The 72,089-nt window shown below is 42.9% G+C and overlaps 1 protein-coding gene across 1 annotated transcript; it reads right to left on the bottom strand.

Annotated features, from left to right (window-relative positions):
- Positions 1–23,019: 23,019 nt before the first annotated feature.
- Positions 23,020–69,093, bottom strand: LOC148525491 (transient receptor potential cation channel subfamily V member 4-like; the record flags this gene model as incomplete). Its single annotated transcript, XM_088470918.1, has 12 exons — positions 23,020–24,708; positions 27,331–27,452; positions 32,951–33,078; positions 34,516–34,832; positions 36,830–36,896; positions 40,751–40,916; positions 41,061–41,134; positions 41,536–41,628; positions 42,201–42,359; positions 45,416–45,595; positions 48,315–48,613; positions 69,033–69,093. Coding segments are annotated over 12 exons (1,827 nt in total), but the record flags the coding sequence as incomplete, so codon positions are not given.
- Positions 69,094–72,089: the final 2,996 nt, after the last annotated feature.

Here is a 72,089-nt window from a genome sequence, read left to right as displayed (position 1 = left end):
GTTTGTGGACACTCGCGATTTGCACATATTATGCATGATCTGTCGTTCCAAAGCGTCGGAATCAGCAAAATCATGCATGACATCGTCTATTGTGTAGGAACTCTCCTCACCTTCCAATTGATTACTTCCTCCCACTCCCGTCTCCAAGATTTTGCCCGTGCTGCTCCCTACCTCTAGAACTCTCTCCCTATCCTGATCAGACTCTCCACCTCACTACAAATCCTCAAACGAGCTCTCAAGACCCACTACTTCATCAAGGCCTTCCAGCTCTCATCCTAACCCACTCATGCTTTTTCCTCCCTATCTACCATATCTGTGTCACACCTGTTTGTCTGCACCTCCACTTTAGAATGAGCAGGGCCATTCCCTCATGGACTTCTCCTTATACTTCCCTTTCTCCCCACTCATTTCTTGTTCACTTATTTGTTTTGTACTTTATAAGGCGCTGTGGAACACTTGTGGAACCATACAAATAAAGAATAATAATAATAATAATAGGCACCTTAAGAGTTACACTAGTCATAAATGTTCAACTGTTTAAATAGCCTATTCTGAATGTTCAACTGTTTTATTCACTTACACTGTTATTCAGATAAATGTTTTTTTAAATAATTCAAATTAAACAGCCTAGTCTGAACTATATGTATCTCCTATTCTGTATCTGTTTCACCCTGTATCTCCATGTAGAACTATTTTGTCACAACAGAAGCATTCGGCAACGTGCGTATTTCAGAGTGCAAATGCACACCCAAGAGTGGTATATCTATAATATAATATATCAATCATATTTTCCCTATTTCAACTCTGTATCTACCATCTCAAAAACATGAGAGTATTGGTTCCCAATATATCTGTTGCCATACTTGTTGATGGCTCCCAAATAACTTTCCTAACCAAGCCAAAGAGTAGAAGTTTTAGCAAAGCCAGACACTTGTAACAACTGGTCCATATCTAGCCTACCTATGGATGTCTGGACTCCATGTTGCCACCTGCACCAGATTTGGATTCCCAGTGGACATCTGCACTCTTCCTGCACACCTGTACTGAATCTTAACTTGCCTTGCACACCTGGACCTAATTTGCACAGCACCTGAACATGTGGATTGATTCTGGGCTTCCTCTTTAAACCAGATCTGTACTCTCTTTGGACCAGATCTAGACTCCTCCTGGAGATCTGGACTCTATCCAGACACCTGAACTGACCTCCATCTGAGCACCATCAAATTCTATGTTTCTCTCTACGTTTGAAGGCCTCTTTATGGGGTTTTGAAATAACCCTGCATACTTGGTTAGTGTAACTCTGTATTATACCATCATCCACTTAGACCTACAAGTTTTATCATGTTTGAGACTTGATTCTTTGGGCATCTATCATTTGGTCACAGCCATAGCAGGGCACTTCTGCGCCATGTGCTGGCTGACTATGTCCATCAAGCCCCGCACATGTGATGTCATGATGTCACAGAAATGGGGTGCTGCATGCATGGAATTGAGTAGCCGGAAGCACAGAGCTGTACATCTTGTGTATCCTATGGTCGCGCCTGACACAGGAGACACTGTGGCAGTGATGGTGCCACCCCCTTGGCTTTGTGTCACTGTCCAGGCAGCAATGTTAATTTGCAACTAGTTCAAAGTTTTATTTGCAGAACACCAAACACATAAAATGAATTATAATTGAACCGTGCAGCATGTGTTTTTCATGTGTGTCCAGTTTAAGGTCCCTTGAGATAAGTAATACTGTTGCCTGCATGCCTCTGATGTTCTAGCATGCAGCAGTAGAAACCTTATTAAGGATTTACCACTGCATAACCCTGCAGATTGTCTAAATAGTAGATGTGTGCAATGTGGCTCTGAATGTGCTTATAGAGATTTGCATTGTGCTTAGAATTACTTATTTATATTACTTGCAAATGCTTAAAAGGTGCCCCATTTGTAACATCATTGTCTAGTTCTGTTGGGCACTACACATGAAAGGGACTAAAGGACAAGCAAGATATTCTGCGTCCTTGAATGTTTGAGCTGTGCTCTCCCCGGGCAGATGGTCCTTGGGCCACAGTGAGATATAAGCCATGAGAAAGAGTTGTCAGATCAACACGAGTAGTTTAACAGCTTCTGTAAACTCAACTCAGGATCCGATTGAGCAAATTGCTTGAGACAGAAACTGGAAGCTACTTACGCCACAAAACACAGCCTGTTTAACACCTTCCATTCAGGAACAGGTGTATCCTCAGTATTGGTACAAGTTCAAATAATATTAGAATTTAATTCTCTGGGTAACCTCTGACATGGCCCTCTGAGTGCTTTGTATTTGTATTAGTGCATTTCTTCATTTTGTTATGTCATGTAAATTACATAGGTGACATACACATATACAGTATATGTGTCTAGGTTTTCCCCTAGTGCAGTTCCCCTATGTTTTTCTTGGTTTTATGGCCTGTGCAGTCTTCAGGTTACATGGGTGCCCAGGTATTTTATTTGGAAATGATGGGAGCCCTACTCTAGGGCTGCCAACATTACAAAATAAGAAACAGACAATGCACTTTTTTTGTATAATCATATACATAATAATGTTGTTGGCTCCTTTGCTGCCTCCTATACAGTAACCTGCAATGTAAGCTGACTTGGCGGTCACTATAAACTGCCGGAGCTCAGTCAGGAAGGCCCGACCTTTGACATGAGCTACTACGCATATGTGGCATTTCTGTGCTTTTTTTCCTCTGACGTTCCATGAAAATGGACGAACCCAAGAGACTCACCAGCCACAGAGCAATACAGAGGCCATACTGGACACTGCAAGTACTACCATCCTCCTGTGTATTTACATCCTACACGCCCATCACACTACAATCCCCAGCAACATCCTAAGCTCCAGGCAGCCTGCTCATTTTATATATATATATATATATATATATACATTTTTATTATATAAATATTTACTTATTTTTGTGCAATTGTGGTCTGGCACTCTAATTTAACTAATTAGTTATGGTAGACTTACCTAGATAACTCATTTTCTTCTAGGTCTCTAGGGTCCACAGACACCAAGCAGTTAAAGCTTCAGCTCCCAGGATACCTCTGGTCCTCCTCCATATATACCCCACCCCTTGCCACAGGCCTTCAGTTTAGATAACAAGCCCCAAGGCAGGAGAAGGAAGAGCATTCGTACAGCAGATCACTCTTACACAAGATGAGGGAATCTGTAACCGAAAGAAAAAATGTACCCATGCAACCTGATGCGTCAGGGTGTATGTACTTCAAAGAAAAGGAGTTATCTAGGCAAGTCTGCCATAAATCTATTTTTCTTCTTCAGGGTTCATAGGAGTCCACAGGGATACCATAGGGATGTCCTCAAGCAGTTTCCCTATGATGGCGGACGCTCCGGAGCATAAAGAAGAACTCGTCGCTCAATAGGAAGCATCCTGAGAGGCAAAAGTATCAAAGGCATAAAACCTAAGAAAAGTGTGGACAAGAGACCACATGGCTGCCTTACACAACTGTTCAGTGGAGGCACCATGACTAAATGCCCACGATGGCCCTACAGACCGCGTAGAATGTGTTGTCACCATCCTTGGGACAGGGAGATCAGCCTCTGTGTACACCTGAGAGATAGTCATGCGTAATCATCTCACCAGAGTCTGCTTGTTAGCTGGCCATCCTCGTTTGTGGAAACCATATATAGCATCTGATTTTCTAACAGAGTCTGTAGGCTCCACATAAATACGGAGAGCACGTACTACATCAAGGGAGGCTTCACCTACAGAAAGATCTGGTGCCTGAAAAGTTGGAACAACAATTTCTTCATTCACATGAAAATGGGACATTACCTTAGGAAGGTAACCCTCCCTTGTACGAAGAATAGCTTTATCCTGGTGAAAAATAAAAAATGGGGAGCGACAAGAAACAGCTGCCAAATCAAAGACTCTGTGAGCAGAAGAGATAACGAGAAGAAAAAGTGTCTTCGCTGTCAACCACTTCAAATCTACTGAGTCCAGAGGTTCAAATGGGGGAGCTTGTAGCCCCTTAAGAACCAAAGACAAATCCCAAGGTGCTACCGGTGAAACAGAAGGATGTTGAACTCGCAGAACTCCTTTCAAAAAAAAAATTCTAACATCTGGTAATTAAGCAATCTTCCTCTGGAACCAGACTGACAGTGCAGAAACCTGCACTCTTAAAGTGGCGAGGCGGAGACCACGGTCTAAATCCAACTGGAGAAAAGCCAGTATCCTGGAAATCCTAAATACCTTAGGATCATACTTCCTATGGGAACACCATTGACCAAAAGAATGACAAACTCTAATAGATGTGTGCAGAGGCAGGCTTCCATGCCCTAAGCATCGTTTGAATTACAGAACTGGAAAATGTTTTGCTCTTAGTATGGAAGATTCAAGAGCTACATCATCAAAGCCAGATAAGGTAAGTCCGGGTGCCAGCAAGGATCCTGCATTAGCAGATCCTTCCATAGAGGAAGAGGATAAGGACCATCTATGGACAAATTCTGTGTGTCGTGAACCAATGACGTCTGGGCCAAGCCGGAGCCACCAGTATTACTGTTCCACCTTCCTGTTTGAATTTCCTGAGAATTCTTGGGAGGAGGGAGAGGATTCATTACCTGGGACAAAGAGTATACCCAAGATGGCTCTTGTCCAGGGACAGGTAAACTGGACTGGTGAGGTGGCTCTTTATAACAGACAACACACAAACCATCCTTAATGTCCTGAAGGAACAAAGGCCATACATGATTTACATGAAACCAGCACAGGTGGCTCCCCCTCCTGTATCCCTTTATCTTTTGACATATTCAATAAAGGCAATAATTGCAATGTTATGTGACAGCCTTCACAAAATCTTAATGAATGTGAAGTACTGAGAGAAAAATCTCCACCCCAAGAGGATGGAGAGAAAAAAACAGTGAAAGTTATAATTGACAGACAGAAATAAAAGACAGTGTCAATACAGCAGCTAGCTAACAGTCACATACAATGCATATGTAATATAATTACAATCGACTCTAAATCAACTACACAAACACAAAGGAATGGTAGGATATAGAGCACTATATACTTAACCAAGGGAGAGGTATACAGGGAGACTGACCCAAACCCTCCTGATACCAACAGCTACAGAGCGCATAGAGCATGAACTGTGAGCTTCTCATATATGTATGGTGTGTCGGCGGTGCAACCTAGACGTGCAAAACCCAACATAGGGACTGTGTCTGGGTCGGAGCTGCCAGGGGAGCGCCTACCTCCCCTAAGCTGCATTAACCAACCGGGTACGCTGGCCTCATGGCAGCATAAACGTCTGCTGCTGATCCCCGGTGTCAGACGATAAGGCCCTGGTGGTGTAGTGAGGACGCAGACAATCCCGGGCCCTTACTGCAGCGGCTTCTGGTGCGTCTCTGACACCAGAAGCAAGGACTGCCACATGCCATTCCCCGTAAGCAGGCGGAGACCACCTGACATCTCCGTGCGTCCGGTTGCAGTCTGGGTCGCAGCATTGCTGCTAGAAAGGTCAGCCGTGACCCACCGACATCACCGGCCCAGTTACAGGTGTTGCAGCCCAGTGGAGGTAGATGGAGTTGCAGTACATGCGTCTTAATTGAGACGCTTAGTACTGCAAATCTAAAAACATAAAAATTAAACAAAATAAAACCTTAGGACTGCATGAGCAGTACCATTACAAAGGTGCGTCTTGAGCCTGCTGCACCAAACAAACAACTGAAGGCCTGTGGCTAGGGGCGGGGTATATATGGAGGAGGACCCGAGGCATCCTGGGAGCTGAAGCTTTAACTGGTTGGTGCCTGGATCTCTCCAACCATAATAACCCCATGGTATCACTGTGGTTCCCTATGGACCCTGAAGAAGAAATAACAATTAGGGGCTTAATGGTTGGTAGTTTATCATTCTCCAGAGTTTAGTGCATCTCCCCCATTGTGATTTAATGACCGTGAGTACTATGCATATGCCAATGTTTGTGGTTGGGGCATTAGGTCCTACCACTGATGAGAGAGGGAACTCCTATGTTTAGTTAGAGCCCAGGCAGGTTAGGATTTTACTATATGTCTTCTTTTTGTGCATAATAAACCAGCTTTGGGTAATTTCACGGAAACCCTGGACTGGTGTGCTGTTTCCTGGCAGCTGTGTGTTTTCCAGTGCCCATCTACCCCAGGAGGGCACTCCTAACTTGATCCTATCACAATTGGTGGATAATGCGGGCAACACACTGAAATTGCAGCCTTAGAAAAAAGTATCTAAAATTTAAAGTGACACACCAATTTGTTGTTGAACATCTACTTATAAATGGCGAAATCTATGGTGGTGGCGTCAACAGATGCTTAGGAAAGCCAGATTCTGCTTCAACCCTACACCCAAAGATAACATGGAGCAACATATTAAGGCCTTGCTAAAGGCTACATCGGCTTAGCAGGAAGCCATCAGGGTGCAGCAAGTGACTATCAAGGAAAAACACAGACAACAGCAATTAGATAATGAGGAGAATCGGGAGCAACATTGCCAAGCCCTTTCCCGGACTGCTTCCACCGATGTTCCAACTAGCTCTTGCTCCATATGGGCCAATCATTTTCTGCAAAAAATGACCCAGAGTGATGATATTTAAGCTTATCTTACCACCTTTGAAAGAACAGCTGAGAGAGTTGGCCTAAAGATCAGTTGGCAAGCCTTGTGGCACCCCTCCCATCACTGCAAAAAGCCTTTTAAGACTTTTGTCTGACTGATGCTAATCACCGTGTTTGTTCGTGCCCATCAAGATCATCGCTGGGAATACCAAACAGAAAAGCCTCCCTGTTCTCAAATGCAAGACATCGTCCATCTTACCACAAAGTGACTACAGAATGCATAGGGGAGATGCCCTAGATTGCACAATGTGTGATGCAGTGGGGCGGTTCTGCTGGGTTGGCCTGGGGGGTCCCGCGCCCTGTACTTGTTCCATAGGAGTGTTAGGGGCCTACCTGACAGAGGTCACCTGGACGCGGTGGGCAGGCCCAAAATTATGGCCATGATTATGCTAAGAACCTCTTTGATGCAATTTAGCAGAATTATTATTAGGATTAGCATTGTTAGAGTGTGCACTTGCACAAAGTGACTACAACCAGAGTCTCAAACAGGAACCCAGATCGTGGAAAGTAGTTATGGATCGATATCTATGGTCCTTACCTACAGTTCTGCGCAAGTGGGTGAGCCACGCGGACCTTAAAACAGCACCTGGTAGAAGTGGTGGAGAGGTATGTGGAGGCTGAGGAACTATTAAGTGTACCCCGCAACGGTGATCTCCAATGACCACTAGTAAGATTAATTCCAGCACCCTTCTCCCCTGGAACAATCTAAGACTGTGGGTTTGGAACCTGGAAGTAGGCCTTCAGAGTTAGGAAGGTTCCTACCCTGCAAAAGACTTGATAATAGTATGATCCAATGTTTTTGATGTGGTGGTTTAGGCCATATTGCTGCTAATTGTTTGCTTACCTCTGAACTTAAACAATGTGATGCTGCTTATGTTAATTTCAGCTAGTCTGCACTACAGGCCGACATGCTGAGTCAGATATGCAAATGTGTATAGTCATAGAAGGCAAACAGGTAGATGCTCTGTTAGATTCTGGTAGCCTGGTAACTCTTGTCAAATCCGAGTTGGTGAACCTCTTAAAATATAAGGGGAAACCGGTTTGTGTAACTTGCAAACATGGGGATACTCGGTATTATGGTACTGTGGAAGTGAACATAAAAAGCAGTGTGGTTCCGCTGTAGTGCGTTTAGTTCATGGATTGATGTGTGATGCGATATTGGGGAGAGACTTTGCCCACTTCTGGATGCTGTGGGAAAGCAGATTTTGTACAGAAGTAGATAACCCATATCTGTTTGAGGATGTTCCTGAGGCAGTAGAAGTGTCTTCCGAATTAGAAATGTTCCCTTTTTCAAGCATGATTGGGGAGATAAAGAATGATGAGAGCAGTAGTGGGGTACCGAATGATGTACCTTCTACTAAAATAGAAACTGTTGTTGAACCAGTTGGCCGTCTGCCTGATCTGGAGATCAGAAAAGTGATCTTTGCCTTTAGTTAAATGACCCTACTCTGGTAAAAACTAGAGAGAATGTAAAAGTGATTGAGGGAAACCGAGTAGACCCAGATTGTAGATGATCATACCCTCACATGGCAGTATGTCAGGATTTGTTGCATCAGGTGACCAAGAAAGGGGAAGATATTGTGGAACAATTGGTAGCCCCCAAGGCATATAGAAGAATGGTGTTAGACTGGCTCATGGTCACATAACTGCAAGTCACCTAGTTGTAGATAAAACCACTGAATTTTACAGAGATTTTATTGGCCCAGGGTCCATAAACAGGTATTTGAATATTGTGCATCTTGCCATGAATCTCAGTTCCATATTCCAAGGCCACATTTTAGAAGTCTGCTTGTCCCATTAACTATTGTTGAGGTTCAGTTTGAGAAAATAGCTATAGCTTTGGCTGGACCTCTAATAAAATCTACCCGGGGCCATCAATATATTTTGGTGATTATGGATTACGCTACCAGATACCCAGAAGCGATACCATTGAGCAATACGTCAATCAAGACCATTGCTAGAGAACTAGTACATGTCTTTAGCAGATTGCGGATACCTAAGGAAATCCTTACTGAACAAGGTACCCCATTTATGTCAAAAATCATGAAAAAGCGTTGTAACGCCTGTTTAAAATTACTCAGCTAAGAACCTTTGTACTGTATATCACCCCGAGACTGATGGTTTAGTGTAGAAGTTAAATAAAACTTTAAAAAACATGCTAAAGAAATTGGTGGATAAAGATGGAAGAGAGGGGGATTATTTGCTACCGTATTTATTACTGGCTAATAAAGAGGTTCTCCAATCCTCCACAGGGTTTTCACCTTTTGATTTGTTGTACAGGAGACACCCAAGGTGGACATTGCAAAGGAAACATGGGAGGGGCAATCCAGTCCTTACAGAACTGTTACTGAGCATGTTTCTCAAATGCAGGAAAGCATTGCTGCAGTAGTGCAGATAGTGAGAGAGAGCATTTAGAACAGGCCCAACAGAGGGTTTATAATAGCAATGCCCAGGTGCGCATCTCTGCTCCTGGGGAGAAAGTGCTTGTTTTGATTCCCACAGTCGAAAGTACATTTTTGGCTAAATGGCAAGGACCTTTGAAATCAAAAGTGGGGAAGGTTAATTATAAAAAGTGTACCAGCCCAGGAAAGAGAAAGCCAGAACAGATCTACCATGTAAATCTTATAAAACCTTGAAGATGATGGTTGTACAGTGTAGATCACTCGATCTGCAGATATATCTTTGGATTGTGTACCCACCTTTAACCAAAGGGTATTGGCAAGTGCCATTAACAGAGAATGCCAAAGAAAACACAGATTTTTCTGCGCCAGCAGGATTGTTGCAAAACAAGATATTGCCATTTGGGTTACATGGGACACCAGCTACCTTTCAAAGGGTGATGGATAGAATTCTAAGACCCCCATAAACAGTATGCTGCTACCTATCTGACTCAATAAAATTTTATTGAAAAAAAGTGTAATACAGATCATACAAAATCATTGCACAAATAATTATCAACTGTTAATAGGTAGACTGAACAACTAGGGGGAGATAAGGGAAAAGAATGCCAGAAACTGGGACCAAGGGAGAAAAGGAAAAAACATAAGAAACCCCGTACCTCACTAGTCAGTAGGAAAGAGATTAATATTCACTCACAGAGAACAAAAGATACTTAGTACAGACAGATTACGAAGGCACAAGTCTGTTGGAAGTGGAATGGTGGGTAGTGTAGAAATCATACCAGAGACTCTATTTCACAAAAGGGGAAAAAGGACCTGATTAATATCTGAAACCCATCAGAACTCCGTTGAACGTAAGAAATTATTTTGGGCGTGGGTGGGGGGCCAGGTCGTTTCCAATATTGGGCTAAGGATGCTCTCGTGGCTATAAGAATATGACCAATAGAATATTTACTATAAGATTGCACAGGGGGAGAAAAATGATCTAATAAAGCTATTTCAGGTAGGTGAGGGAGAGACTCTGTCGTAGCCTGAGATATGAGATCGAAAAAATTGCGAGCCACAAGGGTTGGATAACTGGGCAGCTCCAAAATGTATGTAATAAGGAACCCACCATTCCACAGTTTCTCCAGCACATCTTGGAAGTAGGCCAGAATTTATGTAATCTGTCTGGGGTGAGGTATGTTCTATTGATAATCTTGAACAACATTTCACAGTCATTGATACATTTGAAATATATTTTTAAACCGAAATTCCAAATCATCATCATCAGACAATGAGATTTTGAGATCTACTTCCCATTTGTTTTTTGTGGCTAGTTTCTGTGGCTAGTTTCTCCTCTAGAGAAGACAAAAATTTACTATACCACAATGTTATTCCACCTATAAGATGCTCAATAGAAAATGTGACATCATGTAGGGTGGAGGAGAGGATGAAGGGTGAGAATTAACAATATTTGAAGAAACCCAATGACGGATAGGCAAATATTTGTAAAAATCATAAGTAGGGATACAGTATTGTTCCTGAACCTCTAAAAAGGATTTAAGATGAGACTTATCATATAGGTCACACATTGTCAGGATACCCTGAGTGTGCAGGTATGTCAAATCTAAGTCTGGGATCAACTTAAATACTGCTAATGTAGAAATATTGACCGAAGGGAGTGAGAAGTCCCAAGAAGCTTAATCAATTTATCCCATGCTTTAAGAGAGTCAGATATTCAGATATTAGAGATAATTGCATAAAATTTTAAGAGATGAGTGGGGACTATATAGGCATTGCTCGAAAAAGATATAACATTTTGGGCAACATCATCATTTTAACAGATTAAATGCAACCTAGCCATGAGATTTCATAACTCATCCATGACTTAAAGAGACTGGAGAACTGTTGTAGAAGAGGGACGATCGTTACATTCTATGGCATCATGAAGGGTCGCAGGAATCTGGCATATCTTATTGTGAAGAGAGTCAATAGGTATGCCGGTAATTGAAGAGAAGGATCTAATTTTTTCAGCCAAGGGCTCTATTGCTACAGCAAAGATTAAAGGGGAGAGTGGACACCCCTGACTGGTACCATTAGATATGCCAAAAGTCCTAGAAAGAAATCCATTGCTAAAGATACGAGGCTGCTGCCTATCTAGATGATGTAGTCATCTATAATCCTATTTGAGAGTCTCACTTACCCAGGGTACAAGCAGTACTGGACACCATCTATAAGGCAGGATTGACAGCCAAGCCAAAAAAAATGTTGTTTAGGGATGTAAGACGTAAAGTATCTTGGATATACCATCAATACAAAATTGGCCACGACCCCTGAATAAGAAACAAGTGAGAGCTTTCTTAGGAATCAAGGTGCATACCCAATTCTGCCATCATTGCTGTCCCACTGACGGAGCTTACCAAGGGCAAACAGAATATTATGGTTAAATGAAATCTTGAAGCAGAAAAGGCATTTCAGGAGTTGAAAGTAGCATTGTGTACCCAACCAGTTCTGTTGGCTCCTTAATTTAACAGGGAATTTGTGGTGCAAACTGATGAATCTGATGTAGGGTAACGATACTGGATTTAAACCTCTATATGCTCCTGCCTATACCTTCTAGAATTGTCGCTATTTGCGTACGCAGTCATACAGTAAATAAATGCCTTCAGACTTTGAGAACTGTGTTTCCAACGCACAAAGGTTATTATTCAAGAAAAGTACAGATACACGCTGTGATCTAAATACAATTTAGCGCAAAGAAATTATACAGACCCAAGGTACAGTTATACATACGCATGCGCACTGGAACCAGTTACCGGCATCAACAAGAGACCTCCGTCAACAGCATCAGCAAGAAGACTCCAGATTGGAGTCGGTAAAAACATTTATACCCTTACATGGATAAGCAACACAATAGAAAAGTTTGGCATGGTTCCATTGGTTCCCAGTACGCATGCATCTGTTACAGGACATTTAACAGGTTGATTCAAATGGACACAGATCAGCCTCTGACAGCCTTTTGTCTCCTTTTTCTCGCCGCACGCAAATCTAAGCTGCTAATATTACAAAGTACATTTTAGTGTTTTAACTCTCACAGTCCATAAGTTGAGAATGCATGTTGCGATCTTCTCACCTATGATACCGGAAATATGTTGAGATAGAGTAGATCAGTACAACACTAAACACTGTTTACTTATCATGTACTAAACCTTAGATATCAAAAGAGTCTTTATTTCACAACATTAGTAATAAATGAATAACCTTGAATATTACACTTTGAAGCAATGGAACCTTTTATGTGAGTGTGCAGTGTGTAAGTATGAGGGGTTTGGGAAAAGACGCTAGTTAGTTAGGGAAGATGCGTATGCATGAAGCTAATAAACAGCATTCGCCTGCAGGATTTTATGCATTCGCTAATGTGCGTCATGTTAACAGCGCAACTGTGTGCATTTAATGTGTGCATGGGACATGGTGAATTATGCGATCGCATGATGCTAATAATAGCATCACTGTATGTACTTAAGTGTGAGTTTCTCCAAAATGGCGCTGGGTGGCCATTCGCAAAATGGCGTTGTGCAGATCTCATTTTCTAAGATGGTGTCTTTTGGCCATTCGCAGTGTGGCGTCGTTCCAATCTAATTTTAAACTGATTCTGTCTCAGCCAATTATCCAGCTTCGACAAGGGATAGGTGCAGTCCTGTCACAGAACAAAGAGGGACAGGATCTCTTATTTATTTAAGCAGAAAGTTGAATGTCCATTAGAGAAACTATGCCACTATCAAAAAAGACATATTGGCCATCAAATGGGCATTAGAAACTCTTACTACCTGTTGGGAAGGACATTTTGGTTGATTGCCGATCATGCCACCTTAAAATGGATGTCGTAGAACAAAGAGAGCAATGGGAGATTAACAAGATGGCTATTGGCATTACAGCACTTTGTTTTCAGTGGAACACAGGCCAGGGATGGAGTGTGAGGGCAGGCTCCATCCATTAGGCCCATTTCAGGTCTTCAGCCTCAGAACAGTCTAATTAGTACTTGCACCTGTAAGAGGCTGTTAAAGTTGTGTCAGGGGTTTTACTCAGTGTCTCACTACCTGTGGAAAGGGCAGCAGGCCTGTTAAGAGACATTGTGATTTAATGACAGTGAGTACTATGCATATGCCTATGTTTGTGGTGGGGCATTAGGTCCTACCACTGATGAGAGAGGGAACTTCTATGTTCAGTTAGAGCCCAGATGGGTTAAGATTTTATTTATTTATTTTTTACAATTATTTATTCAAGGAAACAAGGAAAATCGACATTAATAAAGAATATACAATATACATATATAAAATTTAAAAAAAAAACAAAATATATAAATAAAAATTCAAGACATGAAGTAGAGGGGCGGGGGGGACAAAAACAGTTACATATCAAACAAAGTGCATCAACAGAATACACAGATGCGAGAAAATAAAACTTACCAGAGCACATAGCAAGTGTACCGAAGAGGAGGACCCGAGGGAGGCAAGGCAGACAGAGAGCCCCGAGAACATGAAGGTAACACCAAACCAGAGGAGGGAAATGAGCTATGGCTTCCCCTCAAGGGGCCCCAGACTAATTCAAATTTATGAGGGCAATCATGTAGGTAATCTTTTCCATGCTAGCAATGTACCAAATGTAATTCCCAAGAGCAGAGACTGCAGGTGGGTCAGGGGACTTCCAATGTCTAGCTATTAAAGATTTAGCTGCTACCAGAATATGGGAAAACAATTTATTCAGCGAAAAATCTATATGATCGCGGAAATGATCGCGAGAGCAGGAACACCCATGGATCCAAGGAGAGTGAGAGAACAGAGAGGGAATTGACAAGTGAGAGAACCTCCATCCAAAATGGGACAATATGAGAGCAAGTCCACCAAATGTGGTGGAGAGTTCCTGTGTGACCACAGTTCCGCCAGCACCCCGGAGCAGAGGTATGAAAACTTTTAGAAAGTTTGTCCGGAGTGTAGTACCACCTATAATAGAGTTTATATGCAGTTTCCTTAATTTGTGTGGAGATAGAACTCATAGCTATCCCTTCCCTCACCTCCCAGCATAAGTCATTTGGAGTTGGTCCCAGATCTCTCTCCCACTCCAGCTCATGACGACCCTGAGTAGCAGAAGTAACATCAATCAGCAGAATATAAATAGAAGAGATCATTCCTCTACGAAGTGGGCAGGTAAGGCAGAGCACTTCAAAAGGAGTGGGGGCACGCAAGACATCTGACTGGGAAAGAGACATAAAAAAATTACGGATCTAGAAATAATCGAAAAAAGGAGTACAGAGGGAAGGGAACTGCTGTTTAATATCGTCCATAGAAGCCCAAACATTATAAACAGTAAGGTCATATACAAATCGAATCCCTGCCCTTTGCCAAAGTTTAAAATGGGGAGAGGAGACCCCAGGAGGAAAGTCAGGATTGTTCCATAATGGGACAAGAGGAGAAGAGGGAGCAGACAATTTGTAGCGGGGGCAACAAAACTCCCACAAAGACATAAAAAATTTTAGGGAGGGAAAAAAACTTGAGAAATAGGTCTATGACTACGAGACATACCCCAGATAGAAGCCAAAAAACACACACCTAGAAAATGGCCTCCAGATCTACCCAAGCTATAGTATCAGACGGGGCAAAGGAAGCAGCTATCTGGCTTAGATGGCTAGCTAAGTAATAGAATTTACTGTCTGAGAATCCCCTACCAACCCCAGATCTAGGTTGCTTAAGAATACTCAGAGCAACTTGAGGGGGCTTATTCCATACGAACCGTATAAAAGAGGATTGAAGGTCTTTAAAAATCTTGTTTGGGATTTTGACAGGAAGGGCTTGAAATAGATAGAGGAGTCTAGGGACCAGGTTCATCTTAATAGCAATGATCCTCCCCAGCCGGGATATGATGAGCCTGCGCCAGACTACAAGATCTCAATTAATCTTGGCCAGGAGCTGTGGGAAATTTTCAAGGTATAGAAAGTCACAATGAGATGTAATGTATACTCCTAGATACTTAATTTTACGGTGCTGCCATTTCATAGTGTAAGTGGAAAGGAGGAGAGCTTTTCTCCTGGGAGCAACATAGCTTCTGACTTAGAAAAATAAATTTTATAGCCTGAGGGGACACCATATTCTTCCATGAGACTATAGAGGGCCGGGAGTGAGGTTTGAGGATGTGTGAGGAAGAGCAGAACATAATCTGCAAATAATGAGATCTTAAATTCACATGATCCCACCTCTACTCCATGTACGGATTGAGATTGCCGAATCATAGCGGCTATGGGTTCAATTACTAGGGCGAAGACCATGGGTGACAACGGGCACCCCTGTCTAGTACAATTAAACAATGGTACAGGTTCAGAGAGGAACCAGTTTGTAAGAACTCTGGCCAGAGGAGAGGAGTATAAAGCAGAGACGCCTGTGAGAAATTCATCTGAAAGCCCATAGGCCTTCAGGGCGTTAAATGAAAAAGTCCACGATAGGTGGTCAAATGCCTTTTCGGCAACTAAAGACTACATAATTGAGGGATCCTGCCTACGGTTAATAATTTGGATAAGGTCAATCACTCTCCTGGTGTTATCCCTGGCCTGACGTCCCGGAATGAATCCCATATGGTCATAATGTATCAGGTCAGGGAGGACACCATTCACCCGCATTGCCAGAATCTTAGCATAAAATTTAATATCAGAATTAAGAAGAGAGATCTGCAACTGGCACATTGTTTTAGGGAAAGAAGCCCAGTGTAGGATAGCATTAAATAAAGAATGTAGGTGGGGGGTTCCACCTACAGCTGAGAATTTCTTATAATAGGCCGCAGAGAATCCGTCAGGACCAGGTGCCTTAGAGGATTTCTGAACCTTAAGGACCTCAATGATCTCTTTGTCCGTTATATCTAAATTCAAATGAGCAGCTGCCTGTTGAAAAAGCTTAGGAAGTTGGGCACGGTGGAGAAACTCAGCAATCGCGTCCACTGAGGGGTTAGGGACTGATTCTGAGCCAAATTATATAGCTTGGAATATAAGTCCCTACTAATAATTTTAGGAGTATAATTAAGGGTGCCAGATAGAGTTATAATTGCTAAAATATTATTTTGAGAACCTGCCTCTCTCAATCTAGAAGACAGAAGTCAGTCAGCCTTGTCACCCTTCTCATAGAATGTCTGCTTCAAGCGTTGCAGTGCCCTAGCCGTATGGTCAGTGAGGAGTAGAAACAAGTCAGATTTTAACTTGTTAAGTTGTTCTAAAATCACCTGAGCAAGACTAAGTTTGTGTTGCCGCTCCAGATCCTGAAGTTTAATATTTAAGGAGCGAAACTGGGACTCACTAAACTTTTTATGTCGGGAGGCCATACTAATAAGATAACCCCGTATAAGCGACTTATGGGCTTCCCAAAGGGTCATAGGAGAGACATCAGGATGGCAATTTAAGAAAATATTCAGTTAAGAGAGTCCTAATTTGCTGGAGATATTCTGGGCAAGATGCAAGGGTCAAAAGGTCTGACTAGATCATCGGATGCATACAGGCTCCTCGAAGCTTAAGAGTCAGATCTCGGCTGAGGAGGATCATGTCAATCTTAAGAATAGGCTTTATGAACGGCTGAATAAAATGTGTAGTCCCTAGCGGTAGGTTCAATAATCCTGAGAGAGTCAAAAAAGAAGGTGGTGTTTAAAAAGAGTCAATAAGGCTGCGGATGTGAGGCACTCTGAGAAGAGCACAGAGGGAGCTTTGGGGGGGGGGGGGGCTATCTAAAGAGCTATCGACAACTCCATTCAAATCGCCTGCCATAATTAATTCCCCCTTACGAACTTGAGAAAGAAGAGATTCCAGTTTAGAAAAAAAAAATACTGTTGGTTTTGGTTGGGGGCATAGACATTCACTAGGGTACATAGGGTTTTATTAAGTTTACAGACCAAGACCAGCCCTCCTTGTCAGCATGGGTATCCAGTAGCTCAAAAGTCAAATGAGAGGCTACAAGAATAGCCTCCCCCCCTTTTTTTTTCTGTTTAGAATCGCAGGCATGGAAAGTGAGGGGATATAATCTAGATTTCAATTCCGGGTGAATAGGCTTATTTAAAATGGGTTTCCTTTAGGAATACTAGGTCTCCCCTATGTTGTTTAAGTGTAAGGAATATTTGGTGCATTTTGGGGGGGTATTCAAACCTTTGACGTTCTGCGAGTAGATCCTAAGAGCAATGGAAGATGTCCACAAGAGCTGCCCCAGGCCCTCCTACGAGGAATACAGAAACTAAAAAAAGACAAAACATTACAATGAATGCAATTATAAGTACCTGCAAGGGGAATAAAAAGAAAAAAAAATGGAAATAGGGCAAAGTAAGTACCAGAATAAAATACAATATCTGGTCTAAGCCCCCGGCCGGGATGAAAAGGATAGTAACAAAGGCCGGACTGGGGAATTACACCCCATAGGGGGGACATGGCCAACAGAACTAAGTAGGATGACCGAAGTCGTCGGGAACAAATAAGTTTCCCCCACCTAGGGCCCAAGTCAAAAAATGGGAGATAATATTGTAATACAGGAGGGAAAATGAAAGGAAGGGAATTACTTCCTACTACATAATAAACAAAAAAAAAAAAAAATGGCGAACTTGTACAGTAAGTCACGTAGGGAAACATAAAATAAACTAGGAGAGCCAGAATTGCCTAACTAATATAAACATATAAAACATATAATGTTTTAAATCATAATAGATGGAGATACCCATTAGTAGAACAAGACAACAAAAGATACAGTCACCGTGCTCCAGCGAAACAGAACCTAATGTAGAGCAGACATTAGGCTTAAATCGCTGGTAAGTAATCAGGTTACAGGCCCAGGAGCAGCAGGTTTCTTCGCGGGCAACACCCTCATCAAATCGCGATCCAAGGCTCTTCGGGGTGTAGAGGTGGGGTCCGAAGGGCGGGCATTATGATCAGAGTCCGTATTTCTTGGCAAGGGGGCTGGGGAGGGAAGACCCAGGGTCTCAAGTAGACAGTGAGCCTCCTCCAGGGTCCTGGCAGGGTCAAATCTGTTTTGGTGCCATACCAGAATACAGAAAGGAAAACCCCACCGATAGCGTATGTTTTTATCTCCGAGTAGAGACGTGATAGGTTTAAAGTCTTCTCTCTTTAGAAGCATAGCAGGAGCAATATCTTGATAAATTTGTAGAGAAGTTCCTTTGAACGACACAGTGGGGTGTTTTCTAGCGCAGGATGTCCTCTTTAACGGTATAGTAGTGGCACCGGAGAATAACATCTCTGGGTTGAGGCAGGTCCTGCGATCGAGGACGTAGGGCCCTATGCGCCCTGTCCAGGAGAAGATGGTCTTCAGGTGTTGCAGGAGATATGTGGGAAAAGAGCTGTTTTAGGTAGTCATCCAAACAGGACGTTTCAATCTCCTCAGGGACGCCTCTAATGCACAGGTTACTACACCTAACCCTGTTTTCCTGGTCCTCCTGTTGATCTTGAAGCAGCACATCCTGCCTCAAACGATGGAGCTCCGCATCCGTCACCTGTTGGGAAGACACCACCTTGTCCACCTTAGATTCCAGGTGATCGGTTCTGTTGCCAAGGTCGTTTAGTTCCGATGAAGAGAATTAACCACCTTATGAACCTCAATTTGAACCGCCTGGACAGACAGTCTCATTTCCTGGATTTCATGGAAGAGAGATTGTAGGTCTTTGCGGGTTAGGAGGAGAGTGGTCAGAGTCCTCCAAATTAGAGTGAGTGTTGTGGAAAGGAGTAGAATGACCCGTCGATTTATTATCAGAGTATTATCAGAGTATGCAAACTTCTGAAGACTTTGGGACCATTCCACTATTTTTCCGGCCCCCCTTAGGCATGGTAGCGGAGGAAGTATAGTGTAGGAGTATATCTTCGGAAGAGGGTAGTTAGGCAGAGCAAGGTAGTAGGAGTAACACGCAGTTATTACTGTAGCATTATAAGCTGGGACTCAGAGCCCAAGTGCGTAGGGGAAAGGATAATTATTACATCAGAAGGCACAACAGTGAGGGTTTAGGGGGAGCAATAATGAGTGAGATCCGGTACTGTAATGTGAAAACAGTCAGTGAATTGCAGTCACTGTAGGGATCCTATTATGCAGACCTGAAATATACACTGTTAGTAGTGAGAAAAAACAACACTATTCTGTGTGTAGGTGCAGGCCAGTAAGCTGGTGAGGAAGGATCCTGGATGTAAGGTATTTAAACAGGAAAAGGCTTGAAGGGCTCAGCAGAAAACAGGAACAAATCTTCCTTGAATTTGCAGCAGCCACAGCAGAAGGGCTCCCAATCCAAGATGGCCGTGAGAATCTCCGGGGTCCCAGAGAAACAAAGCCTCCTCCAGCTAGACTGAGCAGCCTGGTCCAGGGTCAGTGGCAGAGCAGGGGACGCAGGAACAGCAAATAGGAGGCAGAAGGAGCCAGGCGGCGGACTGGACCTCTAGGACATCCGCAGCCTCGAAGCCGCGGCTTCTGGAGCTCAGCTACGCCCCAGCCGTGGGCAGGCGCTGGGACCATCGGGAGACACACCGGAAGGGTCCCCAGGCGCAGAGAAGGTAAGGAGGTACCTGTGGGGCAGGAGAAAGGACTCGTAGATCTCTTAATCTCGGCTGCAGGGATGTGGACGGAGCTTCCCGGGTGCACGTCCTCTCCGTCCAGTAGCTAGACCATTAAGATTTAATTTTATGTTTTGTATTTGTGCATAATAAACTAGCTTCGGATAATTTCACAGAAACCCTGGACTGGTGGCCTGCTGTGTGGTAGTGCCCATCTAACCCAGGAGAGTACACCTCTAAATTGATCCTGTCACATATATATATATATATATATATATATATATATATATATATATATATACACACATACACACACACACACATATATATATATATATATATTACACATACACACACATATATATATATATACATACACACACACACACACATACAAATATATATACACACATATATATATTAGGGATGTGCAGGCTCGGATAGGTTCGAGTTTGCACGTGGAGTTCGGATTTTTCCCTCCAAAAAAACGGAACTCAGAACGAGGCAAAACGTCATCTTACATGGACGAACATCATCATTCCTGGACAAAAGACCAGGAATGATGATGTTCGTCCATGTAAGATGACGTTTTGCCTCGTTCTGAGTTCCGTTTTTTTGGAGGGAAAAATCCGAACTCCACGTGCAAACTCGAACCTATCCGAGCCTGCACATCCCTAATATATATATATATATATATATATATATATATATATATATATACATACACACACACACACACACACACACATTATATATATTACACATACACACATATATATATTTATATATACACACACACATATATATATTTATATATACACACACACACACACACACACACACACACACATATACACACACACACACACACACATACATACATATATATATATATATGTGCATACATACACACACGCACACATATATATATATCACACATATACATACACACACAGACATATACATACATATATACACACTACCATTCAAAAGTTTGGGGTCAGCCAGACAATTTCGTGTTTTACATGCAGACTGACTTATTTATCAAATGAGTTGTAAAATGAATAGAACATATAGTCAAGACATTGGCAAGGTTAGGAATAATGATTTTTATTTGAAATAATCATTTTGTCCTTCAAACTTTGCTTTCGTCAAAGAATGCTCCTTTTGCAGCAATTACAGCATTGCAGACCTTTGGCATTCTAGCTGTTAATTTGTTTAGGTAATCTGAAGAATTTTCATCCCACGCTTCCTGAAGTACCTCCCACAAATTTGATTGGCTTGATGGGCACTTCTTGCGTACCATACAGTCAAGCTGCTCCCACAACAGCTCAAAGAGGTTGAGATCTGGTAACTGCGCTGGTCACTCCATTACAGACAGAATACCAGCTGCCTGCTTCTTCCCTAAATAGTTTTTGCATAATTTGGAGGTGTGCTTTGGGTCATTGTCCTGTTGGAGGAGGAAATTGGCTCCAATCAAGCGCTGTCCACAGGGTATGGCATGGCGTTGCGAAATAGAGTGATAGCCTTCCTTTTTCAAAATCCCTTTTACCTTGTACAAACCTCCCACTTTACCAGCACCAAAGCAGCCCCAGACCATCACATTACCTCCACCATGCTTGACAGATGGCGTCAGGCACTCTTCCAGCATCTTTTCACTTGTTCTGCGTCTCACAAATGTTCTTCTGTGTGATCCAAACACCTTAAACTTCGATTTGTCTGTCCATAACACTTTTTTCCAATCTTCCTCTATCCAGTGTCTGTGTTCTTTTGCCCATATTAATCTTTTCCTTTTATTGGCCAGTCTCAGATATGGCTTTTTCTTTGCCACTCTGCCTAGAAGGCCAGCATCCCGGAGTCGCCTCTTCACTGTAGACGTTGACACTGGCGTTTTGCGGTTACCATTTAATGAAGCTGCCGGTTGAGGACTTGTGAGGAATCTATTTCTCAAACTAGAGACTCTAATGTACTTGTCTTCTTGCAAAGTTGTGCATCGAGGCCTCCCACTTCTCTTTCTACTCTGGTTAGAGCCTGTTTGTGCTGTTCTCTGAAGGGAGTAGTACACTCCGTTGTAGGAAATGTTCAGTTTCTTGGCAATTTCTCGCATGGAATAGTCTTCATTTCTAAGAACAAGAATAGACTGTCAAGTTTCACATGAAAGGTCTCTTTTTCTGAAAATTTGGAGAGTATAATCGAACTACAAATGTGATGCTTCAGATACTCAACTAGCTCAAAAGGAAGGCCAGTTTTATAGCTTGTCTAGCGAGAAAACCCATATTCAGCGGTGCCAACATAATGGCACAAGGGTTTTCAAGAGTTTTTAATCATCCATTAGTCTTCCAACGCGCTTAGCAAACACAATGTACCATTAGAACACTGGAGTGATGGTTGCTGGAAATGGGTCTCTATACACCTATGTAGATATTCCTTTAAAAGCCAGACATTTGCAGCTAGTATAGTCATTTACCACATTAACAATGTATAGGAGTTTATTTCTGATTAATTTAATGTTATCTTCATTGAAAAAAAACAGTGTTTTTCTTTAAAAAATAAGGACATTTCTAAGTGACCCCAAACTTTTGAACGGCAGTGTGTGTGTGTGTATGTATGTATGTATATACACACACACACACATATATACTGTACATATGAGATACACTGTATTTTACATGCATGTAGGCAGGAGCCTAAAAAAATGATGCATCTCATGGTGAGGTTCAACAGTTTATTTAAAGTAAATTCAGCTTCTGGAGAGGATTGTATTATACTATTGCTGCTACAAAATATACATGAGCAGCTGGGTTTATTTACTAAGAGCATATGTGCAGCAGCCAATTTCTTTTTACTCATCTAACTAGCACTAGATTGAGGAGAGCTAGTTGGTCATTGTTCGTTATCAGCCGCGGCACCTACCCTCTAGGTCCAAGGGGTCTGCCTTACTGCATTCCACAGTCCCATCGAGCCTGTGCAATGGATCTAACAGGCTTGGTACTGGCACACATGCACACACATACCAGTTTCTAGGGACTGCTTCGGCTGCAGCCCCTAAATGTCAGGTAAGGCTGTTGGAAAGACAGAAGTGGCTTCCTATTGGAAGTGCGCTCTCTGTTAATTGCAGTCCGGACTGGCAGTCCCAGGGGGAGAAAACGCCTCCTCCTGTGACTGCCTGTCGTGTGTGTGATTGGCAGGTAGCGCTTCCAAGCAACTGCCAGTGACGCTGTGCACAGACTCACTGGCTCACTGGAGATGACAGATTTTACTGGGGAACTGCAGCCCTTTGGTAAAATCTTCCACTGCTTGTTATGGATTACCACACTTGCAGTGTTTTAGTAAATAATCTCCAGTGTGCCTAGTTACTAGAAGCCAAGACAAGACATTTTAGGACAAAAAAAACATTATTGTTGTTCATAACTCAGACACAAATACTTTAATTAACAACACACTTCAAATCTTACTTTTTATTGACCGTAGCTCCCATGTGTCCTGTTATTCTCAGGGGAGTCTCTTCTTTTATCATTCAAAATCTCTAACTCACACAAGTTACAGTCCCATACATCAGATAACTGACACACCTACAGTACATTAACAGGATACGTGCAAATATGTTCCTTTCACTGTATAACTTTACTTAGGAGGAAGAGGAAATGAGGAGTAGATGTCATGGCCAATGCAAACTCTGCAACATTGTCCCAGTTTTTGACATATTGCGGTGCTGGCAGCATATGTAATGTAAATAGCAAAGTACAATTTAAGAGAATAAATACTTTGTGGTAGCAAGAATGGGTTTTAGCATTGTAAAGGACAACTTTCACTGCCACACAACAGAGGCAAGCAATTTGCCAGTCTGTCAATTCATTAAGAACCATTGGCTCGAGATTACTGGTAACAAAGCACCTCAGTGAGGTCACTGGTTCCCTATGAATCTATAGGCTGCAGGCTAGTGAATTTCGGATAACAAAATGGCTGCCTCCATAGTCTGTAGATGACAAGTGATCTTTCATTTAAAACATTTTTCCACATAAACTTAAATCCTATTCTGTCAGCTGAAAACATTTTGTACATAATACATTTTTCAGATGAGGTATTTCGAGTGTTTACAAATAAAAATAACAGGTTATTAAGAACTCTCTAAGAAACCCTTATAAATTAATGTGATTTTAGATTTTTACTGTCTGGTTTTTAGACATATTTATATATCAACATTGCCGAAGATTCCTGTTAGAAATTGAATCATTCTGTAATGAACTTTTTCACTTAACGTAGCTGCCATTTATAGCTTTGGCAAAACTCAGAAGAAAAAGTTGATTTTGTTTATAGCTTTGGAAGTTTAAATTCTGACAAACTGACAAAGCATTTTGCATGTGAGGGATTCTGGGAAGCAGTGATCTATGTAAAAGACAATGCCTTTGACATTTAGGAGGACAATTTCATTAGATTCCAAATAACTGAATGCAGAGCACTAAAACTTCATCAAAGACATTCAGCAAAGGGTATTCAATCAAACTGTGATACAAACGTGAAACAACCAGAATCTTAATACTCTAACTATTAGAGGTTAAGTAGATAATTTGGTCACTTTCTTTGTACAAATATTTATCATAATTTCTAGTTCAAAAGCATGAAATGTACACCCAACGGTAGTTAAAAACAATATATGCAAAGAATTTTCTCCAATAGAAGAATCCAATCTTACAGTGCTGGTTTCTTTTAGTAGGTTATTCATTTCAGTCACTGTTACATTTTTTTTTTTTTTTTAATCTTTACAATTAAAAAACATTTTAAAAATTAAATTAAACATTGGTTTAGAGTTCAGATCCAGAACTGTGGTAGCTGCTCCAGTCTTGTATAAAATAAGCATTTGTGCAAATGTGCAAAGTTCCAGACACGGTTAGCAGCACAGATGGAGTTGGACCTCTCTGTCTCCAATTTGTTATGTCTGTGTACACCAAGTGGGGTTTGGTGAGCTCCTGGTCAGATGTTGGTCTCATCTTTTTTCCAGTTCTGAGAGTAGCCTTGCCTTTGGGAGTTTGGATTCACATTCTGCATATGTTCAAGAGGAACTACAACATCATCAGGATGGTGAGGTGCTTTGTTTAGCTCCACCACTCGAGGGACCACTACAGACCACCGATCTACAAAGTCCCAGAACAAAACAAATGAGGATAAAGGTTCTCAAAATAAATAAATGAAAAAAATACCACCCCATATTCATGTTTTTGTATACTACACCCTCAAATTTGCTAATACTGCTAACTCTGCAACCTTTGTTGGAATTAAATTAGACGCTAGTTGCTGCTGCAATGTTGTTTTAAATGCCGATAATGGCCCACAACTCGTGGCCCGATCTCGCCCTTTTTTTTGTACGCAGCGATATGGGGCGGCAGGGCTGCAAACAAAAAATAGTGAGCCCGGAGCTACTGTAAGTGCAGCATAAAGCCACATTTACTTATACCGCAATTGGACTCGTGGCTAATTGAATTGTTAACAATGAGGAGACATTAGGGGCCTCATTCTGAGTTGATAGCAAGACTATTGGTTTTAAGGTGCTAAACCATTTGGTCTCCTCTAATTTCCTATTATCTATTGCCCATACTATTAAGGGGATATTGAACTCTTCTAACAATTAGCAAACTCCATAAAGATTAATCCATACATCAGACAAGCTTATTACTTTATTTAATGCAACATGTCAACTGTAACAGTATTTACTGATGTTTACACATGGCATACTATTTGTATTCTCCTCTCGATCTATGTACTTGGCTGGATACCTCAGATGTTGTGGCTCTTTAGGAATAGAACATCCTTGTATTTTAAGTATTGGAGAGTAGTGGGCCTATTTATGAAGCTGAACGGAGCAGTTAACACTAGTCTCCACATGTTTTAGGTATCAAACCCATTTATCATTAGGAGCCCAATGTGGCTGCTGCATATTCAAGTGATGCCATCTTCAGGTGGCCTCAGTTCCTGGAGGCCCATTCTTTCCTATTAGAAGGAGTTCTAAGGTGTGTAGAGGGATCCACCTCCAGCGGCCCTCTCACACATGCGCATTTACACTGCTCAACAGTGTACACTTTCACCACTAGCAATTAGCAGTAAAAGTGTAGGTGGTAGGGATTGCGGGACATCTGCTTTTCAGAGCAGCTGTCCCGCAAATGGAGTAACAATTCAGCTTTACTTTAGAATCTATCACTGCAGCTCCCAGAAAGTTGGATATTTAATTATTGGGCCCACGCTAATGAATAGGTCCCCTGAAAAGCTGGAGGTACTTGTCATTTTAAATATATAGATTGCATGAAATTACTTTACTGGGGAAAGATATAAAATAGCCGATGCAGCTTCGAATCAACTGTGCACCTTATTTTGTACACGTGTGAACAGATTTCTCCCACAGCAAGATACAGGCATAGGGAAAACAGATGCTGGAATGAAGATATTCCGAGTGAAAAATGGATTAGGAGCACAGCTGCCTCTCGACATGCAGAGCAGAGCCAAAACAAGGTTTATGGAGCAAGATTACTGACATGAGATAAAGGGGGGGGGGGGGGGGGGGGAAGAGGCCATTATGGGAACATGGTGAGCTAACTATGGAAGAGGTGTACCAGGAACTCCTGACTATGATTATGTAGTGTCGGTCAGCAGTAGTACACCAGTTGGCCATTCATTTCTAAATATTTTTCAGAAGTTCCTTCAAAAAAATATTATAAAGTGTGGATGCTGTTTATTTTTTTTTGGGTAGTGCCCCTCTTTTCAAAAAGGCACTTGCCTTACGCTGGCTAGCCTCTGGCTTGATCTCTTTACAGCATAGAGATCCCAAACCTGTGGTCTGTTGTTACATTAAAAACCAGGCCATGCTGCCTAGCACTGGGGCTCTTCTTAGGATGATTGACATCATTTTTACCTCAAACACCCAAATCCTGAGGAATCACTACCAGACCATTTTGTGGAATCCTTCAACTTGAGAAGATCCAGCTACATCCACATTACACTTCACTTTAGTTGAACTCTGAGCAATGTAATAAAAAAAACTTCCCAGTGATAAAAACAGTAACAACGTTACCTCACGTTCACTTTATTTAGGCCATAAATAAGACTAAACAGAGCAGTAAGTTAGGAGGAAAGTGCAAACGTTTAATTAGAAGTAATGTGGTAAAGAGGTAGGAGGTGGACTTTGATGTAAAGTTTATATACTCTAATGATTTTCCTGCATCTCTGTGTAGTGAGGCAATGTTACTCAGCGGAGGCATCTAATGACAGCAGAGACAGCTGAGCCTTGATGTGGGCTAAGTGTTGCAGTAAGCAATGGTCACGCTTGTAAGGACCTCCAGTCTCCCTTTCTGCGTATGTATCAGTATTTTTGGTAACAGCTTTAAAATATGTATAAATATCAAATTCAAAATGGCGTTTATAAGCAGTAAAACTACAATAATAGATAAATTAATATTCTCAACAATGTACATATAAACTTAAAGTAGGTCACAACAATCAATTCTATTTTGACCCTGAAAGCATCGTTCATTAAACATTAGCTTTTTTGCTACGTTGCACTATTGTCAGTTGAATGTTTGGTGGATCATTTACTCCTAGGATCAAAGATGCCAATAGCACTAGAACCGCTCTATTAAACATACTGCTAACACACCAGGCTATCACATAAGCCACACTGAAGTGGTGAGAGGAAAAAAATCTGTAGCTTTTCCTAGATGATAAAAGTCCAACACCACTAATCATGCTGTAATGTAACTCAGGCCTACCTCTTCGGAGACGCCCCACAGTTTGGGAGAACCCATAGTACTGATAAGTATCATTCTTCCCAGGATCCTCATTAATGATACCAAGATTCTGATTCCAGTGCGACCAATTCACTTCATCCACCCTAAAATAGGAAAGTCAGAGAAAGAAAACTTAATTCCACAGTTGTTTGCTTTGAAATGCAATTTTTTTGTTTTTGAATAATGATACAGAGGCCCTGATTCAGAGCCGCATGCTCTGACAGGGCGCTCGCTCTGAATCAGGGCCGTCACTGTTGTTTTTTAGAGCGGCTTCCTGGCCGCTCACATAGCTGTGGGTGGCCACCCACAGCTATAGCGAGCGGCCAGGAAGATGGTCGCGATGGTCAAGACCATCGCGACCATCGGGCTTGCGACGAGACCCTTGTGGTAGGGTCTCGTTGCCGCAAGCCCCAGAGAGATTTCGGCTCTAAGAGAGCCGAAAATCTCTCCCACTGACATCACTCGTGATGTCAGTGGGGCCGGCCCCAAACGGAGGTGTTCACATGGGAACGCCTCCGTTTGGGCAGCCACTCCCCCGGCCCGCCACCAAAGGGGGCGTGCTGTCACTCAACATCGATAGCACGGCCACTTTGGTACGAAACCTGGAGTGACGGATTGCCCGTCGCTTTCCGGGTCTCGCGCATGCGCTCTGGGCCAGCATCGACCCGGTTGCGAGTGCTCAGCGCTTGCGACCGGGTCTGAATCAGGCCCAGAATCCTTTCAACTGCAAACAAGATGCAATCCATATTAAAAATATGTATGCAGCAATGTATCATTCATGTCCAGAGCATATTGCTACATGCAGTTTGCATAACATTATTATATATAACACATGCACACATATATATATATATTATACACACACACACACACACACACACACACACACACACACACACACACACACACACTGGTCATAACAATGAAGAAATGTCAATCAGATGGAAGGAACAGAGGCAGGGTGGGTCAATCAGTGTACTACCCACATGTGATTATTTGGGAGAAGACCTGTGATCGCTGGAGATAGAGAATTTCCTATTTAACAAGGCCAAATACTTGCCACTGTCCTTCTATCATATGACTAAGAAACAGACTAGTTGGATAAGTTAAAGAATACCAAGGATCCCAGCTAAACTGGTCTACTCTTCTTTGTAAACGGAAAGTGATTATTTTCATATATATCTAAAATCAAGAAATGAACTACCGTAATAGCAGCCAATACTAAATTTCAGTAGAAGAAAAAAGTGCAATTAACTATTGTTCTGTGTTAAGTTTTTTTTATTTCTTTATTTTTGATTTTTGGGGTGAGAGGGATGGGTTGCCAAATGTGAACACTTTATTGTGTACGTTTTAGTAATAAGCTTTATGTATATAGACTTGTAGGTTTCTTGTTTTTCTTTCTTTGTGTGGCCCTTACTGCAGTGCACTCACACTACATTCTATATAGCATACTCTGTCTAGGGGATCAGACAGTCCATAGCAAAAGCGCAGGCAAAGGAGCACTGACAATCCAGGTTCTGAGCAGATGGGAGCACCACATATAAATATATAAAACTGGACAGGAGCATAGGAGCAGATTAAGGTTACTTACATAAACTTTGATATAAATAATTTTGCATAAAAAATATATATTTAATGGGGTTTTCAGGATTTGTTTTCTATTGTTCATTGAAACTCCTCATTATAGTTAAATTATCTACAATATATTCCATCAACCATATATTGTGATAGTGTTGATGAATACCATATTCCTTAACAGTACAATGTTGCATTTATAATATTTCCATGAAATGGTTGTTAAAAGTAAATGTTAACCATTTATGTTTAAGTTCTTTCTGAGCCTCACATTTCAAGCAGAGTATTTGTTTTAACAGTCTGCCAAACCATGACAACCTTTTCATTGCATGGAAGAATTAGCACAAAATAGACAAAGGTCTAATGAGGTCTAATTATGAATCAATAACAGATATTCCATTAAATACTGTCATAATTGCTAGTCACTGCCTGTCTCTCATATTTACTAGAAGATTTAAATACCATCTGTTAATTCATGCTGTGCCTTGTGGTATAGCCGGAGACTTCATTAATATGCAAATTAGAATGTGGTTTTAGTACAGTATCCACCACAGCCCCCTCCCTAATGATCATGAGTGATGCCTTTGGGAACCTATCTGGTCTAGCCCCTTTCTTTGCCAGCGCAGTATAAATGCTAAGATCTAGACTAAGAACCTATCTGGTCTAGCCCCTTTCTTTGCCAGCGCAGTATAAATGCTAAGATCTAGACTAACCATAGGTAAACTTAAGATTGGAGATAGACATGTTTTAGAAAGGGCATTAAAAAACGAACCACCTGCTTTGAATACTAACATTATAATTTATAAGCAAAAGAAACTAAAATACAAAAGTAGGCATGGATAAATGAAATGTATGCAGTTGCAGCTCTCTCTGCCTTACAATATTACTGTACCTTTAGTGAGAGAAAATGCTATGCCTTCCTCACATGCTATGCAGAGTGCAATCACATACAGTGAGGTGATCTCAAATGAGAAATTATTTACCGGTAGTTCCTTTTGTGCTAAAATTGCCAGTAAATTACTGTATAATCAGGGAGATGTGTTTGTGGACTGATGATGCACAATCTAGCAGGAAGTAAACTATTCTGTAATTGCAATGGATGTTCTTAATCATTCCATTCCAATTTCTACAATAGTTTTATGATTTTGCCAATTAAAAAAAAAAAAAAAAAAAAAGAGTAAAAAAAAGATTTCTGAAATTACGTACATAAAAAAGTAACTATATTTAATTTAGAAACATTTTAAAAATAATATACCAGGCATCAGACTCTTAGAGATGGCAGTGGAATAGATCTGCCATCTAAATTTTAATGTAAATAAATCTGTTAATTGTTCAGTTTAACATACAATAGCATACATAGTTCATATAATAGTGGTTTTACATGCTCTATAAATTGATATGCTTGCTCTTCTTTATATTAAAACTAGCTGGGATACCTGGCGTTGCCCGGGTTGAAGACTGGACCCTGAAGTACACCTGCAGCCTTCATTTTTTTACATTGTCCTCGCCTACAGTATAACCTGGATTACTATACAAATTAGGAGTAAATGATAGTGCAGGCGTATTCTTATACCATTTGTAATGGGGTATATCAGGAGCAGACTTACTATGGCCTTCAGTGTGAGCGATTGAGTGTCTGTATATGCAACCAGACACGCCCGCAACACGGTCACATTTATTTACTGTAGGAGTTTTTAGGAATTTTTGTGGTTGCGCAGTAGTAAACAAATTGCTCAACTACAAGAACATCGAAGTTACATGCGACTCTGTATACAAAGGCAACCACGGATTCTCCGCTTAATGCGTTTTTTGTCCAGCAACATATCCATTGCCTCTGAGGAAGTGGTCGCTGGATGGAGAAACGCGTAAGAGGAGAACCCGTGGTTGCCTCTGTATTGACTTTGTTTATGCTGCTTGTATAAGAAACCCGCCGTTGTTTGTGAAAGATTACCAACATCCGTTTATTTGTGCAGCATACTGGGGTATTGTTTTTAGCCACATCTGCTAAATTGCTGTTATACTACCGCAGACTGCGGCAGGTCCTGAACCCACACTGGCGCTCTCTGAAGCAAGTCTAGCCAGGAGTACACCGGCTGACCAACCTGCCCCCTCATTAAAGCCACATAATGTGGTGATAAACGCTATAGCGCTGCTATGCTAGCACCGCTGAATCAGCAACCGACAGGAGTCGCGCGAGGGTGGTAGAAGGTGCAGCAGTAGCTGTGGAGTGCTCGCGCCTTTATGCCCCACCAGACGATATCAGTTATGGCAGTTTTGTTTAAAGCCATGACCGGAGAAATGGCGTCAGTAAGCCCACTCCTATAACCACCACTGCAGAGATCCTTCAGGTTGAAAACCCCGGCTGCAGCCAACTGTGAGGGTTTAGGTGGGGGGAGGGCACTGTGCAGTGGGGACTTGTAATAGCCTCTCCAGTCACAAGGACAGTTAAACAGTCATAACCCTACTAGTGTCAGTTGGAAGTACAGCCACATGAAGCAAGCTGTCATCAAGCCTAGTCTTTCTCCACCACTCCTGCTAATCAGGAGCGGTGGTATACTTACACTTACTGCTGCGGCCGGGATGCTGGGCTTAGGGGGAAGTGAGGAACCCGGACACAAGCCGTTTCCAGCTGTGGCGAGTCTCACAGAGACAGGAATCTCAAGCAGGGCCCCCCTTCAGGGCACCGGATACAGGCTGCAGTAGCCATTGCGGTCCCTTCCCAGCAGCTCCCACTTAGCAGGCAAGCTGCCGCAGTAAGCAGTCTGCATGTCCTCATTGGACAACTGTGTAAAAATAAAATGTAAAATAAATAAAAAACACTAAAAAGGAAGGAGACAGCCTGATGTGCTACCGGCTCTCAGGCACATTTCTAAACCTGGGGCTGATGGGGCAGGAGCCTGTCACACTTCTAAATTATTTAAAGTGCCAGGCTCTACTCTACCACTGTCTACACCCCACTGTCAGGAGAAAGAGAAAATTTCTTTATTGTAAACACAACCCTACGGCTCTATGATTTATATATATGTACATATTCTCTATAAAGTACATCTGCAATACCTTTTAACTCCCAATAATAATTGTACCTATAGCGCTGCTTCTTTTTAGTAGCTGTAAATATAATCCAGCCAGAAGACTACCTGTTTTTTTTTCCATGGCTGCTACTATAGGTGTTACTTTATTTTATTTACTCCTAACAATTTGCTCTTTTGTATCAAGTGTCTCTGGGTCTAGTATTAGATCTGGGAGAGTGCGAACTTATATTGGAAACATTTTTAACTCTGTGTACCATCTAAGTCATCTCTGACAGCGCTTTGTTTTGTAAATATATATCTTTGACAAAACCACTCTATGCTGCAATGTTGGGGGCGCCCACCACTGGGCCCATTTCAGTTGGTGGCACCGGGAGACTGGCCAACTTTGTTGAGAGGCTGGGAGAACCCCCAAAATTCGGGACTCTCCAGAACCTTCCAGAAGAGTTGGCAAGTATGTTCTATATTTACTGTATTTCTGTTTTAATATTATTATTGTATCTCATACTTTGGATATTGCAGTGAGCATGATGTAAACTCTCTCAACACCTTGCATATTCATATATGAGTGAGTATGTTAGTGTAAAGTTCTAAGATTTTATTGCACCTTGAAATTTTACTTGTTTAATGGGCCTATGTATCAAAGCTTGATGAGAGATAAAATTGTGAGATATAAATAACCAATCAGCTTCTAACTTACATTTTACAGGCTGTGTTTGAAAAATTACAGAAGCTGATTTGTTAATACTTTGTCTCTCACAATTTTATCTCTCATCAAGCTTCATACATAGGCCCCTAAAGCTCTTATTTTAATTGTAATAAAGGAAATTTAATGAAACTATTACTACGTGCTTAATTATATAACAGAGATATTAGAAAAAAGTATACATTATTGAAATGAGTAGGTTAGCAAAATACATTTACAGCCTCACCCAGAAATGTGGACATTTGCCATATGTAAAAGACTCAGTTTAACCTCCCTAATCTATAAATCTTACCTAAAACACCAACGTCGATCAGGGGTTCCATCGGAATTCTTCCCAACCGTTACCATCTCTCCAGATCGAAAAGCTTTTCTTATGAACACAGGAAATGACCTCTCTATGTCCAAGATGGTTGTGGCCCACTAATACAAAATTATTTGTTATTATTTGTTATTTTTGGAATAGGAACATTTTCAAAAGGTCAATTAAAAATACACCCACACACATATAATGTACAGTATATGTAAGCTGGGGAGTTACAGAAAATATATAAATATGATCAATAGAATCAAAATGTCTAATGGTGCGTACACACTGGGTGATAAAGTGGACGACTGAACGATGACGATATAGTTATCGTTCAGTCGTCCACTTTATCGTCCATTTTTAACATCAAAACGATGAACGATGACGACGACGCGCGTTCCCGCGGGTCGTTCGTCATCATCGTTCATCGGGCTGACATGCAGGCCAACCCGACGATCTCGTCAGGTTGCTGCATGTCAGGGAATGGGGGAGAGAGCCCGGCGCTGACCGATATCGTTAATGATATCGTTCAGCGGCTGTGCTCAATGTCATGAACGACATTGAGCACAGCTTGCCGGGGACAACACTACACAATATCGCTCAGGGAGCATATCGTGTAGTGTGTACCCACCATAAGGGGCTGATTCCGAGTTTCTTTGTATGGATGCAAATAGAGAGTTTTATAGCGCACACATTTATTGCACAGAACTGTTCCGTTTTGTGGGAGTGTTGTGGGGGTGTGGCTTGAGCTCCGTGCTACTCTGAGTGGAGTGCATGGAGAAGGGAAGCCTGTTTCAGAGAGATCTCTCGCACATAGCACGGGGCTGGTACAAGTGTCAATACATTTCCCACTTCAAACTGCACGGATCCTCGCATTAACCCTACAGAAATTGGCATTAGTATAAGATAGTAAATCAGGCTTCGGCAACATCACGCAAACACAGTCACTATGAGTCTGACTCAGGATCCGCCCCTTACATATATTTTGTAAGATGTCTATAAAATGTGATTTATACTTTATTTCTTTGTTCTTGATGAAGGTGTGTCTCTACTCTCTCTCTCTCTTGTTCACAAAATGGAAGCATATGTGAACACATGAGACAACTGCAGTTATCCAATTCCCACACTAACATGAGTTACCAATAAAGCAACACTTTGATATAACTAGTTATTGCTCTCTGATCTGTGACATGTATTTTTTATATTGTCCCTGTTCAGGCTTTCACTCCACTACTACCTGAATAAGTCTGTATACTATAAGAAGTGAGTGTGACCTAGAGTTTGGTACCAAGTGTGGACTCCTGTAGCAGTGCTGGCAATGTCTATAAGCAGGGCTGTGCATAAAAAGTAATTCTATATTATTTGCATGCTCATTGGTCAGTTTCCTTTCAATAGGATGCTAGGTAATTAAGACAGTGAATCTAAAGGCTACATAATGGGCTTGGAGGGAACCATCTGGCTGATGTACAAACAGCACTACCTGATAGTATTCTTCATGCTTTTTAACATTTTGATCTCTCTCTGAAGACACAGTTTTAGATATATAAGTTTACCTGTAACTTCCAGATCTGTTTGCTCTCCTTTGACACCTGCCCAACTGTTTCCCCCATTAGAGCGATTAACATGTTAAGCAGGAGGACAAAGGTGAGGATAATGTATGTAACCAGCAGGATGATGAAGACGGCTGGGTATTTGGCACTGTTGATCATCTCCAGGTCCCCCATCCCAATGGTCAGCTTGAAGAGATCCAGAAGGAATTTGCTGAAGGTGCTGCTGTCCCGGCATGACGGATATTCAGGCATCGTACAGTTTGTCCCATTCTCGTTGCAGGTCTCCTTTGTAGAGCAGGGATTCAGCAGGGACACCAGAGCTGTGAGAGGAAGCCAGAAATCACATCCTTTACTCAACATATCTTTACTGCACACTCACCATTTCATTATAACAGCATCAAGTCTGGTTAAATTACATACAACGGCTTTTAAATTTGTGTACCCAAGTCCTCTATTTACTTTTCTAAAAGTAAAAATGTGTTTTTAATTTGAAACTTCAAATGAACCACAACCTAGACTATGAAATCACTGCTGTGTTCTTTTAAATACAAATGTAACTTCATTTACAGTCTAAAGCCATGTACACACTAGACGATATGTTGTCCGATCCGAATGCAGCATGCTCCCCGCTGTTATGCTGTCGCTTTCTGCATCGGCAAGTGTGTACACACTTGCTGATGCCGGTACCCTGCCAGGACCCGCCGCTCGAGACTTCGTGCTGGGTACAAATCGTTAATGTGTGTACCCAGCATAAGAGGTCTATGTTTTACTTTCACTACAGCTATTGTTTGTGTTTCCCAAAAGTATTTTTATTGTGGCTCATTAAATGGTTGAAAGCAGTTACAAGAATGTTAAACAGACATCAAAGGACATATTAAGACAACAATAACAAGTACTACTATAGTAGGGTGTTGTCTGGTTGGTAATGTTGTGGCTAAAGTAGAAAACAAATACAATCATCCAGTAAAGCCAACATAAAGTCATTTAACAATTTAACTGAAACAAAATCCTAAACAAGGAGGAAAAATAACAATGTCAGTTCACCTAGTATCAATAAAAGAAACCTTCCACCACAAAGATCAAATCGGACAATGGTTGATTGTGCAATCTGCAAAAGTAGTAACTACGATCTCGGAGACCCCATAGGAACAAGGGCCAGTATGGATCGCAATTGCGATCGCAGCTGCGTAATCGCACGCAATGAAGCTGCGAAAATATGCTAATGTCTGCCCCCGCTCAGCCAGCATAGAGACCCCACTACTGCCTTCTCACATCCGTAATACCTCGCAGTCCTGCGTATACCTCGGTACCATCAAAGCACATTGGCCCGTCACGCACAATTACAGCAGGTCTGACCAGTCGCAGAAATTGCTTGTCTCGTCACACGCAGTGAGTACTCAAGCTGAGCTGTGTATGCAATCGCAATGGCTAATTTATGCACACTCATGCAACGGCGTTCAAATGGACAGACATGCCTGCGTTTCTCCAACCACTCCCCTGTCACCACCCCCAAACGCTCATGGCCTGTCACTCACTCTGCGATGGATTCCTATGTGTGTGCGTAATCGCAGTGCAATCGCACTGCATGTGCAGTAAGGAACAATCGGCCGATCTGCGTACGTAGTTGCAATTGCGTACGCTGCTGAATCAGGCCCAAAGAGGGGATGTACATAGGTATGGGGAGCTGGCCAGCCAGAAGTAGCATGCAGTACCACAAAGTATATTCAAAGCACTTTTTAAGCACTAGTCTTGTATTTAAGGGCAAAATTTGCACAAATTTACACTAACATTAGAAAAGTGCCGCAATAAACAATTCTTTACTATGTGTAGCTTTAAAACTTATATGTTAAATGGCAGTCTATAGTCTGAGGAGAACGTTCCTCATTAGTGCCACCCCAAATTTTCTTTTGTTCTCGGCCTTTGTAGTGGTTAGAGCAGGAATACTGCATGTATAAACAGGGTATATTTCATGTGACTAATGTAACCTGACTACACATATACCACTAAAGGTGTTACACTATTTCTCTACCTAAATCCTTACTCTAAATAGATGCATGTCATCCTCTTTTTGTTTATCAGTTTTTGACATAGGATTGTAATTGCAACACTATCTGAAATGAGTGTTTTCCATCTATCTTCCAGTACAGATCCTAACGCCTTGCTCTAGTTCTGATTCTCCTCTTTATTATGTTCTCTAAAACCCATTTTTTCTCCTAAATACACAGCGCTCGCAGTAATAATGCAGGTACATTTTCCTGTGCGGTTGTGCAGCTGGCATGTTTCCTAGAATGGTATTACCCAGTTTTCTCTTACATACCTGAAGCGTATCCAATCATAAAGAGGAGGTACACCAAAAGAAACCTAAATAAATCCTTAAACAGGATCTAGAAATCAGAAGACAAGATGTCAGGACAGGGAAATAACTGGGGCATGCTAGCAGACACAGGTATTCAGACACATGGAGTTTACCTTATACATCTGGTTTCCTAAATCATGGCAACACATTTTCTGTACAACTATCTGTATTGGCCTGTCTAAACATTTTAAAAAAAGAAACAATGTATGCACAATGTAGATGTATATGGTTTCTGTTCATTCTAGTTATATAGTGAAACTAATCATTTTGTATGTTCACACATGAGCAATAGAACAACTGATTAGTAATTAGATAAACACAGTTTGTTAAGGAGGAAATTAGAACGGACAATGGTACACTTGCTTACAGTCTTGATAGGACAGTAAATTACAGAATACTAAAACCATACTTGCCAACTCTCCCTGATTATCAGGGAGACTCCCTGAAATAGTAGCAATCCCCATGAAGAGTCTAGCAATCTCCCTGATTGCACCTTAGTCCCATTATGTAGTGGTTATATACTTGAAAAAAAACAATAAATCAGAGATATACTGTATACATTCAAATGGGATTATCAGTGCTATTTCCCTATATTGGTTATAAGGCACAATGATCCCTATGGCTAAATGCATTTTCATATAAGGTTTCTCTAGGCTGCTTATATGGAACCCCTTTTAAAACACAATACATGAACAAGCCCTGAAAAGTATCAGTGTGTTTTCATCAACATGTAGATCTTACTGACTGCTTTGTGGCTCGTTTGCATTTGGATGCAAGTCAGGTTTATGACACGCCTCTCAGATGTAGCCGTACACGCCCACTTTACCGCCGCGCTCATAGGTGCTGCTTTCACAAGCTCCCTGTATTGCTTTTTCAAGAGTAGGCAAGTATGACTAAAATGCTCTTTGCTCTTCTGCTCTTATATGTATGTAACAAGAGTGTGAAGTACAGAAAAACATGAATTGCCTTTAATCTATTTGAATCAGTGCATTGATGCCATCTACTGATCATCTGTCATATTAACAGTGTCTCATATTCTTATGTCGGAAGGATGGGAACACCGATTATAGTGCATAAAATATAGAAAGGTGGTTTAAACAATTACAAAACATTTTGTGATTGACCAAACTTCAACCTTTGCAGTTACCTTATCTAAGTAATGTGTTTGTTAAATAGGATCAACTGTGGCATATTCATCTATTCAACTAAATCAATGACTACTACTTCTGACAGCCATGGATAGTTCATAAATAATCCATCCAAATAAAAACAATAAGTCATAAAGTGAGCAAAATTAAAGTTGAAGTGATTGTCTCAGCACAATGGGGTATTTATTAAAGATATGACGTTCCGGAGATAGAAAGTTTCAGTTCTGCACTGCCAGACCGCACCATGGGGCCAATTTACAGTTGCAAACTACATGTAATTTACCTGTATGCCTTATTGCGAGCATCAATGCATGCTAGTTTAAATAGCCGCCAATTAATTATCAGAACACACTTTCAATTAAGCATAGCCCGCAAGCAAATTTACATGCCTTCAACAATGCCTCAAACTCAGCCGATGTGTGAAGGCCCCGTTGCTACTGAGATGCCTAGGACTAGCATAGGTGCACGTGAAGTGATGAAAACGGCAACATCTGTCAAAATGGACCTGGGTGGGACTCTGCATGAGTAAGTTTTCATTATGCAAAATGACACGATATAAAAAGGCCATGGGGTAAATTCATTAAAGGTCAGTTTGAATCAATTTCAAATCAATCTAAATCAATCAACATGAAGCTTGTGTTTCTGGGGCTAAATCACACATTAACTAACACGTGAAAAAAATAAAAATTAAAAATAGTGTTAGCAAATTTGTGGTTTAGCCCCAGAAGCACAACATTGATGTTGATCTATTTGAAATTGATTAAAAATCGTTCTTTAGTAAATATATTTCCATAGAGGATAAATCATTCTGCTCTGCAGTATGATTGAAGTAGATAAAGGGATCTACAGCCCAACATCATACAATTATCTTGATTTGGTCTGCCAGAAGAATTACTTCTAGTTATTCATTGTTAACCTGTTGCATCTAGTAATTTTTTCACAGACTAATAAAAGGCTGCCTGTGGTAAATCACCCTTGCTGGTCATCATCGCTGTGTTTGTGACTGTTATTTTATCCCACTGCAAAGTACTGCTACTACAGGACAACAGTAGCTCAAACTAATAAAACTGATCTGCATCTGGTTGTTCACTTTTTCTCACTCACTGGCTAGTCTGACACAACTAATTTATCATTGTGCGCATTGCGTTGTCCTCTCACAGAATTAACACTGCCTTGCAATTATTATTGTACCATACTTGAAAATCATTATTCACAGTTTTTGCACCCTCATCGAATATTGTTGTTTGTTCTATTAATAATAATATTGAGCCTGATGAAAAGCGTAGTAAATATATAGGGGCATATTTATAGGGGGGGTTTTTTACTTAAAATTTTGTGAAAAATCAACGTCTTTGCAACCTTTTTGCATAAATTATGTATCACCAGAATGTAGTAAAGTTCTTTAGGAGATTATGCAAAAGTCTCCTTTATGACATAAAAATTGTATCATAACTGCATTGTTACCGTATGTCCCATATCTGTAATGGGAAATGCGATTATTTCATAGAAATGTCAAATTACTTCAGAATTTCACTACTATTTTTTTTCTTTAAACAATGTCACGTTATTTAATTTTGTAAATGATATACTTATAAATATATTACTTATAAGTTCCATAAGTGCAGATGATTGCAGCTCCCAAGCGTACTTCGCTTACGTGCATGCCCAATGTTCATGTGCTTGCATGGCTGTCTTAGCACTCCAACATTAATACATTCAAACAATAATTGGGTATGTCGCAATGCCATACAGTGCGAATTTACATTGTGCAAATCGCATTACAAACACAAATTATGATAAATATGTCCCATAGTCCATAAACATGGCTGTAAAGTAATTGACTAAAATGTAAGCAATTAAATGTAAAAGGATGCAGGTACTATTAGCCACTGTAGAATAAAATCCATCTATCCGTGATGAATTAGGAGGAGGAAAATAATCTTGCTGAAACAATCCAGACATGGAATCCATTAAGTAAAAGGTGAATCACAAAGCATTACAAGTTTTCATAGTAACCCTCCTTCTCCTCCATTACCAACAGCAGCATCTGAATATCAGAATGATGTAATGCCTCATGTACTGCCCATATGAAACTAATTTAGGAGCACCAACAGCATTTGGTCAAAAATAAGAAACCAATTTACTGGTATCACTTGTACCCCTTTTCCACTGGCCAAAATACTCGGGTTATTGCCGTGTCATCCCGGGTAGCGGCTCAGTGAAAAATCCCAGGTCAATTCTTCCTGGGTCTCGAGCAGGGTTTTATGTGGGTAAAATCCTGGCCAGGCTCAGGCTCAGTGGAAACTGGAAACAGCTGTCACCAGGGAGGGAGAGATTACAGCCTCCCCGTATGGTCCAGACCGTTACGGTCTTTACCCCATTCCTGCTTCATACGTGGAGGCTGTAATCTCTCCCTGCCCGTCTCCCCGGTGACAACTGTGACATCACAGCCTCCCGAAAGGACGCAACAACCCCCCCGAAAAGGGGTATAGTTTAGACCATCCAGACATGAAGAGATAATTCAAGGTTCTTATTCTGAAAATAGTAATAATGCTGAGCAGGAAACAGAACTAGAGGCAAATACTTTGCTCATCTCTGTCCTAAGCCTTGGTTTATGACCAAAATGATTTTCCTAGGCCAAGCCAAAGTGTTACACCAAGGTTTAGTATAATAACAATAATGTTCCCATTCCAAATACTGTAGGTTATAATTCATATAGAGAGTTAGACCTCACCTTCTGCAGCATAATGCTGTACGTTCCTGTGAGTTTTAAACCTCTGGTGAAGTACAATGCATTCATCCACCCCAAAACCAGGGCAAACACCATCACAGCCAGGTAAGCTTCAATGCCAGCTAAATACAGGGCAGCGGTGATGATGACAAGTACCGAATAGATGAAGCTGGAGATAAAGAAGACGGAATATAGTAATGTTGATACAGTATACACATATAAAATATCAGAACCTACAAGTATTTTAATACAATATATAAAAGACACATTTCTGTAATACACACGTATTTAGATGTAGAACAGGAAGACTTACTAAAGCAGTTGAAAAGATCCATCTATAAACAAGGAATTCACTCCAGGACACTTCTTCATGAATAAGTCTTTAATCTTCATTTGAAAAAAATAAAAACCCACATAAAATTAGTTAATTTGTTAAGCTGAAGTTGATTAGGAAAGGGTTAAATTGCTTCCCTTTTCCTATCATTGTGTAACTGAAAATTTATTTTATCTGCTGCATTGTATATTCCGTGTCACGTAATGTATGAACGAAATACAAATATACACACAGCAGCATGTAGTAAATGCTCTAAAATGCCACTGTTAAGTTCAGCTTATAGCAAGATCTAACCCAAAAATGTGCTTTCTTAAAAATAATAGCAGCATTTGGTGGTCAAATAAACAAATGTTAATTTGTGCTGCCCAAGAATAGCCCGAAAAGGACACAATAGTTGTTCAAATTAGTCAATTCTGGATATCAGAAAACATAACGTTGCATTATCAGCACTTACATTGGAAAGAAAGAAGAACACTCCTGTAGCCACAGTTATGAGCTCTCCTGCCAGTCGCAGGTAGTCCACCGTTGTCTTGTATGGGTAGGGTGGCTGGACAACAAGAACACACACTTTAACCCTTAGCTTATTATTATTAATAATTACTTACACATCGCCAGTATATTTCATTGCGCTTTACAATTGGGAACAAAACAGCAATAAAACAAGACTAATAACAGACAGACCAAGATGTAAGAGCGTCCTGCTCGCAAGCTTACAATGTATATACAGATGTATCCTATACACTGTTGTCTAAGTCATGGCAAATAGCCCCCCTCAGCGCGGCAGGTCCCTTGTGACTCGGTTTGCTCCGAATATCTTTTTTGCATCTTTTCCAGTCGAAAATGCATCTTGGTCGCAATGCAATGTGACCGATATGCACCAGGAGACACTGCTGATTAATTTGATATGCGACACTTGTATATCTGTGTGCGTCTGAGTGTAAGCATCACGACAGATGCATTTCCGGCAGATAAAGAAGCTTGATAATCTCTCAAGGTAAATAATTGGAGCTGTTAAACCTATGAAATCTAGGCATTAGCGCTAATAGGCCACCAACAAAAATCTATCCACTCTACCCGGTCACTTCATATTTCACAAGATCCTAATCATTTCACACTCACTGTGCCTTCCATGGGTCTGTAGTAAGCTATTAACGTAAAGATGATCATCGCAATGAGATAGGAGATAACACTGATGTAGAATGAAACTGCGCCAAATTTCCTCCACTTATCTCTCAGCAATTCATTTATTGGTTCAACTGCCAACATTTCATGGCGGTTCTGCATGGGGAAAAAAAAAAGGAAAACTCAGTGTTGGAGTCAGTGCTATAGTAGCTAAAAATAATAAACACCCACCGTTAAGTGGAAACAAAGAGCAAACTATGCAATCTAACTATTAATTAACTACGTAGACAAAAGTGATTGGACACTGACATCAAATAGATCAACAAGATTTTATTGACGTCACTACTTTGTAGGTCCACCATGTTCAGACACCCTTCTTGGCAAACTGTTCACAAGGTCCTGGACAACAGCAACCAGTATGTTTTGCCATTCCACCTTAAGTACACTGACCAACTGACACTGAAGAAGGTAGAGTCAGCCCAGAATGCACCCGTTGCTCCAATTCGTACCAGAGGTTCTCAATGTCGATAATATCTGGATTCTGAGCTGGCCAGTCCATCCAGGTTACCGAATTATCTGTATAACAGTCCAGAGTCGCCCTGGAACATTTGTTGTTTCTGTAGAACTGCAAGTGCATGGCCCTACCTACGAAGTGTTCTTGTCTAAACCGTCACATTAGTTACCATTTGGAATTCGTGTACAATGGTATGCATGGTATGTATTTTGCTTGCGCGGGGGTGTCCAATCACTTTCGTTTATATAGTGTAAATAAGCTCCTTGTTCAGTATGGTACTCAAAGAATTGGTTTAGCACAACTACACACTAAATAAAAATACTACCAACACAATAAAAATTAGAATTATAACAAATAAAAAAGTATTACAAATAATAGCATATTACACCTAAAAAAGGAGAAAACCAATATTTTTAAGTCTCTGTTGTGAAAACAAAACATTTAACAAAGGAAAAGTTAGTATAAAGCACCCAGTAAATTATCCGACATTAGGAGTCAATGGAAAATTATGCAGCCATATAAAGATTGAAGCTGTAGCCATGCATATAGATCACAGGAATCCAAGCGGATATCATACATCCATTTCTTTTTTTTTTTTTTTAGTTTATTCACATATTTAACATATCACTTGTTTATAAACGAATAAGCTTCTAGTGATTTTGCATAAACCTAGGAAATTTAGAAAAATTATTTAAGCTAAGTGATGCACACTGCAAAGATATATCTGTAGATCGAGTGATCTGCACATACAGTGCCTTGCAAAAGTATTCACCCCCCCTTTGCATTTTTCATGTTTTGTTGCCTCATAACCTGGAATTAAAATCCCCACAGCATGATGCTGCCACCACCATGATTCACTGTGGGGATGGTGTTCTTGAGGTGATGGGATGTGTTGGGTTTGCGCCAGACATAGCGTTTTCCTTGGTGGCCAAAAAGTTACATTTTAGTCTCATCTGACCAGAGCACCTTCCTCCATACATTTGGGGAGTCGCCAACATGCCTTTTGGCAAACTCAAATCTTGTCTTCTTATTTTTATCACTAAGTAATGGTTTTTTTCTGGCCACTGTTTCATAAAGCCCAGCTCTATGGAGTGTACGGCTTATTGTGGTCACATGCACAGATACACCAGTCTCTGCTGTGGAACTCTGCAGCTCCTTCAGGGTTACCTTTGGTCTCTGTGCTGCCTCTCTGATTAATGCCCTCCTTGCCGGTCTGTGAGTTTTGGTGTGGTACCATGTTCTTTCTATTTGATGATGATGATAATGATGATGATGATGATGGATTTGATGGTGCTCCGGGGAATCATCAAAGATTTGGATATTTTTTTTATAACCCAACCCAGAATTGTACTTCTCAACAACTCTGTCCCTGACTTGTTTGGAGAGCTCCTTGGTCTTCATGGTGTGATGCCTCTTGCTTAGTGGTGTTGCAGCCTCTGGGGCCTTTCAGAAAAGGTGTGTTTTATACTGACAGACAATGTGACACTTAGATTTCACACAGGTGGACTTTATTTCTCTAATTATGTGACTTCTGAAGGTAATTGGTTGCACCAGAACTTTTGAGGGGCTTCATAGCAAAGGGGGTGATTACATATGCACATGCCAAGTTTCAGATTTTTTTTCTAAAGATTTTTTTTTTATATATATTTTTCTCATTTCACTTTATCAAATTAGACTATTTTGTGCAGATCCATCACATAAAAATCAGATTAAAAAAATTCACTTTTTTACAGGTTGTAATGTAACAAAAAAGGTAAAAAGTCAAGGGTGTTCATATACACTGAACAATCATCATCTTCCATGTAGCTGCTGGGCCCGCTGGCCCGGGGTCGCGCCGCGACATCCTTCCCGCTGCTGCATGTGTAGGGGTGATCGGCTTATCGCCTATACACACTTGCCGATGGACAGATATCTGCAGATATATCTGCCATCCCCTGTGCAGCACAGCTGAGGCGATATGTCTGTTAATTACGTATTTCGCAGACATATCGCTGGTACACACTGCCCGACGGGCACCAGATATATTGGCCGATCAATTGATCAGCCAATATATCTGTCAGTGTGTACCCAGCTCTGATACAGATATTTCTGGTTTACTCACCCATCTGAAAATGTTAATTAGCTACCTCCCTGACAGTAATTACACTTAACCAGTAAAATTTGTAACATTCAAATTTGAGAAGCCTTAATAACAACAACTGTGGATCATAGGAGAAAGAACCTCACCCTTCCTATAGTCAGGTTTTTCCTGCAAGGCACCGCACTGCAGGATAATTCCCACATCATTTCGAATTCTGTATAGAATATCCTGAGTAAAACCTAATAACAAAAGATGGCTTATCTTGGGTCTCCCAGTGTCTTGCCATAGTCCTGTTGGCAATGTGCTGTCAGTTGGTAACACACTGCCGTGACTTAAAAAAAAAAAAAAAGAGCTGGTTGGTTTTCAGGTTGCCGTATTACGTGCATGAAGAACCCCAGGTTGTCAGGTTTTACTCATGATATTACACTCAATTCTACATGTTCTGGTTAGAGTGAAGCAATCCTTTAAATCCAGACTAAATGGCATTTCTTCTCACTTTAGAATGTGTTCCTTTGAATTAACTTTATTACAGTGAAATTTAAAATCACTTCATTAGATACAATTGAAATGATACAATGTATTATATTCTGTTTGTGAATGATTATAATCTTTCTTTACCTCAACCTTACTGTTGTACACTAGGATTTCCAGCACAGAGACCTCTTCCCCACAGGTGTCTAAGGAAGATAAGTCATATAGGGAGGAGTACACCGGGCCATAGGCCCAATCCCGGAATTTACGAGACAAGTGTCTGGCATCTTCATCTTTTATCTCTAGCCGAATAATGTGCTGGAACATCTAAAAGAGAACATAAATATTGATATATTTTATTACTCCAGCAACGTAAGTACAATATACAACATATTTGGAGATAGACACAGCTTAATTAAAGTTTTTAGTACCTCAGACATCACTATAGAACAGGGGTGAGGAACCTTTTTTCTGCCGAGGGCCATTTTGATATATAACATTATTTGCAAACCCGGTGCAGGCCACGCCCTCTCTGTGTGACGTCACACGGGGTGGGGCCACAATCGCTGGTGATTGCAGCAATGCCCAGAGAATCCTGAGGATGCTCCGGGGAGCTGTAAGACCGTCTGAAGCATCCTAAGGACGCTCCAGGCGGCACTGCTGCATAGATTCTGGTTGCAGGGTGCCATTCTAGGCACCCTGCAAGCCTGATAAGGCTAGCAGAAAAAAGCGCTGAGGGCCAGACCAAATGACTCCGCGGGCCTTATACGGCCCGTGGGCTTGAGGTTCCCCATCCCTGCTAATAAACAAGTGAACCTCTAATTTGTCTATGGGCCAGTTCCAATTAGATGCAGTAATTTACCGTGCTGGGAAAAGGGTGGTAGCCTCGGGCTTTGAAAAGGGTGGTAGCCTCTGGCTTGAACACCCGGGGCTATTCAATTACAGCCCCTTTTCCTTGCACTGTAAATTACCCATTATCCCATAGGAATCAGTTCCCGGAGGCAGTGGTGTCCCTCCCCGCAGAGTCGCTCGTTGCGGGGAGGGATGCCAATTGTGCGCACGGGTTGGCCACCAAAAAGGGGAGTGTCTTCAAAGGCGGGAGCGTGGCCTCACACCCGAACCCCCGTAGTCTTGTCATTGTGCTCATTACTGGGTGTCAGGGTGTCGCAGGTGCGAACTGCCCTGTATGCAGTGCCGGACAGCTCCCTCACAGTGTCAGGAGTGCTGCACTTAATTATACAGTGCAACACCTGGCTCCTGTCACAGAGGGGGAGCCTTCAGCTTGGTGTCACCCCTCGGCGGGTGACACCCGGGTGAGACCCGCACCCCCCTTGTGACGCCACTGCCCGGAGCTATGGGTTAACACATTTGTGGCACCCATGATCACGATATTTAAGGTGGATTTCTGTTCAAGCCTTGTCAGGCTCAAACTGAAATCCGTGTTAACTGCAGATCGTAGGCTATAATTGAATAGCCCTGGCAGATAAACTAGCCCGTAATTATCCGCGTCTAATTGAATCCGGCACTATGTGCTCAGTTGAAGTGGAAGAAAGTCCAATTTAGAACACTTTTTCAAAACAATCCAAACTACTAGGAATCACTAAAAATAAGGGAAATTATTTATCCCAAATCTATTCAGAGATTTTTATAAAATTTTCGATTTAAATCAAAATATAATTTACTAGCAAGGTACAGAAATGTCAGAGAAGCCCCTATTCATTGCAGTGTACCAAAATGTGAATACCAAATATTCCTGCACTTTACCATCTCACTGGTTTTGAATTTATCTTGACAATCTGAAACCAGTGAAAATTTTTTTGTGATTTCCAAAATAAGTTTACTACAATCAACCTTTCAAAGATTCGCCTATTATATCACGAAGACATCAATGATTTCAGTAACTGTGAAAAATTGATTATTTACAGTTTTAATAGATTCAATTATTATGAAATCAACCTGTTAATACATTAAAAAAGATATATTCAGTAGACAGGTTTACACACAAAAATCCTATGTAAAAATACAGCATGCTCTCTCTCAAATAATGGCAGAGCCTAGAGTGTTCATGTAATTCTCCGTACTATCACCAGAGGGCATCATAATCAAAAAAACTGAAAAATATATATTTTCTGTTTCCAAGGTTTTTTAAAAGTATGCAGCTTTACATTTGCAGGCACCATGACTCAAGGATCGGATTATGATTTCCTTTTATTGAGTCAACAGCTAAAAAGCGAATATGTAAATATTAATACACAATCTTAAGAAACTGCAATGAAACAAATTTAATTATGAAAAATATAATTTTAATTAAGGTTACTGGAATTGGTGTACAAAGTTTGATGATAGGATTACATTCCTTCTCTGTTTGCGCCTCCAAGTGCACTTCTTTGCCAAACACATACATAATATTATAGGACACGTCCCATGCTACCGAGAAAGGCATGCCTACTGTAGGTGTACTCCCAGCAACTAAAGAAAAGGTTTCATCGTGAACCCTCACTCTCATCATTTATTTAAGTCAAACATATGGCTAATCTAAGGAGTATTTTAGGAGAAAACCAAACATGTATTTACTTGAAAGGGATGGTACTAATGGAGTAAATTTTCACCTTGTTACACTTTGTATATGATCTCTTCTATCCTGGACAAGCAAGAGATGGAGAAGCCTGTATACAATACAGCTGCTCTGATTGATGTCAAATGCACCTGAACATTTACACTGCATGAGGCATGTGACTGAGATGGATTCATGTGTATAGTGTAATCACATTTTATTACCTCTGTCATATGTGCAAGTGATGCAGTGTCAGCTACAGACAGCAGTGTGGCCTGCAATACTGACATCTCCATGTATTACAGACACTGAACTATAGGAACTCTGGGTACAAACAGGCCAATGAATAATACAACCGTTTTTCTAAACTATACATTTAGTTTAATGCATGGTCAAGCAAGTTAGTTGCTTCTTTGAACTTAACGGATTTATTCTAATGAGGGAACAGAGCCTGTGGTAACTCATGGACAGGATTAGCCTCTTATAACTCACCCCTATTTTGCCAATTTTTGCTGCCATCATAAGTGGAGAAATGCCATCATTGTTCATTATTGCCTCCAGGCTACAGTCTGGATACAGTTTGGCACACTTTATAACCAGAAGATCATACATTTTGGTAACAAATTTGGTATTGTCTCGTGTGTTGTCCGCAATAGCAACCAACGCATGAAGCACAGTATTGCCCCTCGAATCCTGGCGACGTAGGTCTACTTTCTTGTGAGCATTCTCTGTCAGGTAGTGCACAATGTCAGGTTGGTTGGTGCAAGCTGCGAGAGATAGAGGGAGTTCACCTACGTGCAGCAAGAACAAGGCATTATTAGATCATGTTCAAAGACATATAAACAGATTTACAAAGGATTTGCAATACACCCACATATGAGCATGTATATATTATAGTTTGCAATGTATGTGGTAACACAGAAGCTCATTTATATGGTGTAAACCTAGAAGTCAACATCATACGTCATTTCTTCTGTGTCCAACAACCTTTGCTTATTGCTTTTTACCAACTAGTACTGACTTTACATTCTTCCCAGATCTCTTACACATTCCAATTTGGTTGTGTCTACAAATGTAACTCATTCACAACCTTTGTATAATTAATGTTCTATATATACACTGGACAGTCCATATATAGAACCCTATCTCTCCTGGAGGTAGGAATGGACATATCTCTGGGGAAAAAAACATTCTATGGTTAAAGAAAATATTTCACTTGATTCTTTTGATTGAGCAAAAAGGATTCTTTTGATTGAGCAAATTTTTCATTTTAAAGCTATGCACTGTGTTAATTCCTAAACACAGTGCATAGTGTTAAAATAAAAAATACATAATTTGCCTTGATTTCTAAGATGTTGCATAACACGGCCTCATTTATACTTAACCCTGGTGTACTGTAACATGTACTGTATCCTGCCTGCTCAGGAGTCACCACACTGCTGCTGTGGTAACGCTACAACCTGCTTCACACCCCCACCTGCCCCGGGGACTGTGTGCAGGTGACAGCTTAGTGTCAGGTCTGAGTCATTAGAATTGGGTGTTTGCATAATATTTGCACTCTGTAAGGGGACAATTGTACTCAGGGAATAAGTATTATTATGGCCAATGAAAATCTTTTTTCAAAAAATCTGATTCTAGTATTTTTTAAGCTACTAGTGTTTGACTAGTGCCTCGTAATAAATACACAGAGGTCATTGTTTATTTACTGGTTCCTTCCAGAACACCTTATGCTGCCGTATCAGATGGCTATCTAAATAATTATTAAGACTGGTTACACAACACAAAACTACCCTTATGTAAATCGGTCTAGAATTTTTTTTTCATCGAGCCCAGGAGGTAACAGAGAAACAGATTTACTTTTGAACGCAGTCAGGTGTATCAGAACACACAGACGATGCTAGTCAGACACATTAATTAATGTACCTACATCCCTTCCATTGTTTCTCATATTCAAGGATGGTGCTACCATAATGTAAACTAAGGCAGGCACCTAAAAACACTACACGAGTTGCATAATGTTAAACAGCATACACGCGGTCAGATGAACGATTTGACCAACGATTTGAGCGATTTTGCAAACGATTTGATTGATTTGAACTAGGAACGATGTTTGACTGCACTAAAATAACTGAAATCGCCCAAAACTGACTGCAAACACATCACATGTCAGATATAGTTATCTGACCATCGGGAATGCACATAGTTCATCGGTCAAACATGTCAGATGTGTCAGATTTTCCTTCAGATATGAACGATTTTTTTAAATCGTTATCGTTCAGATCTGAAGAAAAATCTGACCGTGTGTATGCACCATTACTCACTTAGGGACCAATGCAGAGTTGAATGCAAGTTTTGCGGAGAGATCTTGCGCGTTTTTGTTCTGCACGTGCTCTAGAGCTGAAAGTACACAACTAGGGGCAATTCAGGGTTATATGCAACTCAGTCGCATCTCCACATGAGTTTGAAGGGGTGTTACTGGGTAATAACGCAGTGTTCAAATGTAGGAAAAGTTCATAGAAACCGTATAGACAGTACTGTGGCTAGGCAGACTTGTAAGTACACGTAATTACAATGCATCTTTTCCACCAAGGATAGGGCTCATACAGATGAACACTTATGATGATAGCTAGGAAACAAAGCATACGGATCGGGGAATCCGGTCACAGATTCATATAACTCTGCATACGAGCGAATATAGGTTTATTTCCCCACCAGGGGAATGCAATGATAAAGGCCTATCAACTATTGTGTGCACCATCGCTAAATTGTGGCACTCTGGATATGGACGTGGTCAGTTACTAGTGGGGACATGGCCAGCACTTAAAACTTGTCTCTTAAGGTGCATACACACTAGACTATGTGCTCACGATGCAATATGGTGAGCGATTTCCCTTGAAGTCTCCCCTGCACTCCAGGACACGATATGGTGCTAAAAAGTGCCCAATCTATCCAACCGATCTATCGTGCGTCCTTAATGATTTCCAGCGCGTCGTGTATGATATTGGTAGATATTGCCTGCTGTAGGAAAGATCTGAGGATGCGATGTGCAACTAGCGGGTACGTGCATCGGCATCGTGAGTGGACACTCACAATTTGTACATATTTTACATGATTTGTCGTTCCGATGCGTTGAAATCGGGCGAATCGTATAAAATATTGTCTAGTGTGTATGCACCTTTAGAGTGTCCAAGGTCATAATCAGAAAATAAAATAAAGCATTTATATTTAATTAGGATGCTGTTAAGTGGTCCTTCTCAATGTTAGATTGCAAGATATTGGCCCTGACACCACAGAGTAGGTTAGGGGTGGACATCAGGCCCATCCTCAGGAAACTGGTGGTCTAGTCCGACTCAAGGAGGTAATGCCACACTGAGAGGGGTATCCACAGGCATGGAACCCAATATGTCCACAAACCTTCAACTGATACAAATATGTAGTAACAGAGTATAAAAGATAATATGGACTTTTAATTAGTTTGTGACAAGTGAAGGAGTAATTGATAATGAACACTAACAAGTTAATATTCAGCAACAATCTGTAGCTAGCTATTGTGGGGTTTGGAAGTAAAAAACGATACAGTTATAGACGATATTAGTCCTGTTGGTATATTGTGTTCATCAATGCAGTTATGGAAAAGACTGAACTGGCAATGATAAACACTGAGTTGTCATTATGAAGAAAACTCCCCCTTTCAAGAACTAATTAGTTAGCGTTATAGAAAGTTTTCATACGTGTCTTTTATATTGTGGTCAATAGAAATGAAAGGCTTCGACAGTGTATAAATATGTATGACTTATTGCTCACTATAATTGGGATGGGGCAGAGATATTCTGTGCTATATTGGGTGCATAATACTACCAATGTCAGATCTCCTCTCTGCTGATGGCCGTTCTCCCCTCCTGCCACTACCAATGGCCACTCTCCTCTGCCGCTACCAATGGCCACTCTCTCCTCTGCCGCTACCAATGGCCGTTCTCCCCTCTGCCGCTACCAATGGCCGCTCTCCCCTCTGCCGCTACCAATGGCCGCTCTCCCCTCTGCCGCTACCAATGGCCGCTCTCCCCTCTGCCGCTACCAATGGCCGCTCTCCCCTCTGCCGCTACCAATGGCCGCTCTCCCCTCTGCCGCTACCAATGGCCGTTCTCCCCTCTGCCGCTACCAATGGCCGTTCTCCCCTCTGCCGCTACCAATGGCCGTTCTCCCCTCTGCCGCTACCAATGGCCGTTCTCCCCTCTGCCGCTACCAATGGCCGTTCTCCCCTCTGCCGCTACCAATGGCCGTTCTCCCCTCTGCCGCTACCAATGGCCGTTCTCCCCTCTGCCGCTACCAATGGCCGTTCTCCCCTCTGCCGCTACCAATGGCCGTTCTCCCCTCTGCCGCTGCCAATGGCCGTTCTCCCCTCTGCCGCTGCCAATGGCCGTTCTCCCCTCTGCCGCTGCCAATGGCCGTTCTCCCCTCTGCCGCTGCCAATGGCCGTTCTCCCCTCTGCCGCTGCCAATGGCCGCTCTCCCCTCTGCCGCTGCCAATGGCCGCTCTCCCCTCTGCCGCTACCAATGGCCGTTCTTTCCTCTGCGCTACCAATGGCCGTTCTTTCCTCTGCCGCTACCAATGGCCGTTCTTTCCTCTGCCGCTACCAATGGCCGTTCTTTCCTCTGCCGCTACCAATGGCTGTTCTTTCCTCTGCCGCTACCAATGGCTGTTCTTTCCTCTGCCGCTACCTTATTCTTGCTCAAAAAAGTTTAAAGTAGCAAAGAGGAATGAAGTCAGCAGTATTTATTTAGAAATATTTGCAATGTGTCCAGATATACAGTAATAGTCACTTACTGTGGCCTTTGGATATGCAGTGTGAAGGGATTTAGTGCCATTTTAACAAGATCATTTAAGCTTCATAACTAAATGGACCAAACCGTTCATTGAAACAACATGTAGAAGTGCTTAATCAATCTATCTATCCATATATTAACAGTATTGTTCCACAGAAACAAACCATGACTACTCCATAACTGCCTTCAATCCTATTGGAGAAAAGCACTATACAGGTTGAGTCTCCCATATTCAAATATTCCGAAATACGGAATATTCTCAAATACAGAATAATTTTGGAATGACTGAGATAATGAAACCTTTGATTTTTGATGATTAAATGTACACAAACTTTGTCTAAGGCACAAATTATTACAAATATTGTATAAAATTACCTTCAGGCTGTGTGTATAGGGTGTATATGAAACAAATGATTAAATTTCTGTACACAAACTTTGCTTGAGCCACATAATTATTGAAAATATTGTATAAAATGACCTGCAGGCTGTGTGTATAAGGTGTATATAACACATAAATGCATTATGTGTGTATATTTGGGTCCCATTCCCAAAATATTTCATTATGATATGCAAATATTCCAAAATACGGAATATTCAGTTATCCAAAATACCCCTGGTCCCAAGCATTTTGGATATGGGAGACTCAACCTGTATAAATAAAATTATTACTACTCATAATGACATGTGATGTACACAAAGCATACCACACACACTATAAAATAAAAGAAAATGAGCTATGCAGAGCAGATTCTTCTAAGCTCCAATAAATATGTTTGATAATAGTCATGAGTACACTGTATATGTTTGATTCGGTTTCTCTATAGTATGCTGTCAATTAATGCAGGGTAAATTGTATGTGATATAAAACATTACATTATAATCTGTCTAAGGAAAATGTGAGTGGGCAAAGGTGACAGTGTTATAATTCACATGTCATTGCATAGTATGGCTGCATCCATATAGGTGAATATTTCATCATAAGACAACATTTGTATCTATGCTGAATCACAGGGGATTCAGAGAACTCTACCTGGATACTATATATAAACCAGTAGCTATGTAAAATATACCTTACTAGGCAATTATCCCTTCAATACTGACAGCTCAGGGTAGGGTTTAATTCCAATCAAGACATACACATTTACTTACTTAATTCCAATAGTACAATTATTCCTTAGGACCACTCACTTTAAAATGTAATAAGATAACATTACATAAATACACACAGATTGGAGTGTGCAGCACTTTTCATTAGGATGTGCACACAAGGAAATCTCGGGACAGTTACTCTCTCTCAAGGGGAGTGTAACTTCCATGTCATCAATCTCCTCTCTCATAATTATGCTCCACCAATCTACACCCACATCATATACGGCATCAATCCCCCCAACTCTATCTAATTACTTACTAATGATCATATAATGCCACACCATAGTGCCCCCAATTCCCCTTCCAGCGTGTACAGAATGCTCCACGCTCCTGGACTTCTCGCTTTCTGACTGCATTCACCGGTGTTTAAAAGACTCTTCCATCAATTAACTAGATCAACACACGTGACTGCAATCGTTTAGTCCAGGAGCAGAGCAAATTGTATCTGGTGGAAGGGGTTATATTACTTCAGTGTTTCCCAAACCCACTCACCAGTTCAGACATTAGAAATATTCCTGCTTCAGGCACAGATGCGTTAACCAAACTGACAGAGGTAACAATTAAGCAGCCTGTACTCATGCATGGATATCCTTAGTACCTGGACCATGAAGTCTGGGCTTGGGAAACACTGTATTAAGCTGGGTACACTAAACACTAGATGATATGTCGTCTGATGGAGCGCGTCGCTAGCAACATCGCCTGTCGGGCCTACTGCTGGTTGTTATCAATACTAGTGCGTATATTGCATCAGCTCTGCCACCACATATTGATGACTATTCATTGGCTATGTATTAGCGGTTGAAGTGTCTGGAGTAGCTACCTATAAAGTACAACATACTAAGGTCTTGGACAAGAACAGTTTGATACCCATTGTGCAACTATACAAAAAGGAAGGTGCAAGAGTTGCTGCTCTCCCAGCTACCCGAACAGTGACGCAGCTTATGGACACATAAGGTCATGGAAATACAGCAAGGTAAAGTGCAGCTCCGTATACTTTTAGCGAGACTCTGAATGGTCAATAAAAGGATAGAGTAAACAAGGTTTTCACACTCTAAAAACAAGCTCTTCAAAACAGACTGTTTTTATGTTTTTCCAACTATACTGTCTGAAATATAAATATATACATGAAAATTCTTAATTAAAAAATACTCCATTACTGGGAGCCTGTTTATGAAACTTTTTTCAAAAACCTTTTCACTACACAACTTTGTTTAAAAAGACTTTTATATCGACTCATTAGGGTCAATTTACTAAAGTTAGAGTTTTAGAAGTGGAGATGTTGCCCATAGCAACCAGATTCTAGCTATTAATCTTCTGTCTAGAAGGTGCTAGTTAAATTTTAAGTAGAATCTGATTGGTTGCTATGGGCAGCATCTCCACTTCTAAAAACTCTCACTTTAGTAAATATATGAATTTAAATGCATTTACATATATATGTATTTTATTTGAGTGCAGAGATCAACTTTATTTATGCTCTCTAGCCCTATACTCTGCAATATAGGTATGTATGGAGAAAAAAAATATGAGATACGGTAAGAACTTATCTCTATTTCTACGAAGTCCATAGGGTTCCACAGGATACCTTGGGGTATAGGTGTGACGTCAGTCATCGGGCACCATAGAGTTAAGCTTTCAGCCTCCCAGGATGCACTAGGGTCCCCCTCCTATACCCCGCCCCCGAGCCAGTTAGTTACCAAGCCACAGGCCGGAGGAGGAGAAGGAAGAGAGAGAAAAAAGATCTGGATACACACAAGAATCACAGTCTCACCAGAGGGAGACGGAAAAACCGGTCACCAGAACAAAGCCCATCTTCAGCACAGGTGCGACAGGGCGGGAGTCCTGTGGAACCCTATGGACTTCGTAGAAATAGAGATAACAAAGGTAAGTTCTTACCATATCTCATATTTTCTACTTCAGGGTCCATAGGGTATCCACAGGATACCTTGGGGATGTCCCAAAGCAGTATCCTTTAAGGGTGGGGATGCTCCTGTGCTGAAAGGAGAATCCGCCGCCCGAAGGAAGCATCCTGAGAGGCAAAGGTGTCAAACCTGTAATACCTCACGAAGGTATGGACAGAGGACCACGTAGCAGCCTTGCAGATCTGGACTGCAGAGGCACCACGTCGAGCTGCCCACGAAGGACCCACAGACCTAGTGGAATGAGCCTTCACAGAAGGAGGAACCGGCAGACCTTCATGAAGATAAGCTTCAGAAATAGCCATACGGATCCAGGCTGCCAAAGTTTGCTTTGAAGCAGGCCAACCCTTTTTACGGAAGCCAGAGAGGACAAACAAGGCGTCCGACTTCCTAAACGAAGAAGTGCGGTCAACATAAGTCCTTAGGGCCCGCACAACATCCAAAGTGGCCTCACCCACTGAAAGACCAGGTGAGTTAAAGGCCGGAACAACTATTTCCTCATTAACATGAAACTGGGAAACAACTTTGGGAAGAAATTCAGGCCGAGTGCGGAGCACTGCCCTGTTCCCATGAAAAATCAAGAAAGGGGGTCTACAAGAAAGAGCCCCTAAATCAGAAACACGTCTGGCCGAAGCTATGGCCAGAAGAAAAAAAGTCTTAGCTGTTAGCCATTTAAGATCCACTGAGCCCAGTGGTTCAAACGGCGGTCTCGGGAGAGCCCTCAGGACCACAGCCAAATCCCAAGGCGCCACGGGTGGAGCAAAGGGCGGCTGAATGCGGAGAACACCTTGCATAAAGGTGCGCACAGCCGGGATTGTAGCAATCCTACGGTGAAACCAGACAGACAGGGCCGAAACCTGTACTTTCAAAGAAGCAAGGCGAAGCCCATGATCTAGTCCCGCTTGTAGGAAGGCGAGTATCCGAGACAGACGAAACTCCCACGGTGCATAACCTCTCGGTCGACACCACTTGAAGAACGTATGCCACACGCGATGGTATATCCTCGCTGAAGACTGTTTCCGAGCTCGTAACATGGTACGCACTACAGAGCTGGAAAACCCCCTGGACTTCAACATGGCTGTCTCAACAGCCACGCCGTCAAAGACAGCCGAGTCAGGTCCGGGTGAAGACAAGGACCCTGCGACAGAAGGTCCGGTCGTAGCGGCAACCGCAGAGGACTGTCCACGGACAGACCCTGAAGGTCTGAGAACCAGTGCCGCCTGGGCCACGCGGGAGCTATCAACAGGAGCGTCCCTCCATCCTGTTTGAATTTCCGGATCACCCGTGGAAGAAGGGAAACCGGAGGAAACAGGTAAGCGAACCGGAACGTCCACCGGACGGACAGAGCATCCACCAGAGACGCCTCTTCGTCTCTTGTGCGAGACCCGTACACCGGCAACTTGTTGTTGTGCCGGGATGCCATGAGGTCGATCTCTGGAAGACCCCACTTGTCCACCAGCAGTTGAAAAACGTCCGGGTGCAGGGATCATTCCCCCGGATGAATGTCCTGGCGACTTAGAAAGTCCGCCTCCCAATTTAGCACTCCCGGGATGAAGACAGCTGATATGGCCGGCAGATTGCGCTCCGCCCATACCAGGATCCGAGACACCTCTACGAGAGCCGCCCGACTTCGGGTTCCTCCTTGCCGGTTTATGTAGGCCACGGTGGTAGCGTTGTCCGACTGGACCTGCACTGGGCGACCCTGGAGAACCCGATGTGCCTGCTGGAGAGCATCGAAGACCGCACGGAGTTCCAAGATATTTATTGGAAGTTCCGCTTCTGTCGGAGTCCACCTGCCCTGGAACAAGTGTGGACCCGAAACTGCTCCCCAGCCCCGAAGACTGGCGTCCGTTGTCAACAGGACCCAATTTGGTACCCAGAACGGACGTCCCTTGCTGAGATGGGTCGTCTGCAACCACCAGGCAAGGGACAGGCAAACCTCCGGGGTAAGCACTATCGTCTGGGACTTTAGAGACTGAGGCAGCCCGTTCCACTTGGACAGGATCAGGTGCTGCAGAGGTCTGGAGTGAAACTGGGCATATTCCACCATGTCGAACACCGACACCATGGAGCCCAGTAACCTCATCGCCGAGTGTAGAGACACCCGGCGGCTGTGCAGACAACTGCGCACCCTCGACTGTAAAGCAGAGATCTTTTCCCCCGTCACAAAGATCCTTTGCTGTCCCGAGTCCAATAAGGCCCCAAGGTGCAGAATCCGCCGAGACGGGATTAGAGTGGACTTCTGCCAGTTTATTAACCAGCCGTGCTGTTGCAGTAGCGCAATGGTCAGGTCCAAGTGGCGCAGAAGGAGCTCCGGAGATCCTGCCACTAATAACAGGTCGTCCAAGTACGGCAACATGCGGATTCCCTGCAGCCGCAGAGAAGCCGCCATGACCGCCATCACCTTGGTGAACATACGCGGTGCTGTCGCCAGGCCAAAAGGCAACGCCCGAAACTGAAAGTGGTCGCTGCGGATTGCAAACCTGAGGAACTGTTGAAGGCGCAAAAGAATAGGGACATGCAGGTAAGCGTCCTGTATGTCCAATGACACCATGTAGTCCACAGGTTCCAGCGCCAGAATGATGGAGCGTAGGGTCTCCATCCGAAAATTCGGTACCCGCAAAGACTTGTTGAGAGCTTTGAGGTTGAGAATCGGACGATACGACCCATTGGGTTTCTGCACCAAAAAGAGATTGGAATAGAAACCCTGGCCCCTCTAGGAGAATGGAACAGGCACTATAACTCCAGCCTGGAGCATAGTGTGCAAGACCTTCCGCAGCTCCGTGGCCTTGTTCCGGTCTGATGGTAGACCCATGGTGAAAAATCGAGCCGGGGGTCTGTGCCGGAAAGAGAGGGCGTACCCGTGGGAGACCACCTCGAGAACCCAAGTGTCTGTCGTGGTGACCGACCAACACTGGGCGAACTGCAGCAGGCGGCCTCCCACTTTGGGATCCCCCAAAGGGAGGCCCGGACCGTCAGGCCGCAGGCTTTTCATCTGGCTTAGGGGCCGGACGTCTGGTACTCCATGCCTGCTTCCGGGGCTTGGCCGATTTCTTGGGACCAGCCTGTCGAGGAAAAGACTGTGGTTTGGGCCTGCCCTGGGCCCTATAAGACCGAAAGGACGATGGTCCTGAACCAGAAGGAGCAGCGGCCGACGGGAGACATGCCGATTTGGCTGCCGCCAGCGTGGCCACAATCTTGTCCAGATCCGGACCAAAGAGAACTTCTCCGTTAAAGGGCAACACCTCCAAACCCTTTTTGGAATCAGCGTCCGCCTTCCAGGATCGCAACCACAAGGTGCGACGAGCAGCCACCGCTGCTGAAGAAATTCGAGACACCAGGGTACTAATGTCTAAGGCCGCCTCGTTGATATAAGTGGCCGAATCACGGAGATTACCAATCAACTCCGCCTGATCGGCCGGACAGTCGGAATCAAAAGACGCCTCTAATGAATCCGCCCAGCGCTCCATCGCTCTGGCAACCCAGCAAATTGCCATAGCCGGCCGCGCTGCCCCCCCCCGCAAGGGAATAATCGGACTTCAGGCAGATCTCCACCTTGCGGTCCGTAGCATCCTTAAGGGAGGACATAGATGGCATCGGCAATGTGGCACTACGGACAAGACGGGTCACGTGAGAATCCACCTGTAGAGGGGATTCCCACTTAGCAAAATAATTATCCGCGAACGGATAAGCCACCGCCAGGCGCCTCTGCGGCTGGTATCGCTTGCCAGGCTGTTTCCACGCCTCCTCTAAATGGTCCACTAACTGACCCGAAAGAGGAAAGACTGTGGCGTCACCCTTCACATCCTTAAAAAAGGCATACTTGGATTTAGCCGCTGGGGGAACTTCGTCCTCAATCACCAAGGCTGTGCGGACTGCCCGAATAAGTCCAGGAATATACACCTTGGACCTAGCGTCAGCGTCCTTAGTATGGAGAGGTTCCTGATCGTAAGGATCCAGAATCTCCCCATCATCAGACGTCCCTTCGTCATCCTCATAAGGAGCCGACAGAGACGCCACCAGCCGTTTATGTGGCCGCATCACAGACTCCCCTTGCAACACATCCGACGTGCTGTACAGAACTCGTCAGGGAGTTAACCCACGCCGGCTCCTGAGAAACCGGGAGAGGGGAAATAGGGAGACTGCGGGGTACCACCAATTGTCTTGGGAAACCCTGCATGGGTGATGACACCACTGACTGCTGGGACAAACCCATCTGCGTAAACGCGGGCTGCGGAGCTAACTGGCCCACTAAGGTTGTAAGCGCCTGAGCGAAACAAGCCCAGGGCGGCTCCTGTACCGGTGCTGTAACCATAATAGGCCGCGCCATTGACAAACACTGCCGGCAGAGGCCCTCCGCGCTACCCTCCCCCTCCGCTAAAGGTACTTTACACGTAGTACACTGTAGCCGGAGAGGAAAATCACTTTCAGACATGATGGTACAAAGTATGTGACCCCTCTCACCAATTGTTTTTTTAAAGAGGCGAGAGACCACCCTGCAGCACCGCACCGGATGGGCTTAGCAGAAAGAACAGGGACAGTAATAAAGCTGACAGTCAGAACAGAAGATACAGGCAGCAGCACTAGCACAGTCACATACAATGCAAAGAAAATCAATTCCTGCACTAACCAGCGCTGATTAATCAACTACGCAGACACAGAGTCTGGTAGGACACAGCGCTGCATACACAGACCTGACCACAGCGGAGGAGAGGTATGCGGGGGGACCCAGACCACGATGCCTCCGTCCTGGCTTCCAGCAGCGATCACCATGCGTTCAGGAAGATGGCCGCCGAGGAGCAGAGAGGAGGCTGGCCTGGGGGAGGAGCGCTGGCACAGGGCCAGTCGGCAGTGTGCAGAGAGGGCTGTGTGCAGCGGGGGAGGCGCCGGCTGTGAGACAGGGAAGGCGCGCTCCTCTGGCATGCATTTAACCCCCGGGACTCCGCAGCGCTACCGCTCTGCTGCGGTCCGCTGTCCCAGGGGGGTAGTGGAAGCGCAGGTTACATACCTGGCTCCACGCTGCAGCCAGTCCCCAGGGAGCCCCCTGCCTGGGGACTCTGGACCATGTAACAGCGGGGACCCACCGCGGGACCCCGCTGCTTACCTTGCTGTCCCCCTTGATTCCGGCCATGGTCCGGAACATCTGGGGTCACCGCTAGCTGTGACCCCAGATGCTCACCAGCATCCCCGGATCGGTACCGGTGTTCTGGTACCGGCGGGGGTGTAGGGAAGACAGCATGGACGTCAGGACCGACTGTCCATGCTGTACATCCAGATGTGCAGCCACAGCTGCATGCAGGAAAACTTCAGGGGCTCTTCTAGCCCCCACTCCAACAGGTGCACCCGACTCCGGCCGGGCACCAAACTAAACTGAGGTGCCTTGGCTTGGGGGCGGGGTATAGGAGGGGAACCCTAGTGCATCCTGGGAGGCTGAAAGCTTAACTCTATGGTGCCCGATGACGGACGTCACACCTATACCCCAAGGTATCCTGTGGATACCCTATGGACCCTGAAGTAGAAAATAAGTGGATAGTGCTTTTTAGATAATTATTTATTTGATAAACTTTGTAATGGTTTGAAGAAGTCTAAAAAATTCAGCTGGACAGAGCTAACAGATTGCCTTTGAACACAAGATTTTTTTTTCCTAATGGTTTATACTCCATTTACTAATAACTAGATCTGCTGATGGTTTTAGTTACATTTGAGGAGTATAACTTAATGTATGTTTTTTTATTTTTACACTTATTTAGAGACTTCTTAATCATTTGGCAAGTGTAAGGGCGCATATACACTGGACGATTTTTATGACCAATATTGTTGAATGATATATTGTTCAAATTGTCCAGTGTGTATGAACTTAACGACGAACGATGTGCGCTCCCGCGGGTCATTAACGATATCCCCAGTTATCTGTACATGCAGCTCAATCTGGGGATATCGTTAACTATGCCATGCTGCCGAATGCAGCATGGACCCAACTGTCCCTCCCCTGCTTGTCGCTGCTGGCATCGGCTAATGTGGATGCACTTACTGAGGAAGGCACACGCTCCAGGCCAGCTGCTGCTGCCGCCATTATCGCTCCGTACACACATTGTCCAGGGTGTACGGGGCTTTACTCCTTTATATTACAATAAATAACTTTCTTTTTTATTTATACCTAGCTAGGGCAATACCAACCCCCTTTATTTACCTTCTATATAAGCAGCATGCATGCACAGTATAAAGACTGTTGCGCCTCCTTTTTTTCTTTAGAATTACATTAATTTTACCATTTGATAACATGCACTAGTGAGTGCAGTAATTGGGCAATCTTATGGTGCGTACACACTGGGCGATTAAAGTGGACGACTGAACGATAACGATATCGTTATCGTTCAGTCGTCCACTTTGTCGTCCATTTTTATCACAAAAACGATGAACGATAACGATGATGCGCGTTCCCGCGGGTCATTCGTCATCATCGTTCATCGGGTTAACATGCAGGCCAACTTGACGATGTCGTCAGGTTGCTGCATGTTGGGGAACGGGGGAAGAGAGCCCGGCGCTGAATGATATCATTAATGATATCGTTCAGCGGGTGTGCTCAATGTCATGAACGACATTGAGCACACCCTGCCGGGGGACACACTAGACGATATCGCTCAGGGAGCATATAGTCTAGCGTGTACGCACCATTAGCATTTGTTCATGTCTTTGTGTGCACTTTCAGAATTTTATTTAACGGACCAGCCTCCTTTAATGGGGCTGTTATTTTCTTAAGCAGGCATGTGACACTAAGATTACGGAGCTAATGCAGAGTGAGCACTACACCAGTTGGCCTGGCTTACTGTGAGTGTTCTCGCACTGTTCATGCCCAGAAAGCAAACACATGCATGGACATAAGCCTTACAATTGGAACAGTAGTCTGAAGGGATATTCTCACATAAGTCAAAAAAGAATGTGTTCAGGAAATGTGTTCTGGGTTAGACCTCCGATGTTCAGCTAGGTATTTCTCCCCTATACCTAATCCCTACCCCTAACCCTGGGAGCCTAACCCTATTGCCCCCCACCCCCACCCCGCAGCGATCCCTAACCCTCCTGCCACCTAACTCTAATGTCGACATTCTGACAATGTTGACTTTTCAGCTGTCAACATTCTGTCGACATTTCAACAATGCTGACATTTTTAAATGTCGACATAACTGGTGTTGACATTGTTGAACTTTTTCACTACATCCACTGTACAACAGGTGGCACATACATGCTAATGACTCTTCATCTCAATATCACCTTGCCTACGCACTGTACCTCCTACCACTGTCACATATCAGCTTCTCCTGTGTTGCTTTCCTCCTCTGGAACTCACTCCATCGCCCCATCAGACAGCAGTCTACCAGCCTGCATGGATGGAAACTTGTTCTGAAAAGACACCTGTTTATTAAAGCCCACCAAACCTCCTCACACTGAGCTCACATCTTCTGTCTAAACTCCTCATTTACTCACTCAGAGTTTACATCCCAGTTATACTGTACCTCACCACAAGACTGTAAAATCTCCCTAGCAGGAAGCTCTACCCTCTTGGTTCTCAACGTGCACTATCCTGGTCTCCAGTGTGTTCCCACTTACAGCCAACAACTCTGATCCCTTCTGTCCGTCCCCCCAGTGCACTGGGTCACTGAATGCTACTGATAACAAACTTGACTTTTCCCCTTGTATTGTTTTTTTGAACCTTTGTAGATTGCATTTTTTGTTCATGCCTTTGTATATTTCCAGATAGAAGATAAAAATAATATTAATGATGAGGACTTGGTGCAAACTAGGAGTCTATGCTGCTCATGCAGATCCGGATATGACGTGTACAGAACTGAATATAGAGTGAATGCACCATTTTGCTACAAAGTCTGCACCAGGATGTAAATGTGTACAATTTGTGGGGCTTCATTACCTTAAATCACAAATTCTGTCTTTCCCGACGTCATCATTGTGGCTTACTAAGAGATTATGCCAATTAAATAGTTATTTGCCTGGTGTTAGTGAATGAAAGGCCCCTTGGTAGTCTCACAACAAGCCTCTGTCCTCTGCCGATGTTGTCATTAGTGAGAATATATACTCTGCCTGTTCATATTCAAGGAACTCCCTTTCTGCAGGACACGTTGGCTCAGTTTGTATTTATGTTCTGGGCATTCCCTTCCTGACCAGGAAACACCATAAAACAGTACTGTGCAAGCAGGGGAAAGGCTGACCAACATAAATCATATAATAACATTAGTATACAGCAACACCAAGCACCTCATGGAAATGTTCCTCAGACACAGCAGCTCTATACCAATGTAAAACAAATAGCTTTGAATCTTTGGATAATTATTGTACAGTAACTGCAGAGTTTTGGGGGGGTTTTCTTTTTAGTACTTTACTATACTTCAATGTTTCTCTTTCTACTTTTCTACTTATACTTTAGCTTTTCTAGCTCTGGTTATGACAGCAAATGAAATATCCTCTCCACGCCATTACTGTCACCTAGTACAATCATACAGTATCTGGCAACTGTCCAGAAGTTCCCTGGGGATTTCTGAGTCACTCCCAGGTACACCAAGTTCCAACATGTTTCCGGGCTAGTGATTGACCATTTTATAAAGTATTTACTTATTTGACTCCATTCTATCCTTCAGCCTGCCATAATGACTTCAGGGGGTTGGTTAGAGAACTAGGGGTTAACTCAATGCTGTAATTGTTGGACATAACATGAAGGTGCGCCTGCTGCCTAATAACTGGAGGTGACTAAATAGAAGATGGCAGTGGACGCCCTCACGTTAAGTGTGATAATGACAACCACCATTACATCGCTGTAATCGGACACTTGTCCAGGAAAGTGGAGGAGAAGATGTCAGCAAGGGTAATAAATACTGTACTGTGGCTCATCATGCCTCTACCCTAATGCGTATTACCTTTCTGGGCATTAGCCTTGGAGTGAGATAAAGTGGAGAGTTATAAAGTACCAACCAATCAGCTCATAACTGTCATTTTTCAAACACAGCTTGGCAGTTAGGACATTATTGGTTGGTGCCATCACTCTCCGACCACCCGATCCCAACCGTTGCAGGAGCGTTAAAAGCCGTTTATTGGCTAACGCTCCTGTATCAGGACAGCTTACACACCTATACAATCTAATGGTCGTTCTCTCAATATTGATAGAACAGCCAGACGATTGTATAGGTGTATACCCAGCTTTACTACTCTACATTACTGCTAACTAATGGGATCATATTTGGCATTTCTGCTACTAATAGGTATTTAACTGGACATAAATATCCATTACTGATGTGACTTTATTGTATATTACTGGGCAACTTACTAGGGCACACTGCTGCTCCTATTGGGCATTTGAGCATTGCTTTTACCAATGATCATTTTGGCTGTTACTAGGCATCATACGATTTCCTCCTTCTGTTGGGCATCAATGCTGCTTTCTGACCATCATCCCTGCTGCTGCATTATTTCTTAGCACAAATGCCATATAAGAGTACTGCCTGGTCAGGGTGTGTAGCTAGAACCAGTGATTTGCAGGAATATGCCCCATAACTTGCCTTGCATGAAGCATATAATGTTATTCCTCCATTAATTGGCCTTCATGTCAGAGGTGTCCTTGAAAAATATTTCCATTGTTGACAAATATGATTCGAAGTATCTGCTTAGATACACTCAATGCACGAGCAGCTGCAGATATATTATAGAGCTAGTTTTTGGGGAGTATAAAGCACTGTGTAATACGTGAGTGCAATATGTGCATAGTAGTGATACTTTTTATTTTATTAGGAACATTTTTTATGTTGATCCCATAAACCCAGAGATTATGCAACCTCGTTCTGTTTAACAAATAATATGGGATCATTCAGAAGTAATAAAAAATTAAAAGCAGCAGAGGATACATTTACAGTTTGCCTGGAGAGATCATTATATAGTGTGGCATCATCATTCATGCATGTATTCATTGCATGTCATATATTGGCAGTCATTTAAATACATTGAACATATCTAAATAAAACTACAAGTTACATTTTTTAAATAGCACATGAAGAACTAAACATACAGGGAGAGGCACAGTCTGTGTGCGGATTAGTACGACACAGTATGTGAGTTAACAATCAGGGGGAAATATATCAAGTCTGTGATTTAGAACTTGAATTTCTTAGAGCAAAGTCTTGACATGCACAGTTCTCCCTGGTACTACAGTATATAAATTAGGTACAGTATATACTGTATAGTAATCTGTTCATTTCTGCCGTGCACACCCCTACATACACAATTAAGTTCTGTATTTGACTTTCCTCTTTGGCTCCGCAAAGTAAACATTAACAGCTAAATACAATGCCATATGTACATGCATTTTCAGATTCACCACAAGTTCCCCCCCTTGATTACCCTGGATAATTGGTGTTGTACTGTATTTCCTAGGCTATACAGAACCATGCCTAAATTAGACAAACCACACCCACCAATTCCCCTGCTGCACGCACAGCACAAGTCACCCTGATTTTCCCTGTCACACAGCTCTCTGCTTTTACTCAGGGTACATTTTGAATGTTAGATATCTGAAATCTGCATGACAAGCCAACTTTTACATAATGATTTATGTATGGACATATTTTATGTTTCTCAATGTTTTTTACATAACACTGTATAAAGTCATTGGAAACTATAGGTTAACAATTCAAAAATATAAAAATATGTCCAGGGCCAACTCTACCATTAGGCAGCTGCCTAGGGGGCTAGGATCAGGGGGTCATCACTGAGTATGCCTATCACAATATTAAGGATGTCTCTGAAAGAGACATTCTTATTATACTAAATTCAGGTAGCAGCTGTGGAACTTGTAAGACAACACTTTGTCACTTTCACCTGCAGGGCTGGAAAGTGTGTATTTTGGCAGTTTGGGAAGGGGGGGGCGAGTAGACCGACAGCGGCATCCCGATGGTGAAGATCCCGACAGGGGCCAATAAGTAACCTAACCCTCCTCCCCCCCCCAGCCCTAATCCTCCCCCCGGTGGTGCCTAACCCTAACCCCCCCTCCCCGCAGCCTATCCCTATCCCTCCCCGGGAAGTGCCTAACCCACCTCCCCCATCCCTGGCCTAACCCGCATACTTACCTTCAGGATGCCGGCGGTTGGAATGCAGATGTCGGTATCTTGATCCCTTCGGGATGCCGGCATCGCCATTCTGGCAGGCATGGGATTCAGGCGTCAGTATCCTGGCGCCGGGCATCCCGTCTGCCAGCATCATAACTAGATCCCTTATGTCATACCTGCCGGTAATAGCAAATTCATGGAAATTAAAAGGGCAGTGACCTGTGGGAAAACTATAAAATATTGTGAGAAGAACTGGATTGAGGAGTATGGAGTGGATTCGGCAGATTGTGAGCATTATCTAGTGTATCCCAATTTTCCTATCAGTTATGTTAGGTATGAGAAAGTCTGAGTTGTCTAGGTGATCGGTGCAGGAAGGGAGGGTGGTATGACTTTCTGAATAAACCTCTCTTTTCTGAGACGTATGCCAATGATGGCACTGTTTGCATCTGAAGACCAGGCCAGAACACCACAAACCAAGAGAACAGCGGGCCTGATTCAGTAAGGATCGCTATTGCAATCGCACTAGCAAGTAACGCACTCAGTCTCACTGTGAAGATATGCTAATGATTGCAATCACAATGTCGTCACAGCCTAACATAAGAACGCCCCCTTTATCTTACACACAAACCATCAGTAACATTGAGTACAATCGCAGCCTCACGCACACTTGCACAAAGTCTGATCTTACTCAGGAATTGCTAACCTCATTGCACGCTGGAAAAGCCCAAGCTGCGTATGGCATTGCAGTGGCTAATTTATACACGCCGCTATAACGGCGTTCAACTGTACTGGCACACCTGCGTTTTGACGACTACCCACCCCCAAATGGTGCTTCCTGTCAATCACTCTGCGATGGGTATGCGTAGTGTCTATCCCAATCGCAGTGGAGTCTTCGCGTACTGTGATATGTATAAGCATGTACAGAGTGCAACAATTGGCCAATTGCATGCGTAATCGCAGTTGCTATCGGTAGTGAATCAGGCCCAGAGTTCACCCAATATCTAGCAGTAGAGCAGAAACTGGATTGCTTTTCAGATTATGTATAATATGATTAAAAAGTAACTATCCAAAACCACCCACAGACTTTACAGCACTGGTTATCACACCAAGACAAGAAACATAGCTTCAGTTTTGTATAATTTAACATGGAAAAACAATGAGTTAGCACAACATATAAACAAACAATCAAGATCCCTTTAAATCATTAGTACAAAATAATATAAAAGGCAGATTATAGTGAAGAAAACAATAAGGGGAAGTTAGCAAACCCTCTCACAAAATACCATTTAAGCAGTGGCGGGTGGGGTTGCAGCGCAGGCCAAAATTCAAACAGGGGAGCCACACCAACTGCCACCCCACACACTGCTATACATTACCTGCCAGGACTCACTGGCAGTTGGTGTGACTCCCGTATTTGAATTTTGGACTGTGCTGCAGCCCCACCTCGGGGCCACCACTGCATTTAAGTGATGTACTGGTTAGAAAACGCTCAATAGCAATATGAAGTTACATTATGGATTTATTTTCCCACATAAACCCAGTGTACGTTTGGAAGTTGCCAGTGTGTTAGTGGACAAGCACACTAAAGACACTGAAGTGAGAAATACAATTCACACATTACATTGTGGCCTACATTGGGAGTCACACAATTATATATCTGCCATCAGCTGTGCAGCACAACCAACGTGATATATTGCTGTCGCACACTTGCCAAAACACTGAAAATATATTGGCCAATCAATTAATCGGCCATTATATCGGCCTGTGTGTACCCAGCATAAGGGCAGTTTATTAACCAACAATAGCATTCCTATTGCTACCTAAGACATGGACTGTTTACATAGTAGGTATTAGATCATTTGACTGGGAAATTGTTACCATCACCTGCCAAGAGTGGAGTTATTTGTAAACCTCCTTATACTCAGTGAAGAGGAGAAAGTTTGATAACTCCTTAAAAGAGATTAACCGGCACACTTATGGACATTACAAGCTTTACAGTACAAGGTGTTTTGCACTACAGAGTAAAAGTTATATTTAGTAGCATTTACTTGATATACTCACTTTGAATGAACTATGGCTGATTAACTACTGCAATGTATTCAGTTGTTCATTTTATTATATAAGAGGGATGTATTACTATGTGTTTACCTATGATTTACGTACTTGTATAAAATAACAAATTAACAGATACATATTCCTATTGAGTACAGAATTACTTACATGTATAAAGTGTAGTCGCTACTGGGTTACATGGGGATGAGATTTTAGCTTGAATGCGCTCCTACAACAAAGTAAGTGTTATAGGTCACTACTACTTAGTGGACACACGAATACACCTCATTCAGGTAAGTACATATTTCTGGTTTTCCAAGTAGGCCCAAAGGGACTATAGATACTTGGGTGGAGGCTCTGATAGAAAGCCTCCTCCTCCTCCTATTCCTCCTCCTCCTATTCCTCCTCCTATTCCTCCTATTCCTCCTCCTCCTATTCCTCCTCCTCCTATTCCTCCTCCTCCTATTCTCCTCTCCTCCACCTCCTATTCCTCCTATTCCTCCTATTCCTCCTCCTCCTATTCCTCCTATTCCTCCTCCTCCTATTCCTCCTCCTATTCCTCCTATTCCTCCTCCTATTCCTCCTATTCCTCCTCCTATTCCTCCTCCTATTCCTCCTATTCCTCCTCCTATTCCTCCTCCTCCTCCTCCTATTCCTCCTCCTCCTCCTATTCCTCCTCCTCCTCCTATTCCTCCTCCTCCTCCTATTCCTCCTCCTCCTCCTCCTCTTATTCCTCCTCCTCCTCCTCCTATTCCTCCTCCTCCTCCTATTCCTCCTCCTCCTCCTATTCCTCCTCCTCCTCTTCCTCCTATTCCTCCTCTTCCTCCTATTCCTCCTCCTCCTCCTATTCCTCCTCCTCCTCCTCCTATTCCTCCTCCTCTTCCTCCTCCTATTCCTCCTCCTCCTCCTTCTATTCCCCTTCCTCCTCCTCCTCCTATTCCTCCTCCTTCTCCTATTCCTCCTCCTTCTCCTATTCCTCCTCCTCCTCCTATACCTCCTCCTATTCCTCCTCCTCCTATTCCTCCTCCTCCTCCTATTCCTCCTCCTCTTCCTCCAATTCCTCCTCCTCCTATTCCTCCTCCTCTTCCTCCTCCTCCTATTCCTCCTCCTCCTCCTATTCCTCCTCCTCCTCCTATTCCTCCTCCTCCTCCTATTCCTCCTCCTATTCCTCCTCCTCCTCCTATTCCTCCTCCTCCTCCTATTCCTCCTCCTATTCCTCCTCCTCCTCCTATTCCTCCTCCTCCTATTCCTCCTCCTCCTCCTATTCCTCCTCCTCCTATTCCTCCTCCTCCTCCTATTCCTCCTCCTCCTATTCCTCCTCCTCCTATTCCTCCTCCTCCTATTCCTCCTCCTCCTCCTCTTCTTCCTATTCCTCCTCCTCCTATTCCTCCTATTCCTCCTCCTCCTATTCCTCCTCCTCCTATTCCTCCTATTCCTCCTCCTCCTCCTCCTCCTATTCCTCCTCCTCCTATTCCTCCTCCTCCTATTCCTCCTATTCCTCCTCCTCCTATTCCTCCTCCTCCTCCTATTCCTCCTCCTCCTCCTCCTATTCCTCCTCCTCCTCCTCCTATTCCTCCTCCTCCTATTCCTCCTCCTCCTCCTCCTATTCCTCCTCCTATTCCTCCTCCTATTCCTCCTATTCCTCCTATTCCTCTTCCTCCTCCTATTCCTCCTATTCCTCTTCCTCCTCCTATTCCTCCTCCTCCTATTCCTCCTCCTATTCCTCCTCCTCCTCCTATTCCTCCTCCTCCTCCTATTCATCCTCCTCCTCCTCTTCCTCCTCCTATTCCTCCTCCTCCTATTCCTCCTCCTCCTATTCCTCCTCCTCCTCCTATTCCTCCTCCTCCTCCTATTCCTCCTCCTCCTCCTATTCCTCCTCCTCCTCCTCCTATTCCTCCTCCTCCTATTCCTCCTCCTCCTCCTATTCCTCCTCCTCCTATTCCTCCTCCTCCTCCTATTCCTCCTCCTATTCCTCCTCCTCCTATTCCTCCTCCTCCTCCTCCTCCTATTCCTCCTCCTCCTCCTCCTATTCCTATTCCTCCTCCTATTCCTATTCCTCCTCCTATTCCTCCTCCTCCTATTCCTCCTCCTCCTCCTCCTCCTCCTATTCCTCCTCCTCCTCCTATTCCTCCTCCTCCTCCTCCTATTCCTCCTCCTCCTCCTATTCCTCCTCCTCCTCCTCCTGTTCCTCCTCCTCCTATTCCTCCTTCTATTCCTCCTCCTACTCCTCCTATTCCTCATCCTCCTCCTCCTCCTTCTATTCCTCCTCCTACTCCTCCTTCTATTCCTCCTCCTCCTCCTTCTATTCCTCCTCCTCCTCCTATTCCTCCTCCTCCTCCTATTCCTCCTCCTCCTATTCCTCCTCCTCCTCCTCCTCCTATTCCTCCTCCTCCTCCTCCTTCTATTCCTCCTCCTACTCCTCCTATTCCTCATCCTCCTCCTCCTCCTACTCCTCCTATTCCTCATCCTCCTCCTCCTATTCCTCCTCCTACTCCTCCTATTCCTCATCCTCCTCCTCTTCCTCCTCCTATTCCTCATCCTCCTCCTCCTATTCCTCCTTCTATTCCTCCTCCTCCTCCTCCTATTCCTCCTCCTCCTATTCCTCCTCCTACTCCTCCTATTCCTCCTCCTACTCCTCCTATTCCTCATCCTCCTCCTCCTATTCCTCCTTCTATTCCTCCTCCTACTCCTCCTATTCCTCATCCTCCTCCTCCTATTCCTCCTCCTCCTCCTCCTATTCCTCATCCTCCTCCTCATCCTCCTCCTCCTATTCCTCATCCTCCTCCTCCTCCTATTCCTCCTCCTCCTATTCCTCCTCCTCCTATTCCTCCTCCTCCTATTCCTCCTCCTCCTATTCCTCCTCCTCCTATTCCTCCTCCTCCTATTCCTCCTCCTCCTATTCCTCCTTCTATTCCTCCTCCTACTCCTTCTATTCCTCCTCCTACTCCTCCTATTCCTCATCCTCCTCCTCCTCCTATTCCTCCTCCTCCTCATCCTCCTCCTCCTACTCCTCCTACTCCTCCTCCTATTCCTCCTCCTCCTCCTATTCCTCCGACTCCGACGAAGAGTTGGCCACCGCTTTGACGATCATGCAGGATACGCTCATTTTAAAAAGCAAAGTCCCTCATCGGCTATAGTACGTGTAAGTGCGATCTCTGCTGGAGGACAACCACTGTGGGTGACAGCCGACACAAACCCCTGAATTTTGGACTGGCCCGCTGGGGT

This window comes from Taudactylus pleione, unplaced genomic scaffold (assembly GCF_031769625.1).
Source record: "Taudactylus pleione unplaced genomic scaffold, aTauple2 ptg000107l, whole genome shotgun sequence".
NCBI lineage: Eukaryota > Metazoa > Chordata > Amphibia > Anura > Myobatrachidae > Taudactylus > Taudactylus pleione.
This window is presented reverse-complemented; position numbering and strand designations above follow the sequence as displayed.